The 72089-nt window shown below is 41.4% G+C and overlaps 1 protein-coding gene across 1 annotated transcript; it reads left to right on the forward strand.

The window, feature by feature from the left end:
• The first annotated feature begins 21230 nt into the window (after nt 1-21230).
• Nucleotides 21231-59041, forward strand: LOC126272422 (uncharacterized). Its single transcript, XM_049975266.1, has 9 exons — nt 21231-21772; nt 22991-23088; nt 34127-34375; nt 48623-48750; nt 50624-50713; nt 53148-53237; nt 53695-53838; nt 56298-56444; nt 58450-59041. Exons 2-9 carry the CDS (start codon nt 22995-22997, stop codon nt 58747-58749), a joined length of 1242 nt encoding a protein of 413 aa, XP_049831223.1. The 5' UTR covers nt 21231-21772; nt 22991-22994; the 3' UTR covers nt 58750-59041.
• Nucleotides 59042-72089: the final 13048 nt, after the last annotated feature.

Below are 72089 nucleotides of genomic sequence, written 5' to 3' on the forward strand. Positions count from 1 at the left end.
CGATGAGACCGATGACCACGCTGTCTGGTCTCCTTCCCCAAGCAAGCAACCAACCAACCAACACGCTTGAAGTTCTGTAAGGCTATAGATAAAGTAATAAGGAATAGCTCAGTAGACAGTACAGTTGAAATGTTAAACGAAAATTTTGGAATACACAAATACAAGTCGCTGAGGAATAAAATAAATGGGAAGTGCAGGGAAGCTAAGACGAAATGACTACATGAAAAATGTGAAGTAATGGAAAAAGAAATCATTGTCGAAAGGACTGACTCAGCATACAGGAAAGTAAAAATAACCTTTAGTGACACTAAAATCAAGTGGGGTAACATTAAGAGTGCAATGGAAATTCCACTGTTAAATGCAGAGGAGAGCGGATAGATGGAAAGAGTACATTGAAGGCGTCTATGAGGCGTGAGATTTATCTGAGGTGATAGAAGAAGAAACAGGAGTCGATTTAGAAAAGAGAGGAGATCCAGTATTAGAATCAGAATTTAAGAGAGCTTCGGAGGACTTAAGATCAAATAAGGGAGAAGGGTTAGGCAACATCCCCTCAGAATTTCTAAAATCATTGGGGGAAGTGGCAACAAAATGACTGTCCACGTCGGTGTGTACAGTGTATGGGTCTGGCGACATATCGTCTGACTTTCGAAAAAATATCATCCACACGATTCCGGAGACTGCAAGAGCGGACAAGTGCGAGAATTATCGCACAATCAGTTTAGCAGCTCATGCATCCAACCGACTGACAAGAACACCTGGGACTGTATCCTAAAAGAGGCAATGGAGATCCGGCTTCATGACGAGTTAACAAATAGACAGCGGTTTCCAGCTAAGCAAGGTGTTGGATCCAACCTTGAGTATGAATAAAACACAACGACACTCTACACGGAAATATGACCCTGTGAGGACATGTGAAGAAGACGCACTGGCACCGCGGCGCAGAGTTCCGTACGCGGTCGTGGCCGCGGAAGGACTGCAGTCCATGATCTGTCGCGGGGCGCCGCGCTTGCCCCACCACCCGGGGCATTGCTTCTCCCACCACCGGCGCCGGAAAGCACGCAGCGCCAAGACGGAGGCTGCGGGAGGGGTAGAGATTATATAAACTCCGCATCCACCGGAGGTCAATCAGACTCGAGGAACGCCTGAAGTGGCAAGAAGTCGGATTGCCGAAGTTTCACGCCTGCCGGACTACGCCACCCTGTTGAACACTCGAGAAATTTACAAGACATCCGTACCCCGGGAAAACCTCAGACTACATAATCAGGAATCTTTTGCCAATGGAGAGATCATCATGACACTTTTTCAATTACAAGCCACATGTCCTGTGGATATACTTTATGTGTCTTTAATGCAGTGGTTTCCATTGCCTTCTGCATCCTCTTGCCGTTGATCATTGCTGATTCTTCTACCTTTACGGCCAGTTTCTCACTCCAAAGACAAGTGGAGTGGCCTGGACCCCTGTCCGCTCCTCCACCCTCTTTGAGAAGGCCGTTGGCAGAATGAGGGAGACTGTGTCGGAAGTCTTAGCCCACCAATGCTGATTATGAATCAAAATTTAAGCGGTGGCGGAATTCGTACCCGGGATCGAGAACGTTCTGATTACTAATCGAAGACGCTACCCCTTTTTTTCTTCTCCGTTGTTGATCGTTGAGTTTGGTCGTTGCCGGAACTCTGGCCGAACTCGCTGAGCTACCGTGCCGGCGTCTAGGCCACGGGTATATTATGATTAGCACCTCCGAAAATGGTTCAAATGGCTTTGAGCACTATGGGACTTAACTTCTGAGGTCATCAGTCCCCTAGAATTTAGAATTATTTAGTTCTAACTAACCTAAGGACATCGCACACACATCTATGTCCAAGGCAGGATTCGAATCTGCGACCGTAGCGGTCGCGCGGTTCCAGACTGTAGCGCCTAGAGCCGTTCGGCCACTCAGGCCGGCTTAGTACCTCCGAAAAATTAACAATATGGTTGTGGAACTTGGCCGACGTTTATCATATTGATGGAGGTGCTCGTGAGTGAAGTTCTTTCTCATTCATTTGTCTACTTCTACGTGATTTCTCTGCTACTCACAATAAAGTGCCTGGCAGAGGGTTCAATGGACCACCTTCAAGTTGTCTCTCAATTGTTCTACTCTCGAACGGCGCCCGGGAAAAACGAGCACTCAAATTTTTCTGTGCAATCCTTGATTTCTCTTATTTTATCAGTGATGATAATTTCTCCCTGTGTTTGTGGGGGCCGACATCATGTTTTCGCAATCGGAGGAGAAAACTGGTGATTGAAATTTAATGAGAAGATCCCGACGTAACGAAAAGCACATTTGTTTCAATGATTGCCACTTCAATTCACGTGTCATGTCTGTGGCACTATCTCCTCTATTTTGCGATAATACAAAACGAGCTGCCCTTCTTTGTACTTTTTCGTTGTAATCCGTCAGTCCCACCTGATGTGGATCCCACACCGCACCACAGTACTCCAGAATAGAGCAGACAAGCGTGGTGTAAGCAGTCTCTTTAGTAGACCTGTTGTATCTTCCAAGTGTTGTGCCAATGAATCACAGTCTTTGGTTAGCTACACCCACAACATTATCTATGTGACCGTTCCAATTTAGGTTATTGATAACTGTAATCCCTAAATATTTAGTTGAATTTACTGCCTTCAGATTTGTGTGAATTATCCCGTAATCGAAATTTAGCGGATTTCTTTTAGTACTCATGTGTATAACTTCACATTTTTCTTCATTGAGGGTCAATTGTCACTTTTCGCTTCATACAGATATCTAAATAATTTTGCAATTCGTTTTGGTCGCCTAATGAAATTACAAAACGGTAAATAACAGCATCATCTGCAAACAATCTAAGACTGCTACTCAGATTATCTCCTATGTCGTTAATATAGATCTGGAACAATAGAGAGCCTATAACACTTTCTTGGGGAACGCCGGATATTACTTCTGTTTTACTCGATGATTTTCCTTTTATTACTACTAACTGTGACCTTTCTGACAGGAAATCACGAATCAAGTCGCACAACTGAGTCGATATTCCATGGGCACGCACTTTTTGCTAGAGGACGCTTGTGAGGAATGGTGTCGAACGCCTTCTGGAAATCTAAAAATATGGAATCAATTTAACATCCCCTGTCGATAGCACTTATTACTTTATGAGTATAAAGAGATAGTTGTGTTTCACAAGAACGATATTTTCTGAATCCGTGCTGAATATGTGTCAATAAATAGTTTTCTTCGAGGTACTTCACAATGTTCGAAGACATTATATGTTCCAAACCCCTACTGCAAATCGACGTTAGTGATATGGGCCTGTAATTCAGCAGATTATAGTTTCATATAGTAAACACTTTTGTGTGTGTGTGTCCTCGGAGTTCATCACAGCGGCATGTCTGAATGAAATCAGTTCGAACAAAAATCTCGAGATATCGATGGTTGCCTCCACGATCGTCGTTCCCACGGCGGGTCGCAGCTGCAACAAGCTCACCTTTAGCGCAAGCATCGTTTCGGCTCTCTCTGATTGGTGTCAGAGGCTGCAATCGTGCCCGTGTGAGCGTAAAACCTGTCAGTAGCTTACTCCTGAGACGATGGCTGAGATAGCCATCGAAAACCCGATAATTTCATTCGAATTGACGCAGCTTGAAAATGGAGAAGATTTTATTCGTCTCGCTTTCTCTTTTTTCGCCATATATCTGTGTGTGACAGACTGTGCTCTTCAACATTACAGACTTCGTGTAAGGAACCTACTCGTGACGCGCTATCACAGCCTCACTTCCACCAGTATCTCTCTCTTACCTTCCAAACTTCACAGAAGTTTTCCTACATTATTTGCGAGACTAGCCTTTGTGGAAGAAAGCATATTGCGGAGAAATGGCTTAGCATCAGCTTAATGAGTTGTTCCCTGAATGAAATTTTACTCTGTGGTAAATTTAAAATTGTCAATAAATTTAAACTGTGTGCATTCATAATGTTCTCACTTCTGGTCACACCTCCTAAATTTGATTACACTTGCATTCCAATCATAAACTCCTAGACCGTTCGCACTATTTCGTAACATTTATTTACGCCGAGAGTTAATGTTGCACTATTTGCATATTGAAAAGCACTTGCTAAAGATTATATAGAACTATGAACCCATCACTTTCAATATGCACACCAAAATGTAACAACTCTCCAATAATATTTACAATTAATTCAGATATCTTGTATGTCCCATTCATATCAAGATTTTCTTTAAGTACTATACGAAAAAATCTGTTTATAAGCAAATTCTCCCATTTAGCTCTGCTTAAGAAAGTGTTGTTGTATTGCGTCGGCATGTGGTGCTGGTCTGGACATGTAAATTACTTAATAAGTAAAAAACCGGTACTTAGGGAATTAAATTCAGTTAGGAAATATAACAGTTTATCTTTTCGTATCATTTGAAAACATAAACAGATCTCTCAGTGTGCAGAATTAACTAAATGAGAATTTCACATTGAAACTTTAATAAACTTTCTTTTCGTGACATAAAATTCAGACAAAATTGTTATTTCTGTCTTATGTGGTTGTGGGAGTAAATGAGAGTGAGTGAGAGTGTGTACGCGGGACATAAATTAAATTTCGCGATTAATTTTATGTAATACATTACGTAATCATAGCGTGGGAAAGATATTTGTGCCCATTTTGCTGATGACGTATGCCTAAGTGTACTTGTTTTTGTAAGGAGGCAACCAGAATAGCCGATTGCAGAGCAATAAGTTTCGAAATTTGCTTCAGAATTAGTATTCCTTTCGTTTGGTTATGCTAAAAATTATACTGGAACTGACATGTGATTACATTTTCACGCAATTTGGGCGCATAGAACTACCACCTCTGGCCGTAATAACGGCCTTCATACGCCTGGGCGTTGAGTCAAACAGAGCTTGGATGGCGCGTAAAGAAACAGCTGCCCATGCAGCTTCAACACGATACCACTGTTCATAAAGAGTAGTGACTGGCGCATTGTGACGAGCCACTTGCTCGGCCACCATTGACCAGACGTTTTCAGTTGGTGAGAGATCTGGAGATTGTGCTGGCCAGGGTAGCAGTCGAACATTTTCTGTATCCAGCTAGGCCCGTACAGGACCTGCAACATACGGTCGTGTATTATCCTGTTGAAATGTAGAGTTTCGCAGAGATCGAATGAAGGGTAGAGCCACGGGTCGTAACACATCTGTAATGTAACGTCCACTGTTCAAAGTGCCTTCAATGCGAACAAGAGGCGACCGACACGTGTAACCAATGGCACCCCATACCATCACGCCGGGTGATACGCCAGTATGGCGATGACGAATACACGTTTCCAATGTGCGTTCGCCGCGATGTTGCCAAACACGGATGCCACCATCATGATGCTGTAAACAGAACCTGGATTCATCCGGAAAAAAGACGTTTTGCCATTCGTGCACCCAGGTTCGTCGTTGAGTACACCATCGCAGGCGCTCCTGCCCGTGATGCAGCGTCAAGGGTAACCGCAGACATGGTCTCCGATCTGATAGTCCATGCTGCTGCAAACGTCGTTGCACTGTTCGTGCAGATGGTTGTTGTCTTACAAACGTCCCCATCTGATGACTCAGGAATCGAGACGTGGCTGCACGATCCGTTACAGCCATGAGAATAAGATGTCTGTCATCTCAACTGCTAGTGATACGACGCCGTTGGGATCCGGCACGGCGTTCCGTATTATCCTCCTGAACCCAACGATTCCATATTTTGCTAACAGTCATTGGACGTCGACCAAAGCGAGCAGCAATGTTGCGATATGATAAATCGCAATTGCAATAGGCTACAATCCGACTTTTATTAAAGTGGGAAACGTGAGGGTACGCATTTCTCCTCCTTGCACGAGGCATCACAATAACGTTTCACCAGGCAACGCCGGTCAACTGCTGATTTTGTATGAGAAATTGGTTGGAAACTTTCCTCGTGTCAGCACGTTGTAGGTGTCGCCACCGGCGTCAACCTTTTGTGAATGCCCTGGAAAAGTAATCATTTGCATATCACAGCATCTTATTCCTGTCGGTTAAATTTCGCGTCTGTAGCACGTCATCTTCGGGGTGTTGCAGTTTTAATGGCCAGTAGTGCGATAACTCAAATTAGCGGTGAAATTAAGACTGTGAAAACGTAGTTGAATTCTGGTTGGGTTTGGACAGATTTCTAGCTCCTGTGCGAGTGAAATGCGTGTATGGATGGTGAACTGTATGAAAATAGCCAATAGTTTAAATGTGGACTTAATAGTACCATTTCTTTGGTTATCAAAGACAAAATAAAGATTATTGTGCAGAAAATTCGGACATTACTTTCCAGAAGCAAATACATCTTCTCACTGCCTAATAAAATTGAATAACAAGTTTTCTGCAGAGCTTTATTTCATAAGTAGAGTTGCGCAGCCTCGGAAACTGTAGATATTATGTGGTGTTTTTTATCAACACTGCTTTTACACCATCTTGTAAGTATATACGTTGGCGAGTGAAGGGACATCGACCAGACGCCGATCCGAGGTAGGTGAATTTTAATTTGCAGCCTGCAGAGAGAACAATACCCCACCCCGCCGAAATACTAATCAGCGAATGTTGCTGTGTATGAACCTCTGCTGCACACAGCTGGTTCATGTAACCATGATGACTGCTGTTCATTGGCAACGAAGGATGGAATCTGAAAGTTAATATCGCAGCTGAGTGGCATTGGGTGCCCTTTTCGGCTGACAGATGGTTGTTAGCGTGTACTGTGTGAAACATCTGAAAGCACACAGCTTATAGGCAAATAATTGAAATAGTAGGCAGACAGCTGTAATGTCCTCACAAATACTGTAATTCCATGAGAGATACATAGACTTTTCTTTGGATATTCTCCATAGTTTACATTGCATTAGAACGACACACTCATATATATATATATATATATATATATATATATATATATATATATATATATATATATATATGATTTTTCAACACAAACGGAACCTGATCATTACCTTTGTCGACTTCAAAAATGCGTACGACTCTATCGATCGGAAAACTCTCTTCAAAATTCCAGCAGAATACAAAGTAGACAACAAAACACGGGCTATCATAGAGCAAACTGTAATCAACACGACGTTCAAAGTAAAGTTCTGTGGGGAACCATCAGATCCCTTTGAAATTCGCACAGGTGTCCGACAAGGCGATGGCCTCTCACCTCTCCTTTTCAATCTGGTGTTAGATAAGACCATAAAAGAATGGGAAACATCACAACAGGCGATAATCTTAGGAAACCTACATATTAAATGCCTGGCTTTTGCAGACGATTTGGCGATTGTCACGAAAGGTATAAAGGAAACAAAAGACGCTATTGAAAAACTGCACGAAATTGCTTCCAAAACTGGACTACAGATCTCTTACTAAAAGACTCTGTTTATGAGCACAAAGAAACTCTCATCTCTTAACACAAAGTATGGCACGATTTACAAAACGGGAAACTTCAAATACCTCGGTGAAACACTACAAATTAGTGGACATAACAGAGACTCAAACGAAGAAAGAAAGACTAAACTGGACAAGGCATACAAATTAGTGTGGAATCATTACAACGAGAAGTCTATCTCCAAAAAGCCAAATTACGCCATTACACGTTGGTTCTCCCCGAGGCACTATATGCAGCAGAGACCACACTAATCCTAGGGCATACACGTATCAGACAATTAGAAAAAGTAGAACGGAAAATACTTAGGAAAATATTTGGCGCAACTAACAACAATGGAATATGGATCAAGAAATCTACAGAGGAACTATACAAACATACAGAGACAATCACAGAAAAGATTAGAAAACGCAGACTACAATTCTATGGACACCTATACAGAATGCCATCACACAGGCTGACCAAACAGATCTTTGACTGGGTAACAACTAGAAACAACAAATGGGTGGCAGAGGTAGAAAACGACCTGAACCAACTCAACATAACAGCAAACACAATAAACGACAGAATAAAATACAGAAACATCATTAAGAAAAGTAAACTACATGAGATACAATGTGACAAACGAACAGGCATAAAATGGATTGAAGAACGCAAGCAAGATCACAGCTAGAAGATGAAAGAAATATGGGCAGCCAAAAAGGCAATCAAGATGAAGCCGAAGCCACAAAGCCGACAAGAAGCATGGACAGAGGACCGGAAACACAAACACAGCGAGCGAATGAGGGAAGTTTGGGCAGCAAGGAAGACAGCAAAAGGAACTGGCCATGTAGTTTAGTCCAAATGCGCTCTTTAAGGGTAAAACACCAATAATAATAATAATAATAATAATAATAATAATAATAATATATAGGGTGTTCCAGCTATCTTGTCCACCCAAAATATCTCTGGAACAATAGCAGATATTGGAAAACGACTTTCACCGTAATCGCGATGTGATTGACTTGTGTAACGAATAATACGGTCTGCTGCGATTACGGGCAGCATGGGGTTCACGCCTGAGCCTCAGGACGTGCGCTAGCAGCGCATGTCGGGTGTTTCAAGCGTCAACTTTTCGTCTCAATATCTCGGGCTGTAATGGGAATATTGCAATACAATCAACGCCATTGTGTATGTGCTTTGTCATGCTATGGATTGCTGAAGAAAAAATATAGGGGGTCCATTTAAAAAAACATAAGTTTGTGTTAAAAAACACATAGGCTTTCGTTTTAGAATGTTTCCAAATATGTACATTCATGGGCCCCAGCCCTACATTGATACCGGGGAAAAGTCGTTTTCCAATAGCTGTTATTGTTCCAGAGATAGTTTGGGTGGACATGATAGCTGGGACACCCTGTATATTCAGCTGTTTTTCAGTAAAGTGGTACACTGCACATCAACATTCTATTTTCAAACATATAATAACAGATAGGTATACTCTTACATCGTGGCTATGGTTACACCCTGACCTTAATATTCCTTCAAAGACATTCATCAGCATTAAAGCATCGTGATTTTAGTGTCAAAAGGTAGAACTGACACACACTGCAACCACTTGCCGACATAGGTAGTTTTCCATTAGGCAAACAACATCATTTTATTCCCTGCAGACTGCTGTTGTTAAGACCTGCTGTATCGTTGCTGTATTACCTACAGCGCTCCAGAGGCAACTTGCACACCCCACTGCGCTAGTAGCGATTCGATGCTGTATCAGGCTGTGTTGCATGAGAAAGGTATATGAATCAGCTACCTCACATATCAGTTGTAATTCGCTGGCTACACTGATTTATAAATGTACATGGAAAAAAGCATTATAGAGTGGAAGTAATCGAAATTTGTGGCGGGATATACAAGGCTTTAATGTAGTGAGAAGACAACCCATATGTCTAATATAATAGGGAAGACATGGTGTCATTACGAATGGAGTCAATTCTTGTACATAAAAGAAACAACAAGAGGCGTATTGTAAAAAAATTGATGAGGGAGCAGTGGAAAACGTTTGAAGAAAATAAATATTTAAGCTACAGTTTGTAACTATGGAATGGATTATTCATGTTTGATCCAATGGGGAACTGTCTAAATGTATTTAATACTCTTCGTACAGAAGAGTATAGTGAAGCGGAATAATTGTGTTTTCTCAATTCAGAACATCTTTCTCCTCAACACTGCCAAATGAAGATATATTATCGAATCAGGATTGGCTTCTACAAACGTTTCTTTACATTCCTTAAGAAACAAAATTAATGTGTGAAACACAAATTTTTTTGAGTGATGGGTCTTATGACTGGTCTGATGCGACCCACCACGAATTCCTCTCCTTTGACGACCTCTTCATCTTAGAGTATCACTTGAAATCTACTCCTTCAATTATTTGCTGCATTTATTCCAATCTCTATTTTCGTATGCAGTATTTACACTGTGCAGCCGCCTCTACTACCATTAAATTTATTTCGTGATGAAATAACAGATATCCTATTATCCTGTCCTTTCTTTTTTCAGTGTTTTCCGTATGTTTCTTTCCTCGCCGATTCTTATCTACCTTATCAGTCCACCTAATTTTTGACATTTTTCCGTAGCACCAAATCTCAAATGCTTCACTGTCTTCTTTTCTGATTTCTGACAGTCTATGTTTCACTGCCATACAATGACGGGATCCAGACGTACATTCCCAGAAATTTCTTCCTCATACATGAGTCCCTATTGGAGATGGAGTATCAAACATATATGAACCATTGCCATAATCCTGCAGTTTATCTACTGGGTAATAAACGTATATTCTCATAATTTCTTTTTCCTCACGCACTTAAACCAGTATAAAACAAATATCTTACACTCCTGTCATTCTCCAGGTTCTCTACTGGTACAATAAGAACGCACACAGGAATTGTTTGGTGTAGAAGTACACCTTACAGACAACTGTAATCTACGTTGTGTCTGTCTATAATTTTAATTACTTGCCTATTAACTCTCTGGAGATTTTAATGCAGACTCAAAGAAAGATATAATAGGTATATACATAAGGGTTATGTTCAACGTCAGTGTGTATTAACCACCCACAAATGACAGGTTGCAGCACTAGCTGTGTTTAAGTAAGCTTCGTTTGAACATAAGTACACAACAAAACGTTATTTCAAAAAAGTAAATTTATTTTCAGAAAGTACACAATTCACTCTATTTTTCGAAATACTCGCCAAGTTTGTTCAAACACGTATCATAACTGTCAACCAATTTTAAAATACCCTCCTCCTGCTCCGATGACCAAGAGTTCACTGACATTGTCACGTCGTCGTCATCATTGTAACGGCTGCCACTAAGGTGTTCTTTGAGGTGGAGGAACATATGGTAAAAGCTCGGCGCAAGATCAGGACTGTAGGGTGGGTGGTCTAAAACTTCCCAGCCAAAATTAGCCAATAAATCGCGGGTCTGACCTGCAATGTGGGGTTTTGCATTTTCATGGAGAAGGACAATTCCCTGTGTCAGCAAACCGCGTCTTTTGTTCTGAATCGCTCTGCGTAGCTTTCTCAGGGTTTGGCAGTATGCTTCTGCGTTTATAGTGGTCCCTCGTTGCATGAAGTCGACCAACAAAATACCATGCCTATCTCAAAACGACGACGCCATGATTTTGCGCTGGGACAGAGTCTGTTTGGCCTTTACCTTTACAGGCGAGTGTGTGTGTCTCCATTCCATGCTCTGTGGCTTCCATTCTGGCGTGAGGTGCGAAACCCATGTTTCGTCTCCAGTTCCTATCGGACTCAAGAAGTTGTCACGTCCTTCGTGATAACGAGTCAAGAACTTCATCGCACACTCAAATCTTTGGTTTTTGCGGTTCTCTGTTAGGAGTTTCGGGACCCAACAGGAGCACAGTTTCCTAAAGTTTAGGTGTTCAGAAACAATGTTGTAAAGCACTGATCTCAACACGTCAGGAAAATCGTTTGAGACACTTGCTATTGTGAAGCACCTGTTCTCACGAATCCTTGCTTCAGCTGAAGCCACCGAATCGTCTGTAGCCAAAGAAGGGCGACCGAAGCGGTCGTCATCGTGGACGTTGGCATGACCATCTTCGATTCTCGTACCCACTTACGCACTTTCCTTTCCCTCATAACTGTATCACCGTACACTTCGCAAATCTGTCGATGAATTTCTGCAGCACACCCGTTCCTTGCTGACAAAAACCGTATAATTCAGCTAACCTCACACGTAGAGGGCGAGTTGATAGTCTTAAACATTTTGAAAACACAGAACAGAACCGTACAGGTTAGCTACAGAGCTGCAACTGAGCACTGTTGTTCCCGAGGCATGTCGGTTCACGACGCACGCCCTCGTTGCGGTTTGCGAGCGAACTGCTAGTGTCTACAACAAAACGGACCTTACTTAAAAAACACGCCTCGTAAATCATGTCGTGGGAAAGCGGTAAACAGTGCAGTCGTTGTCATAATGCGAACACTGTGGTACATCATGGGTCATAAACGGCAGAGATGAACGACAGATGTAGAGATGTCTAAGGGCAAACAGACGTGGAGCTCTCGCGCAAGCGACCACCTAGATGAACCAAGCAGCTATCAATAGTGTCTCCTCAACGACCGCTGAGAGACCGTTACATGCTTTCGAGCCTCCACAGCATACACTTGGTTCACGCACGCATGCTGTCTGTTGTTCGTCGGTGTCTAAAGCCTGCATTTACAACCCATTACAGCAACTGAACATCAACTGAGTGGCGCCAGGTGGTCTTCTCAGACGACAGATGGCCGTTACGATGTACAGCTTGAAATGTCTGAAAGCAAAGACCCTGAAACAAACATCGGAAGGCTTCACGCCAGAGGAGGGACCGTTATGTTTTCGTGGCATTCCCTGGGTGTTCTCGTCATTCTGGAATCCACAATGGACCAACGTAAGTATCCATCTATCCTTGGGGACCATGTCAACCCGTACACACATATTGTTTTTCCTCTGTGAGATAGCGTCTACCAGCTGCACAATGCAACTTGTCACACAGCTGGCAATGTACGTGCTCGCAATGTACATGCGTGATTAGAAGAGCATCAGTTTGGTTTAGCATACTTCCCTGGCCACTAAACTGCCCAGATTTTAGCCCAATCGAGAATCTAGGACCACCTGGATTGGGCTGTTGATAACATGGATCGTCACCCAAGAAACCTACTTCTAATGCCACTGGCCCTGGTAGTGGAGTCAGTATGGTTCCTGTGGAACCCCGTAAGTACCTTCCACAACCACACTGACAATTTTCCTGCACGTCTCGCAGTGATTCGAGCTGCAAAACGTGGTTATTAAGGCTTTTGAGGGGTGGTCACATTGATGTGGCTTGACGGTTCATTACAGCATATTTTTCTCAATCCAGGGCATTTTTCTCCACAATAGAGTCAAATTTATGTACTATCGAATCAGGACTGGTTCCTCAAACCAATGTTATTCCACAGTTCCTAAGATAAAGTATCAGTGTGTATCACCTGCTAACAAATGCTTTGGGATGTTGGAATAGTACACCATTTACTTTAAACTGTTTCTCAAATAAGAACATGATATGCAAACATGACTTACAAATTATTTTTAATGGAGTGTATTGAAAAAATTTGGATACAATTGGGAAATACAAGACATTTGCAATTACTTTAGATACCAATGGAGAGTTGACACTTGTTGGTGTACTTGACGAAAATGATGGGTTCATAGTTACATATAGTTTGTTAAGAGAATTCTTTGCGATGTGGGGATAGTACACAATTACTTGCAAATATACATTATTATGATAAAGTAACGCAAATGTGCTAGAAGTTCACGATTGGACACCAAGTGTAATCTAATTTAGAAATTGTGACAGGAAATGAGGACATGATAATGGGACCTATAGAGTATATAAGGAGATCTGATAGCCACACTTATTGGGGCCAAAAATGTCAAAATGGCTTCTTCTAATGTGCTAAACATCTCTGGACGACCTGGACACTTGCTACTGACATTGATGATGTGTCGGCAGTAGGGGCGGTCAACGAAAACAGTGAAACCGCTACAAAAGCATAAAGCATTAACAAGTTTATGTACACGAGGTAAACTTCATAATCGAGTTATACATCTAACGCTGTAGATTTTTCTGTGGTGCGGAGTTATCTATAATTAAAGTAATGTTCTGATAGAACCATACAGTCTCAAATGCTAACATGCGTATACATGTCTTTGAGTATTAGCAACACTTTGCAGCATTATGTTATGATTGTTCATTTAACGATTATCCATATAGTAATTACTCAAAGTCCATCTCTGAAAAACACGGCATCAAGGTAAATCTGCTATTTCTGGTAAGTGTAAGTGACAAATTAACAGAAGTAGGGCTACTGGAAAAAAAATCTGAATGAATCATTGGAAACCATTTAGAAGAAATATAGAAATCCTATAGCTGCTCCACATACTGTAACAACTTTGTATAGATGACTACTAACTTACTGGTCTAGATATAACACAACATTTTGCGCGGATTTTCAACAAAATGGAGATGTGCGACTACTTATGATCAAATATAACTTCTGCAAACACAGGGGATATGAGTGAATCAGCAGTCTGATTGTAAACAACGATAAGACAGTTTTTTAACGTGGATAAGCTCCAATTGTAGAGATAAGTAATAAATTTATAAATAAAATCATGAACCCATCAGTGAACAAAGTTAATGGAAACTGCATTATTAGTTTTGTGAAGTGCCCCGATATGCATCTATTAGAAACTTCTACACTTTCTTTGGTTAAAGAATGTGAAAATACCGAACTTGAACCCATGGTATATAACTACAAAATGGACAAAGTGTGTGGCGCAGCAAAAGACAGACGAAGTGTATTAAACACCAAGAAACAGTATTTACTATGTGCACTGCCTATTCTGTGCCAATTATGTGCATATGGAGTAAATAACCAGATAGTTTACAGAACAGTTGTGTTGTTTTTAACAGTGTGCTGCAGCCTGTCTACTGCACTAATTAGAATTCCCAAAAGTTCACTGCAAGAAAACATTCAAGACAATAATATCTGAGGAAAGATTATTACAGTGTCCTACCTGCCTTAGGTTTTATTTACTTGCATTTAAGCTATTTGTAGATTTTTTAAAGAGATTCTAACAAAGATGATCTATATATTATATGTAAGTCTCATATTGGAGCTTGAGAACCATATTTTATCAATCTTTGACATTGTTCTCTGCAGTACTGTAAAATATGGATATAGGCAAATAGGACTGATTCCCACAAATAATGTTGTGAAACGTTTCTTATCAACAAAATTCCACTTCTAAATATAGTTAATGTGTTAATTTATGGAAAAGAAAAGCTGTGTTTGGGAGAGGTTGAATTAAAAAAGAAAAAGAAAACTGGAGTATATGGTGAAAATACTTGCACGAAGGAGGAATATAAATTGCTATTGGGAAAAGAAGAAGCTACGGCAGATGTGGCGGCAAGGATAACATATTCAAAAACAGTGTCTGGAAAAATCTGGATACGAGTGAGATGTACAGAATACTGGCATTTTCTGTAAATACCTATGGAAACTGGTCATACGCTGGAGTGCTCACGGAAATCAGTGAATGGACATTTATTTTCTTGAAAGATACACAAAAAATTTCTGCTCATACATCTTTTCCACTTCAGTTAGCTTCAGAAGGATTTTTACATCGAATCTAAATCTAATGAAGACTGTGAATCTAACAACAAAAGAGCCTTTTGCACAGTTAAAAAGTGATGAAATTAATTTAAGAACGCTCGTTTGCAAAAGTTATAAACTTCCAGTTTTATACTGAAATTTCACAAGACTGTGGAACAGAAGATCTGCCAACATACACCAAATATGTGTTGAGTGCTTAACAGTAGTGTAATTCAGGAAACAGGCAAAGTCCAAATATGTAATTGCTCTCAGCTAGAAGAATTGTAAGAAGAACAAAGGTAATTATTAAAGTTATAAAATAGATACTTTGCAGGAAAAAAATAGATTCATATTATGATTAAAGAATAAATCTGCTGTTTAGTTGTCATTTTGTAGGTTGGAGAAAGTATTAGTTGATTCAAATGCAGATTCAAATTATAAATAAAGCTGGTTGTTGTTAAAACTACAATAAGTAAACATAAAGAAATAGTTGTTTTCTACATATAAATGTAGATGTAAACATTAATAAAGGTCTTATACCAACATATTTTCATCCTTATTCACTACACAGAAAAAGAAGAAAGGTTATAAAGGAGGAATATGTGTAAAGAGGGGAGAGGGTTGTTAAAGAGGATCGAACTGGAAGCTGACCTTCATAGATTAGAGCTTCGCTATGTTGGAGTACTGACTGTTCCTTGTGTTTCTAAGCCCCAGTTAATAAATACATGATTAATTTAATATTGACCTAGACCAATTTGGGATCGCTGTCTCGAACGTCCAAGGAAAATGTCACTTTTAAATTTATTATTTATTTTTGCTTTCTTTCTTTGTGGGTAAATGTAATAGGAAGATGCACCAGAAAGCAAAGAAGCCTTTCTCCTAACAGGCGTTGTCCATTCCGAAATTATCCACTGGAACTGCAGTCCATAAAATAAGATGTTTTGGCTCAATCTCAGCATTTATGATTGCTTCAATAATGTAGGGTACTTTTATTATTGGAACGAGGCTACTGCTAGGAAAGGAGGCGATGAAATTGTGAGTTGCATATTGAAATACTTCACCATGAATGACATACAGTGCAGGAAACTTACATTAATATCATATAACTGCTCTGTCAAAATAAAAACTGGCCAATAGGTCCACTCTAGCTGCAATTATTGGCAAGTAGCCGTGTAAAACGAGTTGAACATATTTTTCCAGTAGTTGGGCGTACTTTGTTGCCATTAGAGATTTCTGCCAAGAAGAGCAGTATGTGAGGGATCGCATTTAGTATCTGTAGTGCCCAGAGGAGTGGGGACCGATCTTGAAAAACGCACAAGGGTCCACCTCCCTTTAATGTGGAAGTCAGAAGTGGAAAAGATTTTTAATAACAATCATTTTTAAGTGTTGTAGAGAAAATAGGATCAAATATTCATTAGCAAATGCAAGGCTGTATATGGGAGAGGCAATACCTACCCAATTTGATAAAACTGAAATTCAACCCACCTTTCTTTCTGAAATTACGAAAAAAATAAATTCACTCCAATGGAACAACTCACATGGAATTGATAGCATTTCCAACTTGGGGAGGGGGGGGGGTGACAGATAAGTAGGATTCTCGGCCACATATGTAGTAGCTTACTGAAGCATGCAGTTTTTCCAGACAGATTGTAGTATGCTGTTGTTAAAATATTGCATAAAAAAGGTGATGGATCTGATGTTAACAACTATCTCCCAATCTCACTACTGACAGCTTTGTCCAAAATTCTTGAAAAAGTAATGTATTCAAGAGTAGCTTCACATATTTGCACTAACAAAATGTCAATTTGGTTTTCACAAAGGCTTTTCAACAGAAAATAGTATATATGCTTTCAGTGATCAAATATTAAATGCTCTGAATAGCTGAACATCGTCCATCGGAATTTTTTGTGATCTCTGAAAGACTTTTGACTGTGTGATCATGAAATTCTTCTAGATAAGCTTAAGTATTCTGGTATGAGCGGGATATGCACAAATGGTTTAACTCATATTTATCTAGAAGAACGCAGAAAGTGGACATTAGCAATACAGATAGTCTACAACAATCAGCAGAGTACTCTGTCTGGACAGATAACAATAATGGCATCCCACAGGGTTCAGTTTTGGGTCCATTATTGTTCTTAATACCATATATTAATGACTTGACACTCTATATTATGTTGCTGATGATACAAGTAGTGTAATCACACCCAACAAACAAGAATTAGCTGAGGAATTTTTTAATAATGTCTTTCAGAATATTACTAAGTGTTTCTCTACAAACTGACTGTCATTAAATATCGAGAAAACACAGTATATACAGTGGTATGTAAATGGCATCACACCATTGATAAATATAGACTTTGAATATAAGTCTGTTGCTCAGGCACAATATTAAAAATTTCTGGCTGTGTGCATTGATGAGAAACTGAATTGCAACAAATAAGGTGATAATCTGCTGCCACAGTTAGGCTGAGCTACTTATCCTGTTAGGCTTATAGCAAATTTTAGCGATAAACATATTGGTAAATTAGCCTAATACGACTGTTTTCATTCACTTCTTTCATATGGCATCGTATTTTGGGGTAATCATCATTGAGAGAAAAAGTATTCAATTGCATAAGAGCGTGTAATCAGAATAATAACTGGAGCCCACCCAAGATAACCTTGTAAACATTTATTAAGAAACTCTGGATATTCACAATACCTTAACAATAGACCTATTCACCTATGAAGTTGGTTATTAATAACCCATCACAATTCAAAAATAATAGCAAAGTGAACAGCTATAACACTAGAAGAAAAGATGTTCTTCACTATTCTGGGATAAATCTGACTCTGGCACAGAAAGAGGTGAATTACGCTGCCACAAAAATCTTCAGTCATTTGCCAAGGAGCATTAAAAGTCTGAGAGATAGCCAGCCAGCATTTAAAAACAAATTAAAATAGCTTTGAAAGACAACTCCTTCCACTCACTACACGAATTTTTAGATGAGAAGTAGTAATTTTGAAAATAGATGAATTTTTAGATCTGAAATAGGAAAAAAATTCTGTTGCATAAAGAAAACTTACGTTAATCTGTCACTTTCTACATCATTACGAAATGTATTCATGATCTATGAAACAAATATTAATGTAATATAATGTACAGAATGCTGCATGGAGTTTTCTTTAAAGTCTCTTCACTGAGAGCATTTTTTAGTGCACCCAAGAATGTGCTGCGTCTGTCAAACTTCAGTTGTTCTTCAGAAAAAGAGGTTCTCTGTTTGTAGCACATATTTAGGTTTAGGTGAATAGATATCATCGAAGCTGAAAGTTTGTTCTCTTACAAAATATTTTCTGGGGAAATTTAACGCAGTTCTTCCACTGCTCTATAATATACCGATACCAGTCAAGGAGGAATAATTTTGTAATGTCCTTGTTGTGTTAAAGTATATTCCAAAGTCATATCACGGTTGTTACAAGAGCTTGGTTACTAACCATTAAATTTAAAATTTTTGTACCTAAAACTACTAATAAAACAACTGCCAATGCAACTTTCGGCACTTTATCTTATTTCCAATGTAGTTATTATGTTAGGCAATTGCACTGTTAACATTGTGGTACGTTTCCTTCGATGTGATACTTGCCAAGCCCATGAAGCAACATTTCACATTAATTGCTTTAAAACATTTTATCTGGCACTTAGCAATGTAAAAGGGTGTCTCACATCGATGAGAAACATGGTGTCTGCCGGTATCCCTCCTCAGTTTTCAGTTCTTATATATATAAACCCCACATTTTTATGCTTCAGAAGTATTGTGTGTGTACTCAAAAATTACATTCGTCTTACCTGCTCCTCATATATATATAAAATATTTAATATAAGGAGCAGGTAAGACGAATGTCATTTTTCAGTACACACACAATACTTCTGAAATATAAAAAAGGGGTTTTTGTTAAAGCAAACTATTTCATATTGTCCTCAAAATTTAACAGTCGATTTCCCAGAAGTTTTTATTTTGTTAGTCACCCTGTTTTACAACAAAAAGTGTCAATTATTAGGTGTCCATATTCATGAGAATATAAATTGGGAAAAGAACATTATGGGACTCATAAAACAACTTATTCCAGTCACAATTGCATTTTGAATCATTGCAAATGTTTGTAGAGACAAATCAGCAAGTTGGCATATTTTCCCTATTTTCATTCAGTAACGTCATATGGAGTAATGTTCTGGAGTAACTCATCTTTAAGTTTTCATTGCACGAAAACATACTGCAACAATAACATGTGGTGCTCACACATGATCACTTTCTAGACATTTGTTTAAGAAATTAGGCATTCTGATTAATTCTTCACCATATATTTATTCTCTCATGAAGTTAGTTGTAAATAACACACTACAGTTCAAAAGGAACAATGATGTACCGGGTGATCAAAAAGTCAGTACAAAATTGAAAACTTAATAAACCATGGAATAATGTAGATAGAGAGGTAAAAATTGACACACATGCTTGGAATGACATGTGGTTTTATTAGAACCACTCCATATTGCTAGACCCGTGAAAGATCTCTTGCGCGCGTCGTTTGGTGACGATCGTGTGCTCATCCGCCACTTTCGTCATGCTTGGCCTCCCAGGTCCCCAGACCTCAGTCCGTGCGATTATTGGCTTTGGGGTTACCTAAAGCCGCAAGTGTATCGTGATCGACCGACACCTCTAGGGATGCTGAAAGACAACGTCCGAGGCCAATGCCTCACCACAACTCCGGACATGCTTTGGATGCTGTTCACAACGTTATTCCTCGACTACAGCTTTTGTTGAGGAATGATGGTGGACACATTGAGCATTTACTGTAAAGAACATCATCTTGGCTTTGTCTTACTTTGTTATGCTAATTATTGCTATTCTGAGCAGATGAAGCGCCATCTGTGGGACATTTCTTGAACGTTTGTATTTTTTTTTGTTTCTAATAAAACCCCATGGCATTCCAAGCATGTGTGTCAACTTGTACCTCTCTATCTACATTATTATACTGACTTTTTGATCACCCAGTATACAATTTCAATACCAGAAGGAAAAATTATATTCATTAGTCCAGATTAAGGACGTCTCTAGCACAAAAATGGATGCACCATGCTGCAACAAAACATTTTTATCACTTACTCAGCGTCGTAGAATGTCAGATGGGCAGCAAAGTAAAATATGAAAACCAACTGACAGAGTTTCTCATTGACAACTGCTTCTATTCTGTACAATTTCTGTCACTGTAATGTATAAGAGGTGGTGGGTAAGACTCACAACATTCGTATATCTATTTTCTTTTTGGAAATTTTTCTTTAGAAAAAAAGGAAAAACTTAGAAATGTTTAGAATGTAACTCTATGTACAAATTAATTTGCGATGTGAAAGTAAAATTAGTCGTTCCACATCATCACGATGTACCGTGCAGAATGATCCATGGAACATGGAACTAACCAACTAACTTGTTTCACTGTTTAACGAAACCATAACAATTTCGAGTGGCACTCTTGTTCCATTTCTCTTTCTTATTGAACCAATAATGGTTTCGTGTGGCATATAGAGAGAATTAAAAGGCCGTCGATCTCCTGTATGTCTATTTTTAAGTTTTATTTCCGATACTTAATCTGGAATAAAATCGTAAATCAAAACACCGATATTCATAAAATATACTTCCCTCATAACTAAGTGTCAAGAGAAAGTCCAACCTATATCAAAGCCCTCTGCTATCTTTTTTTACGGTTGTAAAAATTGCTAAATGCTTGATTTACTACGTATATGTTATTATATTTATTAGATGAGATGCGCCACCACCATGTGTAGTCTTTGTTCTTCGAATCTCGATTGAGTTTCTTAAGCTTACAAGTCACCTTTTATGCTACATACCTAAATAAATTAATAACGTTTTCATGAACGTCTAGTGTTTTACATATTTTGCTTGGCCATGTTGGATGTACTTCCTCAGTCAACTTTTAAATCACATTGCAGATTTCACGAGTCATTTTGGTTAATAATTGCGCGGAGACAACAGCACTGTATCTGAGATCCTCTTAACTTTTGCCACTGGCTAGAAATCGTAATGTAGCTGACAGCCTCTCCGCGCCTCTCTCATGTCTACTCTTTTTCGTGAAGAATTGTTTGAGGTTGTTGAGCAGCACCGAAATGCGTGATTTACGCATTTGTATGTAATTACGAAAATCGTCGGCTCCTAGCTGCTTAAGTAAATAGAACGTGGCTGAATTTCTGTCCTTGCATTTTTCACTTGTTTGCCCACAGTTTGCTCCCCGCTTCTTTTTCTTTCCTTGTTACCTTTATAACAACCAAGGCGAACTTCGTTTTTGTTTTTGTGTAAAACTAAGCGGGATCTCTTTGAACATAAACGCAATGAATGAAAGATAAACAAATCACAACTACAGGCGGCCCTGCAATCGCTGGGTGCAATCGGACGTGACGTGTGTAGACGCTCACGGAATTGGCCGGTCGGTCGGTGGTCCGAAAAATTGGTGTGTGTGTCGGGGCCTTCAGCCTGAACCGATAGCTGTGCTACAGGTTAGCGTTGTCGTCCCTCAGAGGGCGTGCGTGGCTGATGCTGGCTTATATTATAGTGGGCCGTGACAGAAAGTCACTTCTGCTCCGAAGTTTGTCAACAGTAACGGGATAATCCATAACAGGTATACAGCTTGTGTCTTTTCAGCTTGATTTTGTAATAGAACTTATCGTGTAAGACTGCTGTATCCTCAGCTTTGTAAAAAATCACTCAGTTCGTAGTTATTAATATGTCGTACTTCGTTATTTTGCTGTTTTGCGTTATGTGGTTTCATACATACGATACAGAATTTCCTCTCTCGTATTTGATTTCCAGTGTTGCTTCACTTATGTGTTGTCCTGTTAACTTCATTTCTGGTGTTGAATGTCCTGATGCAATTCAGTTAACTTTTAGCTCACGATCAGGTTTCAGAATCGTATTTACGTACTTTCGCTTATTAACAAAGTTTAATCGCGCCAACACCGGTTTTTTGTTGACGTAATCATTGAAAAAACTTCGCGCAATACGTGATTGCTGTTTACCCTTTTTGTTCGAGCAGTAGATTCTACCTAGCTACGGCACTATCGTTAATCTAGATTCCAGATTTGCGATGGGTCTAAAATGACTTCAGTTTTGGAACTGATTGCAGAATTGTTCTCTAGCGTTTCATATGTTGTTCCTTTTGATAATCTTAATTACATAATCGGAATTTTTGATTAGTAAAATCGTTCGCTTTATAGGTTTCAGACTTTTTAAGTTCCGTCCATTTGAATATGAAGTTCTGAAGGGGATGACGCAAACGTAGATGTCTTCTGCGTGGTGTAAAATTAAGCAATCGTAACATAATCAAAAACCAGAATAAACTTAGTCCGTAACATATAAAAGGCTTTTAAATAAGATTGGATCGTAAACTCCTTATTTAGTGTTGGTATTAATCGAATGATACTAATATTTGAAACTCATTTAAAACGGGATGGAAAGGAGCATACGTTTAATAAAAGCGATAGATCAGTGAAAAATACAGTACATCTAAGAATCACTGTTCTTTCTCGTCAAGTTCCTAGTCTAAGAATTTAATGTTTAATTGAACTGTTACAATGACTAGTTTTTTGCTTTACTTGGCCGTGAAGCTGTCATCGGCCAACTTACGTTGAACTGGTGCTTTAACTCTCAAAAATGTTACTGGTCGGAACTGCCCGGACTAAAATTGTCTGGTAGTAACTAAAATAACGATGCCTTACAAATAAAATGGAAGAAAACTGCTTCCTATAGTTTAATTTTTCGTTGTTCATTCAACGCCAACCGATGTAAAATATTTCTTTTGTCGCAAGTATGCGGAAATAATAGTTCTATACCTGTGTAGGTCCATGGCGGCTTCATCGGGATACCGAAATCAACCAGAACAGGATGTCAATAGTGATGACGAGTTCCCTGAGCAGCAATTCCCGCCGTACGCTAGAGGTACGTATCAGGCTGTCAGTGCTTTACATCTGGACGGTGCCAGCCATAACTGTGTTCCCTTGCACTAACACCTTACGTAGTATGTGAAGTTTAACGATGAAAGCCGGGAATTCAATATTTGAGGAAAGAGAGGAACTATGAAGTCAGGACATCTAAAAGTTCAAAAGTTTGCAAGCCGCGACAAATACGGTCAGACATCTGTGCATTTCTGGTGATCGAAAACTCACAGCAACGGTAAGTGCGTAGTGTCTCAAACTTCGCTTGCAGTACAATGACTATGCAATTTTGCTTCGTCTGGGTACAGATCCTACAGTGCTAAATGACAGGGCTAGTCGAATAATTCTGATGTTGGCAATTCCATGGCGTAGGTTGCAGCCAATAGTAACAGTATACGGCACAAATAAGTATATTTCAAAATTTTGTTTTTGTGGAGAGTGCAGCCTCAACGTGTTTTGAGAATGAAACTGTGGTCCAAGTAAGCTGTATTCTTCCAGCGTACGGTATGTCTGAAATTACCCACGGCTTAAACTAGGCCATTGAAGGAATAATAGGAAGAATACAGCCTATTGGGACCATGTTTTCGTTCTAAACGAGGTCAGTCTGATTTCTTCTGGCAGGGGTTACGAAGTAATTATGTTTTTGTATATGGCGAGCGACAGAATAACGATTAATCTGGCATTTTAATTCATTCTCACATTTATTTAATGGAAAGATATTGCTACTGATTAGTAGTGAAGCCCCTCTAGGTTAGTTAGCAACGTGAAATTTTGGTTGCGACTTGTCGAAACCAAAGAATCTGAACAAAAGAGCCGCAATAGATTGATGCCATAACATACTTCTGTTTTCCCCATTTTACCAAAAATCGCGCCAAATCTAATAGAAAAGAATACTAACAATTTTCATTTACTATGGACAGAAAATAGAACGAGCCGTGCTCATTGACTGATAATACTTCAGACTAATGGCGTGCATTTCCTCCATAGAGTAAATATCTCTGGAGTGAGCATCACATGCGCAAATTAGATTATTTTTGTTAACATAAATAGCCGGCTAGATCACGTGTTCTCGGGACGTCGTGTATTTTGTCCGTATAGCGCCCTGTATATTTAGAATGTCACTACATCCCTAGTCCAGACGGATTATTTTCGTATGTGTCGCGGATTAATTATATATGTTGCGCAGACATTTTAACAGTATCTATTTGATACCGCAGCTACGTAAATTTTAAGGGCAAGTGATTTTGCATTTGCTTCTTTGCGATGTGTCACAGTTCAGATGGACTCGATTTTTGGTAGTTTTCTGTATGATACGGCACTTTATAGTATTACAGAGCCTGACGTACATTTTTGCAGTGATAGTCTTGCAGAACGACTTGAAGTACGCTAGTACTTTTGCAAGTGTCGGAAAATACCGAATTTGCCACTCATTAGCGATTATATCCCTGTTAATTCGTCCTCTTTCTGCTATTTCTGCGTATTTATTTTCTCGTTTTTGCGACCTAAAGCACAATTTTTTTTACTGGTGACACTTTGAAGTATTTATTTAACGCATTTTACGTACTTGATCTGTTTATTAAATAAGTATAGTGAGTAATCTATATACTTAATCAAGTCACTGATAAATGCATGGAGGATAGTATTTACTGTAACAAGAAACCATTCCCTTTCCTGTTCCACTACCAAATTTACGAGAGGAAGCGCTTGTTGGTAAGCTTTTGTGTGGGCCGTAATATCTATTACAAAGTCACAAAATAGTATAATAATAGGTCTACAGAATCAAGCCTTAATTATAATGCGTCTCGAAATTTGTATCATATACAGTGTCTCTATTATGACTATAGAGTTACATGGTATGTCCCCTTCAAAAGTTGCTATCCCTCCTTTCACATTTTTCTTTGCATCCGTAGTAACAGCAATTCACCATCGCAATTACATTACCAACAAACGGTGAAACACAACAAAAACTCTTCATTTTATAAACTTCAAACGCTGCGGAAACCACACATGCACAGCGAAGTCCCGAAATCACGTGACATTCCTGGTTTAATGTTAACATGAGCAGAACGCAATGCTCGCTCCAGAGATATTTACTCTGATTTCCTCACGCGAATATTAATATCGGCGCGCAATGTAACATCCGCTGACACTAAAATGCACATGCACTTAATTTTGTTACAGGTTATAACCTCATTTGAACTGACAACTGGATTCCTGTCGTAGACGTCAATTAACGTTTAGTTGTAAGAACAACGCTATTAGGTTTTCTGTGCCGTATGTGCAAAGGTCGTGCTAATACAGCTGGCGGTGCCAAAGCTTTTCCCTCCTTCGTTCAGAAACCACATTCAAATAAAGTACTTTGGTCTGGGTAGGATAAGGAAGCCATTGGAATAGTGTAAGAAACACCTTTACGAAGACAGCGACGGCTAAAAGCAAGATTATCGCATCTCCAGATAATCAGCCGAAACTGAAATTTTATTAAATTGCATTCGATGTATCAAATGTGAGGTCGTGTGGGAACTGTCTGCTGAACGGTGAATTCGAAACGAATTTGTGGCCCAAAAACAAAAGCTGCTCTAATGGGTGTTTATACACTCATTCAGCTTCTGTCAAGTGGCTATGTTAGTCACAGATACCGTAGCACCAGGCTGAAAGTAGGTTCCTCGGAGTCGGGTACACAATTTAGCATCTCACATCTACGCAACCATTCTTACTACCAGAGAAGTGTTGAAGATAATAGCTCATGTATTATGGACAACTACGTACTTCAAGCTACAGAGCCATACTTTAATCTGATGTGATGGTATCCGTGACTTAGTCGGCTGACCAAAACAGGACCTACGTCAATAAACAAAAGTTTCGTTGGTTCTGTGGTGCCATTCTTAAAATTCTGATCTTATGTAGGATAACACAACGCATGCCACAAATTCTTGCAAAAACTTCAGTAGTACTAAGATGCTTCGAAGTCACCTATAGTACGTGCTGGTAATATTTGATTTTAAATACTAGGTTTCATCAGAATTACCTGGGCTGTAACCCAGTAGCTACCTTACTCCAATAATAACCGTAAACGTTAAATCTAACTGGACATGGTCAACAATAGCAGAGCTGGTAGTTCATCCGTGGAAATGTTGCAAGGATATTGGACATTTCTTAGCATTAAAATTTAGCTAAGTAAAAATTTATATTTACGTTCTTCCCCGTCTATCATAACTATAGGACGGGTAGTCAGCCGTGGCATTATGGTTAGAACCATCCCTGTCTTGATCACTACAGCTGTACATGAGAGCCTACATCCTCTATTCCTTCAAAGACGTACCTGATTCATTTTACAGCTAGTGTAAAATACTGTTCAACGAATGAGTTATTTAATAATGATAAAACGTCACTAATATTAAATTTCTCACTGAACGCACCATTAGCACTCCAGTGATAGCGTGCGCCCCCCCCCCCCCTCCCTCATATTCCTTTACCTAGTTGCGGGAAAAGCGACAGTCGTGCGGTAACACTGTCCGCTTCAGTTTGATGGGTGTGAGGCCATTTTCTATTGCACAGATACCACGCAACGTTGGTCCTATATCTCGCAGAGACAACACGACCTCCAGTGTTTCTCCTACTGACGCGACCATTGCATGTTAATGTGTGGACTATAACTGTATAGACCAAGCAGCTCTTAAATTCGTCATTGCTTGTTCGGTGTACAGGTTGAACAATAGCAACGGCCTTTTTCAGTTCCAGCGCCTCGTGTCATTTCTCTTTCTTTGGTGCCGCACAGTGTGCTTTATCCACCTTTCATTGTAGGTTAAGCCAATTTCTGAAATCTTCGACTAACGTGCATCATTTTGCCTTGTCGTACGCTTCCTAAGTTCATAAATTGCCCTGATCCTTCTACTTGGGTCAGATGTCAAGCGTAACGTCACAAATTACTCGTGCCTTTACATATCCTAACTCTAGACTATTAGTCTAAAAGAGCCTCAATTTTTCTTCCCCATTCTTCTATGTATTATCAGAAACTAAAATGCATGAACTATTGTGATACGCCTGTTCAATATTGGTACCCGGATCAGCTCAGCGCAACGTGGCTGCTTCCTGATACTGCTTTCTTTGCAATCGTTCGCATTAGCGGACTACGTAATTTTCGTAATGGTCATGCCACACGCGTGTGGTGCAAGGTAGACGGATCGCAAATGAATTACACGAAGCTTTTAGGAATATTGCAGAGGAAACTCTACGTACTATTTGCTCGGACTACCCGTGTACATAACGTATGTTAAACGAATACATGGTAGTTTCTTGAATGTTGTTACTAATAGACTTTCGGATTTAACTTCAGGTGGGAACGACACCAGGTGTAAATACTGTAGTCGATTACTGTGGTATTGAACATTTACTGCGGAAACTTCATACTAAGTATAGAAAATGATTTACAATATTAACAGCATTTTCGTACTTCCAATGGCTGTAATGACGGAATCAATTTACAAGGAATAGCACATGCTCGTAGGAGGAAATTAAAAGTTTCATAAAAAGGAATTTAATCCTGCATTAAATCTCTTAAACCTACGCGCAACGCTACAGGGCACAAAAGATACCGTTGACCTCCAATGAAGTTACTTGCTAGAGGGGAGAAATTGTAAGGTAAGACAGCATTCCCACAAAACTAAATTAAAAATATTTTAAACCATCTCGAAATGTGGCTCGTTCTGCATTATAACTGATTTTGAGTGGAAATGTTCCTCGTCAGAATCTAAAGACTTCATCCACACGCCGGAGAAGAGCCATAAAACTTCATACCCCAAAGTGTACGAAATCACTTCCAAAGAGGGCGAGCCGATTGTGTGATTAAGTTATGGCTGAAAAGTGAACTCGCAAAGAGTTGAAGACTAAAGTTTCACACATGGTTCCTGACAAGACTAAACTTGCTGTTAATAAAACACGAAGTTATTCATATCGAAGTGTTAATTTAGTAAATTTAATGGGCATCTAATCAAACAAAACTTTGAACGAAGTTAACGAAAACAGCGACCATTGCCGGGAGCAGTCACTTCTGGCATGAACAAAATCGAAATGCCTGTACAGACATTTCTTACGGTTAACAACTCCAGAGATTCAGTAAAACTAAATACTTCCTAATGATTTCAAACACCTAAATGCACTATCCGAAATAAAACCAGCTTAAGTTCCAAAGGAATGTCTCGTCTCTCCCAGTATAATCTCGAACCAGAAAGAGGTTTCAATTTGGAGAGAAGTGGAACGGTTCGGAAAACCTTTCTAAGGGGATTGGGAGGCTGGTCATCGTGAAACGCTCGTTGCTATAAAGCAGGAACGGCTCGTATGCTTGGAAGCAGCAAGCTGGCTATAGATTGTCTCCCTTGCAGAGAAAATAGTATCAAACATTGGCATCTCATTCACACACGCTCACAGATTCTAATCAAACCATTACCTGTGGGCCAGGGAAGGAAGCTACTTTCAACCCAAAATAAGTCCCTTGATTATCCTAATCACAAGATACGACACGCAAAAGCTACGTCACTTACACGAGATTTAAAATTAGCGTTAATGAACAAGCATTCAAAAATGAAAGTAGCCTAGTGCAGTTAAGCAGACTCATACGTGCAAGATCGTCTACTGATGTCGGGACTGCATATTTTATTTTAAATCAGTTAAAGTGAGATTGTTCACTGGTTGTGGGCAGTAACTTTTGAAGTTACGGTAATACTGACTGTCGAAATTATAGCATACAGATAGTTTGAATTTAGTCATTGGTAAGGACTGTCATTTACCTAGCAGTTACTCTTTGTTTGTAGATAGTTTCCTACTAAGAATGGAGAACAAAGCTATAAAATAGAAACTGTGCTTTGACGGTGAAATTTGGTGTCAGTTACATAAAACTTAATTCCAATTTTTATTATGAAAGTTAGTCTCATTTTAATAAATGAATTAATATTGAATTTTGCATCATTCTATTTGACACTCACTACAATGATTTTGTTATTAGGTAATTGTCCGAAAGTTGGAATATTGTTTGATCAAATTGTTTACTTAATTTTCGGTTCGTTTTCTGATTATCTCGGTTCGTACAAAGGGATAGGGTGGATACTACTTGGATGACGACTTCGGAAAATTATTTACGTGACAATATCTACGAAAACAATGTTATTAAGCAATGAAATTCCATTACGCTGGTCAGCGTATTAGACTTCTAGTTATAAAAAGTCTAGAGCTTACTTCACTTTGATGGCGTTGGTTCGTTGAGCGGCTTCATTCAGCTGTAAAATACAGCACAGGTTAATCTTGTTGCCATACCATATAGCCGATAACAAGGGCCCACAGTACTCTCGATGTTCATTACTCTTCTTGCATTTGTACTGTGTCCAATACATGCCATACACATAGCTTGCCCATATTAAATTTCCGCCAAAACCATGTTTTCACTGCTCCGCACTTTGGAAACACTTTATTTCCACGATTTAGTGCCACACTGGCGAATACATACAACAGTCTCCCCGCGACTCCAAACTGCTACTTTTCTTTCGGCGCTCTCGCACGCTCAGCGATAATACATTTACAATTATACTTTTTGGACAACAGCTTTATCCTGACTAGGTCAGCGTCTCGTACAAAATGTTGACATTCCATGCGTATTCTTTCTCAAATAACAAATAACATTTGTAACTTCATATATTTAAAAATAATAAAACTTCCTAAAATACATAAATGTATGATTATCAAGAGTTGTGGTGGTACAACCTCTGTACCTCAACGATACGGCGCTTCTTTCGCCTCATAATACAAAACCTACGTGGGGCGGATAGCCTATCACATAATTTATTCCGTAAATTAAAACTTACCCCAAAAATGAGTGTTCTAGTGAGTGTTATTGTTAAATAGGTAAATGCTGTCCTGAGAATTTACAATTTTTCTTTAAATGAAACTATATTTATCACGAATTTGTACAAGGAATGTCGTGTACATAAACATGAACCAAATATGTTAAGTCACCACTGCATAGAACCTAGTGTGCTTTCCTACTAAGAATGGAGAAGAAAGCGAACAAGTGAAATGCAGGTCGATCATATCGATTAACTAGTAGGTGATCGCATACAGTACCACATAAACCATAGGCGAAGTGGTTCTATGGATGCCACGGTTGAGAAACACCAACTCGAAGTTTGGGTGGCTAAAAAGCAACTAAACCCTACAGGCCGAAGCTGCGACAGTATGGTGCAAGGCTGCTTCCTGACTACGGCTGCTACTTCGGGTAGGCTCTGCTGCATGGATATGGGCTCCACCTTGGAGACCGATCGAAGCTCGAGCGGAAAAAACTGTTCATCCGAGTTGTCGGAAAAGTGAAAATGGGAATGAAATAACTGGAGCAATGGCGGGAAATTATGCGAGACCCCTGCGGCGACCAAAAACCAACTAGCTCAAATTTTCTTCCACTCGGGCCCCGGAGAGCCACTGCTCGGCTGTGATAGAACTCGGCCAGTCGTCGCCGCTAAAGAAAGCTTTCGCTAATTATGACATTACAGCAAATTCATATAGAATCAACTACCGTACCCCGTCAACCTAGGCGCCATAGCCCTTCCTTCCTTCCTTGCAGACGTGGACTGCAAACATGTGCCAAGGTCGAACAGCGTATCACAGCCTTAGCCAGGACTTAGTGTGGGAGGCTTTCTGGCAATAGGCGCCACCGGAATGTGACGATTGGGATGCCGTGTGTGGCGCCGTTCAGTGAGCTGTCCCGTGGATCTCGGCGACACATTTCCGAAGTGTCCTGGGCAATAGTAGTCGTGCCGCCGAGCTCATGCGTTCTTGTCCAAAACAAGAGGCTTCAGCGAGGGTGGAAACTGACCCCTCCCTCTAGTCATTGTAAAATAGCGAGCGTCCGTAGTTCAATTCTGAGACCCAACACAGAGAGCGGCTGGCCACCAGCCGGTCGGGTCCCCTTCCGCAAATTGCCATTACCGGATGCTACACCCCACCTTCTGACGATTTGCTGCCATTGAGTGGTTGGCCTCCTCACAGCCAAAAGTCTCTAACGTTAAATGCACAATTTATAATGTGCATGCAGCCTATTTTCGAGCATACATATACATGTAAACAGCATGATTACCTACCTTGCATAAGTTTAATGTGGCAGGAAAGTACTAATTTGCATGCACGCAAATTCCTACTTTAAAAACGCAAGAGGGTTGTTTGATGGCCCTTAATAACTGTATGAAGAGGCCAGAGCCTTCTGTCTCAAACTATTGATATAGTCCAGTCCAGTCCTTTCCTGAGTATTCCTTTCTTCTTCGTTAGTCAACAAGTTAGTTAGCCACAGTTTCTTCGTAATAAGATTCCTTGGACCTATATCTATCAAACTACGGTGACAAGCATGTGTAGAAAAGTCAATTCCTCTTAAACTACACTGCCCACTGTGGTTCACTGCTGCACTATTCAGCCTTACACGATCCCACACACCTTTTTGCAGTACTCCAGTACTCCATTAACCACTTTCATTCTTTTGGGCGTTTCAACTTAGTTTTCATCGTTTCTCGATGGCGTTCTAAGTATATACAAAATGATACCGGTATACTACAAACGTCCAGTGGTGATAAAAGAAATTTATAAATGTCGCGTAAGGGGGCACTGGTCAAGAAATGAGATTAAAATGAAGTGAAAACGGTTGTGAAACCTGAAGTGGAATACAGGTACTGGTATTGCTGACATCGTATCCAGGTTTCTGGAACATACCCCATTTAACAACGAATGTGGTTCAAATGCGGTGGATCCCTCCCTATCTTAAATTGGTATGGGCGCTCGTGGACACCTGGTTCTGACCTTACCAGAAGAGGGATCTCTTTCTTCATTTGATCTCACCTCTTCGGATTCCTTTCATGTCTCACAAGATTCCAGTGATAAAACCAAAGTATTCTGATGGTGCCACTTCGCCTTAACCGTAATAACATGACGTGAGGCCTGTTTTGATCAAAAGTTTCGTGATGGGCCGAAACAGTATGACAAACATTGACTGGCGTCGTTTAAGTAAAACTGCTCTCCTACCAGTAATTTGCATCTCTTTACAGGGAGGGAAAGTCAACGTTATGAAGGTGACAAAAAGCCTTACTTTTTTAAAACGGAGCATTTGTAGGCACAATGCACGGTAGCTTGTACCAGGGCAGGGTGGCAGCAGTGACGGTTCAGACCACGAATGTTCCTTAGATTGGCGCTGCTTGCGTACTTCATGAGCCTTCGTTTCGATTGAGACGACAGGTTCGTGAAAGCTGCTAAGAGGTGCTAAGGTGCTCACGCACTGTAGAGCCGATGAATCATCACGTGCGACAGTCACCTTAACGAGCTTAGGAAGCACAGACAGGATAAGACAGATGAAGATGCGACGTTAATAAGCATACACGCCTAGGTCCACCCGTAGCTCCGTGCTCTTGCGTGTGCCCCGCGTGGCAGTTCGGTGGAAGGGTTTGGCATTTGCGAATGTCTGGAGAGAGTGCACTCCCATGTCTACTGCCAACAATGAAGTACGGAACGGGAGTATTGGCTTGGTGACGGTGTGATCCTCTTACTGCGCTTGAGAACAGTAACTAGGGAAGATACAAACACACAGGACTGTAGTCCGTGCAGTAGAGGATCAGATCGGAGACATTCATTTGTACAAACACGACGATGTACCCAGTCACAAAGTAGCGTATGGCTTGAAAAAGTTTCAGGGCAATAAGGTCTGGAATGACTGCCCTGCACAGAGCTTCGGCTGAACCCAATGACTCACGTCTGAAGTTAGTCAGAACTACTTCATGCCAGACTAGATCGTCCATCACTATCTCCTCTCATTTAGGGTCTTCAGAAAGATTGCCATTCCTGCAGACATACCAACACCTCACTCAAAGCCTTCCCTGCAGTCAAAGCCGTCACAATGGGGGGAAATGGTGGACGCACCCCCTATTAGTCCACTAACATTTTTCAGGACTCGTGGGACTTGGTTAATTTCATATCACTCGCTGCGGAAGAAAATAAAGGCTTTTGAGTGGTGTGATATTTGACTCGGTGCAGCATGGCAAATTCTTGGTGAGTATTGTCTTAGCTTTAAACACGCTGTAGGTGGAAATAGGAAATCGTAGCTTTGAGTCCACTTTTAAACAAACTGAACAAAATTTTGAATATTGCAGTTAAGTGTCTTTGCAGAGCTATGGAATTACTACACAAGACAGTCCTTTTTTCACACTAGACTCTTCTAAACGTGAGCTCTACTATTTATCTCGGCTGTTCGTTTCGAGCTATATGTAGACGATACACATTTTGTGCTTGACTATCGTTTACTTAACGTAATGTAAAAGTTCCCCGTTCTAGTTGTTACGCGACATACTCATCGTATCCGATCAGATAAAAGTGGAAGTGGAAGTTGAAGCAGTCTGATAGTACTTAAGACGGTTATTCAAGAACTAATAAAGAATTCATCACTTCTCTTCAGCAAATCTTGGCTCTCTGGGACGTATTCAACAAAAATCATGCGCAGTAATGGTGGCAAACACTGTGAATAGTATCCTAATCTTAATACCTTACTAATTAGGAAAGGATGCTAGTTCTGCACAATGTTATTTTTTACTTTGCAATAACGAATGTACTTTGACACACAAATTGTTATTGATCTTGGGAAATAAACATCGTGCAAAGTGTTAGTGCATTCTTTCAAACAAAAATTAGCTGTCTTGTTTTTGTAACGTTTTCCTGAAATCGTACACACTACTCTTCATTCTTAGATTCAATCCCCCTTACGAAATAGAAATTTTTTAACGTGCAGTTGTCTTCAGAAGTACACGTTTCTGATAAACGAAATTTTCTTAATTCTACATCGAATGTTAGTCTATACACTGCAGCTGCACACGTCAGTGTCGTGTGGAAATGCTTTGTATTCTCTGAAAACTATAATTTGTTTCCAGTGATGCTATTTAAAGGTCGCTAAGGTTTCAAATACTAGGCAAGTAGAATATGCAGCATTAGCGAACTCAGATGCAGAAACTTTAACACTGGTATTGTGGTTGCAGTCGTACCCCCGGAGGAGAGGACGCCGGAGAGCTCTGTGAGGAGACGTCGCCGCCCCCGCCGGTCGCCGCCCACGGTGACAAAGCTGTGCCTGCGATCGCTGCGAGTCAGCCGCCACATGCTGTCCACGCTGCTGCGCTGGTTCGCCGCGCGGCCGCTGGGCCAGCGAGCCCTCGAGGCCGTGGGATACACGCTGACCACCGTGGAGCGCGCCACCATCTGGGCCGGGTCCGCCACGGGTGAAGCTGCTGGTGAGGCTCCACTCCGTACTGTTTACTTCATCAGTCTTTTGACTGGTTTCTTGCGGCCCGCCGAGAATTAGTCTTATGTGCCAATATTTTCATCTCGGTAGCAATTGCAACGTACATAAGTATTTGCCGTATATATCGCACCCCTCTCCCTCGACAGATTTTAGTCTGCAGCTCCCTCTAGTACCATCAAAGGTATTCAGTGATGTCTTTGCAGACGTCCAACCATTCCGTCCCTTTTTGTCGGTGTTCTCTGTTCCTTTCCTCGCAGATTCTACGGAGAATCTCCTCATTCCTTACCCTATCAGTCCACGCAGACTTACCCACAGCCCTTCTCACCACCACACAATGCTGTGCTGTAAATGAACATTCTTAAAAATTCCCCCACAAATTAAAATCTAAATTTGAATTGGACTTCTGTTCTCTAGAAATGTCCTAGTTGCTAGTGCTACTATGGTTTGTGTGTCAGCCTTGCTCCGTCCTTCACGGGTTATTTAGCTGTCTACGTAGAAAAACGTCCTTACCTTGATCTACTTCGTGATCACCAATTCTAATAAGTTTCACTTCTGCTCCCCATTGATAGTCTGTTTTAGATTACTTATGTTCATGTCCTGTAGCCATTACTGCTCATTCTATTAAACAGATCCTACAATTCTTCAGCGAATCTAATCATTGATCTCCTTTCACAATGAATTTCAATTCTTGACCTTCTTTTATTTCGACATTGTTTCGTCGATGTACAGATTGAACAATAGATGCGAAAGACTACATTCCCGCCTCATACCCTTTTTAATCAGAGCTCTTAGTTCTCGGTCTCTTACTGTCACGGTTCTTGGGCGTGTTGTAAAATACCCGTCTCCCCCTATAGCTTACCCCTATTTCGAATATCTTCTATTTTATATTGTCCAATACTCCCAGGTCGAAAAATCCCATGGAAGTACGTAGATGTTTCTCTTTAGTTCCGCTTCCATTATCAACCACGACAGAACTGCCTCTGGTATCTACCTTCCCTAAAACCAAACTGATCATAACGCAACCTCTATTTTCTTCATTCTTCTGTGTTAGTCTCGTCAGCCACGTAGATTCATGGGCTGGTAAGCTCATTGTGCCACAATTCTCGCATTTGTCGGCTCTTGAAGTCTTCGGAACTTTGTGGATAGCATTGCATTTCGCATAATGGGACATTTATGAACGGAAACGTCTCCGCTAGTCAAATGCCAGATCCTCTTCAGTGAATTAGAGCATATGTGCTCGGTTCAGAATGTCGTGGAATACAGAAAGATAAGAGATGCAGCCGAAAATTGGAGAAACATGCGGATAATTCGAAAACTTAGCATACATCTCAATTTACAGACAATGGAGATTCCGCACTGTCCTTGCCTCTCCTCGGCCAACAAAGGAGGCGGCCACGCGGACTTGTGATGTCACTTTTAGTGACAAAGACGTCAGATAGGCGAGCGCAAAGATCGCCCGTTCAACCTCCCCACTTGCGCCTGCTCGATCTATGGCTCACCCTTCATCGGGTTCTGCGAAATCTCGATCCCAAAAGTCAGACACCCGGTCTTCCAAAAGAGCATACTCATGAAGATTTTTTACGTACCCCAACTTCACAACCATCGGTTCCTCCTTCATCTAAACATGTTTCCAAGAAGGCTAATAAGAAACCCAGTTCCTCTTTCTCCGCCACGGCGTGTCTCATCTACAGCACCACCTGGCGGTAACAGGCCTCGGCCGTCTTCTGTCGCCGAGGCGCACTGCTGGCGGCCGATCAACCGGCCGATCGCTGGTGGCAGGAGCTGCGCCTCAACAACCTATGGAGCAGGGTCTTCCGCCTCCGGCTCACTGCCGTTCCATGCCGCCAGTCACAAGCTCTGAGCAGTCGTTGACAGCAACCTTGGTCACATTCTTCCATTTTCTGTCCACCCTATGTCCATTATCCATTGGAATATCCGCGGCATTCGAGCCAATCGGAAGGAATTGGCGGTCCTCTTACGATCCTACTCGCCGGTCATCTTCTGTCTTCAGGAAAGAAAGCTGCGTCCCCACGACCGCTTTGTCTTCCCCCATTTTCAGTCAGTCCGATTTGATCTCCCCTCTGTTGAAGGCACTCCAGCGCATTGAGGACTCGTGATTTTTCTCCATAAAACTCGATATTATCACCCGATCCCCTTAAACACTTCCTTCCAAACAGTCGCAGTCCGTCTTTCCCTTTCTGGATACACCTTCTCTCTTTGTACTGTATACATTGCATCGTCCACATCAATGGCACGAGCTGATCTCTATCTTCTTGGTCAGCCCACCACCCGCTTTGGGGATCTCCACATCCATGTCCGCGTGGCTCACTATTGCTAGGCGTCTTCCATCAAGCCAATCTTGTTTGCCTCAACACAGGAGAGCCTACATTTTTGTCTGCCTCCACGACGAATTTCTCTCATTTGAACCTTTCGGTCGGTACTGTTCCGCTAACTCGGCGCTTCGATTGGTTCGCTCTTGCTGATACACACTTGAGTGACGACTTTCCATGTGTCATTCGATTGCAGCCACAACTGCCACATATGCGCCAGAGACGCTGGAAATTTGCCCAAGCCGATTGGACACGTTTTTCGTCTCTAGCGACACTCGATGACCGTTACTTTTGTAGCGTCGACGATGAGGTCACTCAAATTACAGACGTTATTCTCACAGCTGCGGAACGTTAAACACCACGCACCTCCGAATTGCCCCGGCGCTCCCGCCCCCCAGTTCCTTGGTGGAACGTGGCATGCCGTGACGCAGTACGTGAGCGGCAACGTGCTCTTCGCGTTTTCCGCCACCATCCTACTTTGGCCAACTGTATTCGCTATAAGCAGTCCCGTGCGCGATGCCGTCATCTGCGGTAGCGAGAAGGCAAGCTGGAAATTTACTAGCTCATTTAACACCTTCACTCCCTCCTCGGAAGTTTGGAGTCGGATTCGACAGTTATCTGGCGCGCCTAGTTTCTCCCCAGTCTCTGGGCTCACTGTCGCGCCTGATACGTTAGTCGACCCCGTCGCAATTTCTAACTCATTGGGTCAACAATTTGCTGAGTTTTCGAGCTCTTCAAATTACCCGCCAGCGTTTCGCCCAAAGAAACGTGCAGCGGAAGTGTAACCTCTTGCTTTCTCCTCTCAAAATCGCGAAAGCTATAATGCTGTTTTCCCCATGTGGGAACTACAACATGAACTCCCTTCTCGCTCCTCCGCCCCAGGACCGGATGGTATAAACATCCAAATGTTGCTGCATTTATCAACCCATAGGCCACGTTACCTCTTTCGCCTTTATAATCGAATTTGGACCGACAGTACTGTTCCCAGACGATGGCGGCAAGCTATCGTCGTTCCTGTTCCGAAACCTGGAAAAGACAAACATCTCCCCTCTAGCTATCGCCCCATTTCTCTCATGAGTAGTGTACGCAAGGTTTTGGAGCGTATGGTGAATTGCCGTTTAGCCTGGTGGCTGCAGTCCCGCAGTCCTTTCACACCTGCCCAATGCGGTTTCCGAAAGCATCGTTCGGCAGTTGACCATCTTGTTGCTCCTCCACTTATATCATGAACAATTTTCTCCGGAAACGCCAAACAGTAGCAATGTTTTTTGATCCGGAGAGAGCATACGATACCCGTTGGAGGACAGGCATCCCCCGCACACTGTTCTCTTGGAGCTTTCGAGGTCGGCTGTCCCTTTTTCTTCGCGAATTTATGGCAGAGTGCACATTTAGAGTGCGGGCGAACACTACTCTCTCCCGTACTTTCTCCCAAGAAAACGGGGTACCACAGGGCTCCATGCTAAGTGTTATGTTTGCCATTGCCATAAATCCAATTATGGACTGTCTCCTTCCCGATGTCTCAGGCTCCCTCTTTGTGGACGATTATGCGATCTCCAAAGCTCTCAACGGACCAGCCTTCTTGAACGATGTCTTCAAGACTGTCTCGATCGCCTCCACTCTCGGAGCATCGAAACAGGCTTCCGCTTTTCTCCCAGTAAGACCGTTTGTGTTAATTTTTGGCGTCGTACGGAGTTTCTTCCACCCTCATTACATCTAGGACCTGTCAACCTTCCGTTTTCGGACGTCGCTGAATTCTTGGGTCTTACGTTTGACAGAAAACTGTGCTGGTCCTCCCACGTTTCCTATCTTTCGGCTCGCTGTCTGCGATCCCTCAACATCCTCCGTGTCCTGAATGGTACCTCCTGGGGAGCGGACCGAGTGGTCCTTCTCCGCCTCTATCGCGCCTTAGTGCTCTCGAAATTAGACTATGGAAGCATAGTTTACTCCTCTGCTCGGCCGTCCATTCATCGGCGTCTCGACTCTATACACCACCGTGGATTACGTTTAGTGTTTGGAGCTTTTTGCACCAGCCCTGTGGAAAGCCTTTATGCTGAGACCGCTGAACCTCCGATGTCCAATAGGCGAGCTGTCGTGAGTCGTTAAGCTAGCCATCTGTTTTTTTGACGCCTCCTTGGATGTAGGGTATGCAGGCCGCCATTCCTCCCTACCACCACTGGGAGTCGGCTTCCGTCAACTGCTCAATTCTCATTCCTTCCGCTTTCCTAAAACTTCCTTGACAACTTGGGGTACAGCATCGCCTTGGCTCCGTCCCCGGACCTGCCTGCTCCATGACCTTTGTCGATTTCCCAAGGATGGTACCCCTTCACTTGTTTATCGTCGGGCATATACTGCTCTATGTGCACAAATGAAGGAAGCCACATTTATTTGCACTGATTGCTCGAAAACATCGTTAGGTGTAGCGAGTGCCTATATTGTTGGCGACATCCCAAATAGATTTCGGCTTCCCGACCAGTGTTCGGTTTATTCTGCGGAGCTTTACGCTGTTCTCCAGGCTGTCCAATACATCCGCCGCCATCAGCGGATACAGTATGTTATCTGTTCAGATTCTCTCAGCTCTCTCCTCAGTCTCCAAGCTCTCTACCCTGTCCACCCTCTGGTCCACCGGATTCAGGACTGCCTGCGCTTGCTCCACTTGGGGGCGTCTCGGTGGCGTTCCTCTGGCTCCCAGGACACGTTGGTATCTGTGGAAATGAGGCGGCCGATAGCGGCCAAGTATGCACTCTCTCTTCGGCCAGCTATTCGCACGATTCTCTTCACCGATCTACGGAGTGTTTTACGTCGTCGTGTTGTTCTCTTATGGCACGCACATTGGTAAACACTTCCCCATAATAATTTGCGGGACGTGAAAGCTCTTGCCTGTGCTTGGACCTCTTCGTATCGAACGCGTCGTCGGGAGGAGGTAATTTTAACTAGACTCCGGATAGGACACTGTCTTTTTAGCCATATACATCTTTTAAGCGGCGATCCTCCCCGGTCTGTCCCCACTGCTCGCAGGTGTGAACGTTAAGACACCTTTTAATTGAGTGCCCCCATGTTACTCCGTTACGCGCCCGTCTACGGCTGTCGCCTGATACATCGTCCAATTTAGCAGATGACACGCGCTCGGCCGATCGCGTTCCCAATTTTATTGGTGCCAGTGAGATGACGTCAGTCATTTGAAGCTCTTTTTGGGGACAACCAACCCCTTCCTGTAGTGGATTTTTTAGCTTTCCTTCTGCTTTTAGTTTGTCAAATTTGTTTCGTTCCCGTTGCTGCTGGTTTCCATTTTCGTTTTTTACCGTTTCCTAAGTCACAAACCGGAAGCTAATGACCATAGAAGTTTTGCGCCCCAAAACAAAAGTATTTATGGTTGAATGATTTCGAAACATTCGCATAACATGATAGAGCTTTAACAAAAACTTAGCTACCCGTACTTCACAACATGTAGTATACAACGTATTCCAAAGCAAACTTGAGACTTTAGAGTTCCATAAAATGGTTCAAATGGCTCTGTGCACTATGGGACTTAACATCTGAGGTCATGAGTCCCCTAGATCTTAGAACTAGTTAAACCTAACTAACCTAAGGTCATCACACACATCCATGCCCGAGGCAGGACTCGAACCTGCGACCATAACGGACGCTCGGTTCGACTGTAGCACCTATAACCGCTCTGCCACTCCGGCCGGCAGAGTTACATAAATCAGAAATCCACATCTGCATCCGCAAGCCACTGTGCGGTGCGTGGCGTTGGCTACCCTGCGCCAGCACTTGTCGCTTTGTTCCCTGTTCCACTTGGAAATTGGGAAAAGCGTTGTCTGTCTGGCTCACTGTGAGGTACAACTTCTCGTATCCTCGTGGTCCTTGCTCACAATGTATGTCGGCGGTAGCAGAATCTTACAGCATTCAGCTTCAAATGCCGGCTCTCTAAATTTTTTCAATAGCGTTTGTCGAAAAAGAACGTTGCTTTATCTCCATGAATTCCCATTTGAGGTTACGAAGCATCTCCGTAACGCGTTGGTCGAAACTACAGGTAACAATCCTAGCAGCCCGTCAGTGTACTGCATTAATTAACATAGCCAATACTTAATATTTCAGCAGACTAAGGCGATCAAGGACACGTCTCAAAGGCAGCCAATAAACACCAAAGCGGTGCTTAGGCAACAAGTCCACGTGGCCACCAGGTGCTGAAAAGCCGGCAGCGGGGATCGGAAGACTACATAGGGCTGTTCAAAAACATTACTAAGGTGAAACATGGGTCAAACTAGGCAAATATTAATGGTCACCATCTCGGGAAACGTTCATCGTAGTGCTCTTAATCCGCCACAAAATTTCAAAATTTTGTTCTTAGACAAGGGCTCCTACAGCATTAAACAGAACAAAATTTGACACAAGAAAACCTAATAAATGCCCAGAATAAGTTCTGACATGATTTAGTCAGTCCACACGTCACGCATGTTTAGGTGAAGTAGTCATACAACGAAAATGACAAGCTTCCTGTGGCGACGCAGTACTTTCAGACCTTACAAGCAATGCCTCTTGCCGTGATATTTAGACTTGCAAATTTAAAACGGATGTAATAAATTAAATACAAGAAAATTTGTTAAAGTAAACAAATATAAAATAAGATTACATGGAAAATTCTTAACATATATGTCCAAATTAGCAAATTCGACTGTTCAGAAATATGAGAGCCTTAGCTTAATTACTCAACTGTTTAAGCAAGCCAGAAATTGCAGGTATATAGGTAAGGGTGTCGTAAGAAATACTGACCATAAAAGCACGATATGGCAGATAATGGATAATTCTGGAAATATCCAGTGCGGCTCCCAGCACCCAATCTCGCTCAACGTAAAATAGACAGGATAGGTCCGCGGAGACGACGCCGTACTCACCTCGGTGTCGTAACTGCTTAACAAGTGAGTGTCTGAAAATAAACGGAACGGCCGACTGACACTGCGTACGAAACTCGGCTAGTAGTTGATCTCCAGTCCGCTGTGACTCGCTGCCTGGCTACCTTCCCTATGCTGCTCTGAGACATAATCCACAGGATACAAACGATTCGCTCTGCCAATACTGGTGTCAGTCAATAATGCTCGAAATCCAGACACGCGAAATAGATTGAAAGCCCACCAAGGCTTACTACTGCAATTTCTTCCAGTGCATTTACAACAGTCTTCACTAGGAATCTTTCTCAACCCACACTGTTTTGTACTTTCCATTATTTATTCGTTACCTTTCCTTCTAGAACTTCTCTTCTAAATCCTTCCACTCTCCTTAGAAATTGTACTGCTCCACTCTAGATACCACTAATGCAAACTTCGTACTAAGTTTCAGTGGTAGCAGATATATTGTACGAACAAGCTCTAATAGCACTGCAATACATGTGTCAAAAGCAACGGGTCGGCCGATGTAGCTCACTCTCGTCGTTCTAAAATTGTCCTGACATGTTATTGCTTACACTCAACGACGTAATCTGTTTGACTTCAAGTAATCGTCTGTACTAATACGTCACCTAAGATTCTATATTTAGGTTCTGACACTATAACTTAATCTTGTTCGCTACATCACTATGTACGAAAGAATGGATGCACTTCTCGTGGTACAGTGAGGTCAGTGATACCTGTCAAGATACTAAAACACATCTATCAGGATTCATTAGGTTCGGAAGTCAAACCAGCGCCATAGCTAGTATCAATCACCAGAAAATATTGAGTCTACGGGGAGTAGGAATGATGTAGTTATTTCACCAATAACAGCAACGTATACTGAAGACGTTCAATAGGCAAAGATACTGTTCCGCTCTTTGTCAATCATGATAACCTCTAAAAGTAGCGTCTTGCTACAACAATATGCTAGACTGTTGAAATTTTATCGTAATGGACTATATCGTTAATCTCAATCTTGCAGATTAAGTGGACTAAATTTTACTTTCTAATTATTCACAAACTTGCTCTTCCTGTGTAAAGATTATTTCTTATCGTTAAGACGTTCACTGAAAAATATTCTTTCTCTTTAATTTCTTTGAATTACGCCTTTCGCCGCTATTCCAGTCTCTTACTTCATTGCGAAAAGATAGATTCAAGATACTACTTTCAAATAAGCCTGTACTCTTTCTTGAAATATCTTGGGGATAAGACTGGTACTGCCTTTTTCAGCTAAAAACTATTTGATTTCCTGCTATTAAACCACAGGTAGTCAGTGACTTGTTAGTGCTGGTTCACAATTCAAAACCCCACTATGAAAGGCTATCACATCCTTAAACTTAAAACTGTTTCTCAATCAATAACTATTGCGTAGGACGTTCTTTTTAATATACGCATTTACTGCATCCGACATTTTCGAAATTTACTATATTGCAACAGTCACGCCGAAGTCGGACATTAAATCTTAACCCAAATATTGCTAAGTCACTACTCCTTAGTGCTTACGTACACCTACACAACCACAATAACACAATGCAACGCTACTGGCCCTTAGTGCGTGCTTTAATCCTGAACCACAAAATAACGAATTTGCGTGAACATCTCACATACACAATCCAACGGAAAATCTCACAAAAATACTGAAATACGGTTCGCCTATCATCGCGCGGCTGTTAAACACCACAACGCATCATTAATCACAACTAGGCGAAACTAATCTCACATTTCAATGAATCGGCTCTTTTCCTATACCCGGTGAGCCCAGACTCTACCAGAAATCGGCGAAATAATTTCCTACATAAGCCGATAATCTTTTCGAAATACCTTCCTAAACAACTTAGAACTCATTTCAGTTCTATTCCCATGGCAGACTAATTCATGTATCGTATGTGAGACAGACAGACAGACAGACAGACAGACAGACACAGAGAGAGAGAGAGAGAGAGAGAGAGAGAGAGAGAGAGAGAGAGAGAGAGAGAGAGAGCGAGCGAGCAGAGGGGGGGGGGGGGGGGAGGAGGGGAGGGGAGAGTAGAGACGACATCCCATCCCAGACTTCAGCACTCTGTTCAGACTCCTCTTAAAATCATTGTTTCCTCCAGTTTCGATGGTCTCACTAGTTAAGCGTGTTAAGCCACAGACCAAAAACTTCGGAAAATCCCAGTAATCAAAACACACATTTAACTTCGGAGATTAACATGACGCGGCATAATACCATATTTTGTATGTCACAGCTTGAAAACATGCAGACGTCGATATAGTGACCTTAGATTTCTACAGGTCCAGTGAACTATAACGTAATACTGCCTGAAAAAACTGCATTTATTTACAAACTTTAATAGGTTTTAAGGCGGGCTTAGATTTTCAGCTGGCTTTAAATGTTCAGAAATGTTAAACTGGCACAACGCAAAATAGGAGTATCCGATGAGTGTCTCAAATTGAAGCAGCCAGCCAGTACACACTGGTGAAAAAGTTGATGAGGATGTGAAATAGATCAGTGACGAAAGTGAAAGATCCAGAAATACTATGAAAAGGAACCACTTCACGGAGACTGCTCACAAATTACTTATCACCCCAATATTGTGTACCTGTAGTAAACAGAAATACTGAAAATTTAGAAACGGCTGAACGGATAGGATGGATGGACCTGTGTGTTAGTGTTCAAATACCTAAACTGGTATACGCTTGGACACCATCTGAGCTGCGAAAGTCTCAAATGAGACTCAGTACTGAGTAATCTAAGAATATGGCGAAGATCCTACGTATCATTCTCCTAAACACAGACACAATAACAGATAATTGCAGTGTGATTATAGGCTTCAAGTGGTCCATACGCACATGCAACAGTGAACATGCCAGAAACGCTTGCGATCTTCCCTAGAAGCATACACAAAACATCACCGCCATATCACTAACCAAACAGCGTGGAACGAGCTACATTTGGAGCCCAGACGAATTTTCAGCCAATTCGGGTGAAATAACATCCCATGCCAACTTCTAGACAGTTTACGGAATTACAATAACAGCTTTTGGAGAAAATTCTGGGCTTTTCCTATAGTTTAGAACGTGAGAAATTATCGGCTGTAAAGGTGGTAAAATGCATATGCCTCTCCCCAGCGGGACCCTAAAGCTGCGGTAAGGAGCGTATAAGACAATGGGATTAGAGGACGAGATGGTGGTCATCGTTCGTCGCAGAGTTACTGCAAGATGTCCGGCTTAGCCTAGTTCAGGATGTTCTTTACAGTGTGTCGTGGTTAGCATCTGCGCTGCATTTCTTCTGAGCAACTCAGTTTCAGTATTCAGGTCAGGGAGTGAACTAAAGTTTTTCTTGTATTAAGATTGAGTAGCAATCTTCCAAAGAGCATTCAGGTTCATTCAGCATTTATTAATGAAGTCAATATACACAAGATTCTCAAGGTCTGGTAATTCCCTTCCGCAGTTCCGTGCACAGTAATTTGTCCATGACGTAACAATTGTCACTAGTTTCTCTTGATAGGTGGATCATAATTTTGAATCTATAAATCAGATTAATAATTGTAATAGTTTTGTCCTACAATCACTTCATGAGGCAACCGTGGTCTCTAAATGACATAGGGCTCTATAGGCCTCAATTGTGCACTCGCTTTGTTGGCGTCCCGATGTAAACGGGCACAATGATCTGGAACATTAACCATCAATTTTTAGGGTTCGTTCATTGGAAATTAAACTGACTTTACTTGTTCTGAGCAGCCTTGATTGCCTCTCAATTGACACCGTAGTTTCGTGGTGTTGCAAACTTAACCGATGTGAGTAGCTTATAGAATTAATAATGTCCGTCCTGCAAGTGTAGCAGACAGCTTGCCCTCGATACTGGCGAACCTCAGATGTCTCACAAAACAGTTCAGGCACTATGCACACAAAGAATGTAACAATAATTGGAACTCAAATGCATGTGGAACTAAGATATCGTATTCAGTATACTTCATGCAGCCAATAAGTTGTTAAAATGTTTGGTACATACTGTCACAAAGGCTTTGGAAGAACAGCTAAACGGAATACCGTCTTGAAAAGACCAAAACCAAAACAGTTTTAACTTAAATCTGGCGATGATGAAACTGATAAGGAAATGGCGCTGAAAGTAATTTTACTATTGTGGCAGCAAAATGACGGATGATAGAAGTAGACGACATAAAATGTCGACTAGCTTTGGCGAAAAACGGAGTTCTCAGATAGAGGAAATAAACAACAAAATGAAATGATTGTAACCACTTCTGAATGTTTTTGCATGAAGTGTAGCTGTGATTGGAAGAGACGTGGAAGATAAATTTCGGACAAGAGAAATCTTGTGCTACAGAGACTTAGCTCGGTAAATAAAGATATTGAGGTGGTGACTTTAACAGCAGAATATAAAACTAACGGTACATGAAGTAATAAATTTAATGGCACATTAAAAATCTTAGGGGCAGGCCAAGGCTTCACTAGCGAGCTGGCTGCAGACGGTGCAGAATGCCAAAGTTCATCGCAAACGACAGCGACGACCTGACCCAAAAAATGAAACAAGTTCAGAATATAGGTATAAGCCCTTAGCGGATGCAATACGGCTTCTTTAAATACTAAATATACGTGAACAGAAGGTTCGCAAAATAGAGGATGACAGTCACGGGGAAAAACAAACCTCATACCCAGAGAAATTAGCTACCCCTCTACCTGCCTCACTTCACGATAATGCTAAGGGCGATTTCTCTTCCAGAATACATCGGCTTGATGTTTAGTCTCCTATTCAGAGAAAACTAACGTACCATGATAGAAAATACGTTAACCGAAAAAACCGCAACACCAAAAAATGAAGTGTAATGAAACTTCAAGAATATCTAGGTAACATGACACATTGCAAGAACACAGATTAACGTAAGCCTAAGATAAATTCAAATGTGATATACTGGTACATTAATAACTGGTGTAAACACGATAATGTTACATGAAACAAAAGCAGACGTGCTTGCAATGTGTTGTACAGGTGCCGGATATGTTTGTGGGATGGAGTTTCATACTTACTGCACTTCGTCCTTTAGTGGTTAATGCTGCTCGTGGATGACTATAGAGTTATCGTCCGATGATACCGCATATGTGCTCGATTGGACAGTTCTTGTGGTCGATCAGGCCACGCTGTGCAGCACGTTTGGTTAAAATAGTGATACGTGAGCGAGCGTTATCGTGTTGAAACTCCCCCAAGGTTGCGTGCAATAACTGCTCCTGTTGGTACACGAAATCACACACCAGACGACTTTAACCCCAGGTTTAGGTAAAGTGTGAGTAGTCTGCAGACAGATTGGTTGCAGGCCTCAAGTGGCTTCTTCCTAACCAACACACGGCAGTCGTTGGCACGGAGGTAGACCAGTTTTCTCCGGAAAAAGACCTTCATCCTGCCCTCTAATGAGCTCTCGCTCGAAACCAAATCGCAAATGGAGGTTGGTTTGGGATCGGTTGAACACGCGCTACAGGGCATCTCTCTCTCTCTCTCTCTCTCTCTCTCTCTCTCTCTCTCTCTCTCTCTCTCTCTCACTCACTGAAGTAAGATTTGTAAGGGTTCGTTGTTACTGTGGCGCAAATGCTGCTGCAGATAGAGTAGGATGGCATTCCCGCTCAGTGCCACATTACTGTCTGAAGCTTGTTCTTGCCACCGTACAATCTCGTGACCATAGCTGCCAGTAGTAGTGTCCAGTGGCTACATTCCTGCCAAGTCTTTCAGTGTCGCCGAAGGAACATTAGCTTCTCGGTTAGCATCAGTGAGGTATTACTGTTGTCTTTGTCGCCTTAAATTCATCCTTGACTATCAGGCTGTTCACTGCGTCTGGAGGCGCCAGCTCACTCGCTGTGTGATCTGCTGACTCCCTCAGTGCCCTTCAGTCTCTGATCCAGATCCAGTCCACTCCATCGTTCGGCGGATCCAGGACTGCCTCCATTTGTTCCCGGATGGGGAGCCCAAGTGATGTTCATGTGGGTTCCTGGCATGTTGGTGTGCCTGGGAATGACGCTGCTGATGCTGCAGCTAAGGCCGCAGTCCATCTCGGTCGGCCCGCCTCTTACTCTGTTCCCTCGCAAGATATTCGTACTACGCTCTATCAGCATATCACGTCACTTTGGCATGGCCATTGGTGCTCCCTTCATGGGAACAAACTCGGAAGTCAAACCTCTCCAAACAGCCTGGTCGACTTCTCCCGCCCGTCTCGCCGCGAGGAAGTAATGTTAGCTCGGTTGCGAATATGGCACTGCCTCTTTAGTCATCGCCACTTGAGTGGCGACCCTGCACCCAGCTGTCCTTTCTGTAGCCAGCCTTTAACAGTCACATTCCATGGCCCTCTGCTCCTATTTTAACCGCTTACGTCTGAGGGTTGGTTTGCTGCTCGCTTTGCCGGACATTTTAGCGGATGACTTCGAGCTGGGGCTCTCCTTTTAAATTTCCTAAAAGGCAGTCATGACAAGATTCGATTTCCACCTGGTGACTCGAGTCATGTCGAAGTCTTTTACTCTTCCGTAGTGTCTTGACGTTTCAGATTTTTTCTTCCTTTCTGTATTGGAACTTGCACCGGTTTTTACTCTCGCGGTCCCAGCATTCTATAGTTCTATACTGGGCGCTTATGACCTTAGAGGTTTGACGCCCTAAGCCCTCCAAAAAAAATTCATAACTATCATTAGCTCACCATGTCCAATCTCAAAGGTAATTAACGCTCACGACCGTTACAGCGTGTACTTAAAGCAAAGCAGATTCGCATCCTCGTACTGCCACTAGTAGCGACAGTCTTAAGAGACTGATGTGGAATTTGAATAGACCAATTTCGGATATAGAAAATTGTCTACGAACTTTCGTTTCATTTATGTTCTTCTTGGTGTTGCGATTTTTTTGTTAGTGTAGTTCACTTAAATTTTACTTCTACCTACATGCTAAAATGAGCTGCTTACCGTGTGCGTAATCCGTAATAATAATGTCTGTCACTGCAACTCTTTCAGATCGTCTGCCGCTGCCTTTCGCGTGGTACGCCATGATGCCTGTAGTTATGGCGCTCATGGTCATCAGGATGGGAGCTGCTCTAGCTGAGAGGTACCTCGACGTCCAACTACCGGACAACAGGGAGCTGGTAAGGCTCTAGGCACACAGTAACAATAGCTACAGACCTATCAAAAGTGAAGATTTCTTCATGGATCTCGTTGCTAGTTATTTTCGGCCTTAACGCGCTGGAATAAAGTATTTGTACAATAGTAATTGTGGACGGAACGAGTTACTAAAGGTGGTGCTGGATTCGTGGTAACAGAAAATTTGCCTAAACTAAGTTAAATCTTTAAAAGGAGATGAAATGCATGCATGCATAAGACATGGTTAAGTGGCATAGGACGACTGGCTTTCTATTCATTGCATTCGTGCTCAGACCATGAAGAGTTTCATTGACTAATACCTTCTGCCTCCGACTTGTTGCTCTTACATTATGCGTTGTTTAGCAATACTGTTGCTAACCTTATTTTCGGGAAGTTTCTTCTGACTTGATCGCTTACAATGTCTTAAACAGCTCATGCAGTTAGACACCAGAACACGTTAGTAGCCAGCTCATCATAGTTCTTCTCACTGACACAGGATGGTGCGAAGTAATAAAAAGCGGTGGGGGCCCTTGGAGACCCTTATCAGGAAGTACAGGTTAGTGATACCTACAAGGTTTGACTAACAATTAACCATAGGAAGTCAAGGTCTATTAACGACTTGAAGGGGGGGGGGGGAATTTGCTCAAAGTTAATAACGTAAATTGCATAGGGATTTTGGTGGATCAGTTACGAAACATTACTAAAAGTACGCCACCTGGATGATCTCCAGAGAAACTGGTTTTCTTCGCGAGTAGTCAGTTTGAGATACACTGTATCTGGACTTCACCCGAGATATTACAAGTATTTAAAGTTTCATAGGTTAGTTTTATTAGAAGATATTGCAGTTATAGAGCATTGATTATATGAAACTTCCACGTCACTTCTACGTACGTGAGACGAACTCAGTTTCTCAAATGCCACCCACATAATTCGAAATTTTGCAGCTTTGCTCAAGCTAAATTGAATCATACCAGTCTTACAGACGAGATACGTAGTAAAATGAAGTAAGATTGTAGTAATTACCTGACATCGTCACGAGGGCGGTATCTGCAGTAATATAAAAAGCTGCCAAAATAGTTTTATTGCCCACATCACAGTTGATATGTATCCTGTTTACGCTTTTGGTACTTAAATTACCATCTTCAGATAATTGTATATGTGAATTCTAAACGTTCCTTACTAGAATATGCAGTAAACTTTACATTCATATAGAGGTCGTTCTTCTGCCTGTCCTAAGTAATTAAAACACATTGCAGATTAGGTGATGGATAATAAACGGTTTCATGAATGACAAGGTTGCTAAAATTATTCTACATATTTTAATGAGAAGTCCTTATTTTACGATCCATTGATCTGAAGGATAACTTGGCTCAAACCAGTAAGCAGAATAGCTATAAACTCCGATCTGGGCAATACGACTTAAAGCAATTCTGTCATATAACATGGTTGGAGACCGTTATTCGAAGATAAATGTTGGTGTTGGGACATTTCACGTAAGTCACATCCAATGAAAAATCTGTAACGCAACCATCTGTGTGGTGTGCTTATACATTTTCGGACAATCTGTAAAACACGCACCCCATGTTATAAGGAAAGCATGTGAACCGTTCGAAGATAAATCATAACGATTCGAAACCGGTAACGGTACCCTTTCAATAAAGTAACTAAAAGTAAATTTGCCGCTGGTTGCTGTCCCAACACCATCAAAACGACTTAATTTTGGAAGCTCTCTTAAATTGAAAGAGGATTAACTTCACAGCTCTGAGACTGGAAGGAGCAGCAGAGGGTAAAAAAAGCATGTGCTGATAAGTAGAATAATTTTCATGCAGCAGCAAATTACCCATGAGCCAAGAATTGTCATTTTCTTTCTTTCCACAGGTGAGCTGGCTCGAAAGGCAGCGCATCGAACTGGAAGAACTTCAGGCTGCTACGGCGTGGAACATACGCACCGAATGTATCGACGAAAGTGTAAGTCACTACGCTAGCACTGTCCACAGAAAAACTTAGTGAATCAGTGAGATTGTTCCGAAAAACAGGAAGTTTGAGCAGAACAGTGTTACACGAATAAAACTTAAAGAACGAGCTGAGAAATGCTGCTCTCGCAATGTTAACGTCAGCTGTGTGCGCCATTCCACAAAGTGGAAGAAATAGACATCGAACTGTCAAAACGAAGAGTTTATCCTAGTGAAAGATATGGCCGAAGTTGTTTCCAAAGGTGACATTACTCACATCATGAATGCAACGCTAAAGAGATACGCACGAATACAGGGAAGGTTCCCTGCGCTGTAAAGATTCTGAATATAGAGATGACCGGGGCTGGAGGGCCCAGTTATTTTTTCCTTGACATTTCCTGCTTGTATTTTAAAGTTTCCTACTATTACTATATGGAAAAATGACACATGGCTAGAGACTAACGACTTAAGTCTATTCAGAAACATTTAGTACAGTAATACCAGCTCGACCAACCGAACCCACGTACGGAGTAAGTTTCCCATGTGATTTTAATTCAGTTAAAACGTTGGTTATTTAACTGAAAATAGTTCATTTTGTACTTCGTTTAATACAAATTTCTAGAGTTCCGACAAAGTAGTCATTGTTACCATTGACATAAGTTTGGCGAAGTATATCCAAAATTTATCAGTCTTAGTCTGAATTCCAAATAGGATCTCTTTCATTATTTTAAATGGTGGTTCACATTGTTCAACAGATGACGTATGTTCCCACGGCTTGAAATTCGCCCATAGCCTTTCCATCGCCTTAATTGCTGTCAAGATGGTTTCACACCTATGACAGTGCTGCCTCATCCTTACCTTGAAGAACCCTTTCAGGAATGCGTACTTTCTTATTGCGTTTAGAGTTTCATCATGTGATTTTGCTTTAGCGTGGACGCTTCTGTAAAAGGTTTTTGCGTAGCACGTATTTCCCTTTAAAGTGTTTCCTTTTCTGTTGGAGGCCTTTCGTAGCGTTCTAACGCTTTTCACTGATGTCAGTATTGCTGAAGGTTTTTATCTTTAGTTTTTGTTTCCTTCGTTGCCATTTCGCAGATGGTCTGACTTCAAACGTTGGTCAGCACAGCTGCTGAGATGAAGTGATAGTTACTAGCCGTCTGTTCAGCAGCAAAAGCCTACCGTCGTGTTCTTGAACAATAAGACTACCTTCAGCAATCAATCCACAGCCAACAGCACTAGGATCATGCTTCACAATTAATACAAATAAAAATTGCATGCACGTTACCAGTTTGAAATAAATCACACTATTGGTTTCCGTAAAAATAGCATTGGATATGAATTAAGTGTGCCTTTTTACTAAGAATACTTTCATAAAGATGACGGGCATGGTAGCAATGTTTAACAAAGTGCTTCTATTTCAGTGGTCCATTGTGCCCCCTCGCCACATTAGAATTATTATAGTCAACAGAAACATTCTAAACATTTACCGTTGTATAGTGTCAAAACCATCCATACACTACGGACTTTAATCGTTGAACATCCATCTTTAGTAAAGGCGTTGTCTTATAGTACACAACAGGATAACTTGCGTAACGAAACAACTCGACTGCATTGTGTTGGTGGGAAAACGTTATTGTAGCTACGCACCTCCTTGCTCGGTGGCGTATTCTGACGGCAGTTAACGAAACACCAGCTGCGCGTCTTGCCCCTATGGCCAATGTCTCCCAATCTCTCGCAATACTAATTGCAGTCATTGTTTAATTGCTAATTAATGTGTATTGTGAACATCAGAAGATTCAGTCCATAAACTGTTTTTGTTTCTAACTGCATGTTTATCTAGGAATATAGGATTGTGATGCATCACGTCATTTCAAATTTTCATGCATGGAACGAAATGAGCGTTCATAGTCGTGGTTCATAGTTAAACAATTATAACGTGCTATCGAGAAGCAATGCATTGCACAAAACGTGTAACTAGAGGAAAAGTAGTTGCACACTACCATTATCCATTGTCTGCTGCCTACTTAAGTGTTAAATCATTGTGGATTCTTCTCATTTTAGGGGCAGTTACCACACCAAGTGAGCACCCTAAGTCCTTCCGCTCTGACGAGGTTACTTTATACTAAAACTCTTCCAAGGCATTACCAACGGTTTTTGTTCAGAATGTAAGTAGGGATTCTATTTGGAATCGTGGACACGTTACGTATTTCACTGAAATACGCAATCCTGAAGCATGATGACCTCCATGTACTGAGCTCGTCACCTGCCTCACAGGTGTGGTCAGTATGCGTCTGGATGACATGTCATTGCCCAGATGGGGTAAGAGAAACAGCTTCTCGGTAGCTTTTGTGCTTCCTTCTGATTATGTTCACCAGTCAGCAATTCAATTTATGGTATGTAGATTAAGAAAAGATGCCACATTTTCGTGCGGTACAAACGTAAACCTGTTACAGGACACCACGCATAGCTTCCTGAACAAGTGGCCGTTCAACATCCCATACAAGGCAGCGCAACAACTTGGAATCATCCCGGCGAAGGTTAAGGTAGGTAACGTAACTTCACTACAAAACACCCTCGTTCGCAAAAGAACGGTACTGCCAATATCATGGGAGTGGATTTAGATACATCTAGTGTTCCAAAAAGGTTTTTAAATGCCTTAGATGTCTTGAGTATGGGTTTAGATTCAGGGAAAGTAATCTGACAGCTCCTAAATTTTCTCCCCTTTTGCATATTCGCTGTTAGCAACTTGGCTGCTTGATCTGTTCCATGATCTTACCTGCCTTCGTATTGTTTTCGGGCTATGTGGATATTAATCTTAAGAGGCTGATGTTAACTGGACTCGGATTCCACAAATTTAAATGGCTGTTTAACTACTGTCGAGTAGTTACAAAAATTACGGCTAAAATACCTATAGTTTAAGGCAACCGTTGCATAAATTACTTAAGGGGAAGCTACGAATTAAATGTTGCAAACATTAATTCCATTGCATGTATGTTCTAGCAACCATCAGGTACTGAATTAGCCTCGATGCCGCTTCTGGAACCCATGACGAATCCCTCGTCTGATTCCTCGTCTGACTCTTCGTCAGATTCGTCGTCGACCCTGACTGAAGATGACAAACCCGCAGCACCCAGCTCCAGGGAGGTTAGTACGGATTGTTTACAGCATGGCTGTTTCTAAAGGGAAATAGTCACTGGCAGTAAATCACTAGTATGATAAAACGCGCAAGGAAACAAGAAGTTGCCATTGTTCTACTTGTACCTAAACGCTGTTACATTAGTGAACACTCAAACAAGAATTGCAAACGAATGAGGATGAGGGCCTCAATAAGAGTTAGACAGAAACTCCCCGTGACCAACCTAAACAGGACCAATGGATTCGTTGTGGCCAATGAGGCCTGGTCTCACGTTCAGAGGTTGGGGCTTCTGGAGTGCCAGCAATTCTCCGGAACGGCGGGACAGACTAGTCCATACGTCGCGAAGAAACTGTAAAGACATTCAAAGTAACAGCTTGGCCGGAATTTGCGGCTAGTTATGTCGGGAATTATAAATAACTAAACCAAGATTCGCAGAATTCATCGGTCCCCACAAGACAATTCGTCTGAATAGGCAAGCCAATGGCGGTCTCCAAACGCTGGGAGAATTAAATTTGTCGTCAAAGTACAGCCTATGATGCGGCCCGTCACGAATTCGTCTCCTGTGAGACACTGAGTATAAATTGCAACCAACGTCCGCCATTATTTGGTCCTTCAGTTTATCCTCTACAGCTCCCCCTAGAACCGCGGAAGTTATTCCCTGATGTCTTAATGTCCTATCATAACGTTCCTTCTTGTCACTGTTTCCTATTTGCTCCAGTTCTGCTGATAGCTTCATTCCTGACCTTATCATTCCACACGATTTTAAACATCGATCTGGAGCAGATTATCTCAAATGCTTAGATTCCCTTCTGTCCAGGTTTTCTCAGTCACTCACTAAAATATAACGCTGTGTCCAAAACGCATTAATTCCTTCCTCGAAGAAAAATTCATATTTTAATACTAGTAGGCATCTCTTGGCCAGGAATGACCTTTCTGCCAGTGCTAGTCTGCGTTTGTCTTCCTTCCTCAGTCAATCATGGGTCATTTTGGTGCCTAGGAAGAATAATTCATTGACTTCGTCTAATTCGTCATTGCCAATTCTGATAAATTTCTCGCCATTCTCATTTCTGATACTTTAACTACTTCAATCTGTCTTGGATTGGCCATCAATCTATATTTTGTACCCACTAGGCTGATCATTCCATTCAATAGACCCTATTGTTCTTCACTTTCACTTAGGCTGACGCAGTCAATCGTCATTGATCTCCGTTCACCCTGAATTTTAATTCCACTCTTGGTCTTCTCTTTATTTCCCTCACTGCTTCCTCTATGTATCGATTGAACACAAGGGGTGAAAAGAAAGCATTCAGACTTCGGGCATTTATTCGGAGCGACCCAATGTACACATACCAAAAGATTCGTAAACTTGCGTACAACCTGAATCTATCACGATGCATATTTTATTAGCACACTCTGCGTTAAAGGCTGGACAGATCGGCAGTCATTCCTACAGCACACCTTTCAGTGTAAGGGGTCGCTGCACTAAAACCAGGGTCTTCCAGAATCATTTGCACAACTTCCGTCTCTTTCAGAAATAGGGGAACATATAAAAGGAAGATTTACAGCAGACGTAAATTTTTTTAAAAAATTGACGTTAAACGTGCGCACCATCTGTAGCACTGGTACATAGAAGCCAGATTTTACCTTGTCCCATGTCTGGCTTAGTGTCTTCATCGTGTGAAGCAGGTGTTCGGATGAAAGCTTTCAGTTGACGCAGATTCTGCAATGGAGTATGGGAAATAGCATTCAAAAAACTCAAAATACAATTAATTGGGTTATTTCTGGAGAACGTAGAGGCCGTGAAACTTGTATTCAGCTGCCAGTTGATTCTTTGGACTGCCGGGCACAACATACGTGCCTATGTGGAGTTCAATCCCAGAAATTCTGTTCAATATCCCGGATACACGACAGCAGACTTCGTCCATGTAGCATAGATCACGGGTGTGAGTTGGAATTTACACTGCAAATGCTTTGAGATCTAACATATCAGAATAGAACCCATGCAGTAGGTGCAAGTTGGTAGCATTAAGCTTGTCTTAGTGAGAACAATAAATCTAATTGTTCAGTCTAGTACGTAGTATTGCAGTCTTTCAACACCTAATTTCCGCGGCTGAGGGTTGCAGATGTATTCAGATACTGCTTGCATTCGGGCGGTTAACCTACTGAAGCGAAGAAGCTGTGATTCTCTCATCGAAGCAAATTTAAGGCATTCAGTGTAATTTGTTGCAGATGGTCTCAAGAAATGCCGTAAAGATGAACACGATGTGTTGATCACAAACGATCAGAATAAAATACAAAAGCTAGATACCAGTATAAACAGTAATCCAAACAAGATATGTTAAAAATAGTACTGTTTCAGAGTAGCACCTGCAGTATTCATAGAATTGCACATAGCAGCAATTTTCAGCTCTCACGTAACTGAATCACTGTCAAACTGAGTGATACAGTATTACCACTATCTGTACAGGTTACACCTCCGCCAGAAACTGCTGGGGACAGAAGCATGTACTTCAGTCCTGCCGGCGACAAGCAAAGCAAAGAAAAAATTGAGGCAGAGGAGCAGCAAGAAGAGAAACAGGAAGAAGTGGAAGGCGAGAAAATCCAAGAAGAGAAGGTAAATATCTCTTCAAACATTGTTCAAAATATGATCTTCCAGAGGTGTTATTGAATATGTTAAACAGATATCGTCACATAATGAAATATCTCGCTGAACATGTTGATCGGTTGGACTCTCTTTGCATAGCAAACTGACCTTGAACTCAACAGGGGCTCACGTTCTCAATTATTTGCTGAATGTATTAGTCTCTTCCTCTACAGTTTTTGCCCCCTACAGCTCCCTCTGCCATGGAAGTTCTTTCCTGACGACTTGACGTGTTATCGTCCTGTCCCTTCTGTTACTTTTTCCATTTATTCTTTTGATTCTGCGCACACCCTCCCCATTCCTTGTCAGTTCCGGTTTTCCCACAGTCCACGTTTCACTACCATTCAATGCTCTCCGCCACACGTACATCAGAAATTCGTTCCTCCAGTTAAAGCTTATGTTCGATACTAAAACATTTCTTAGCTAGAAATTGCCTTTCTGCCAATGCTAGTCTGCTTCAGACCTTTCTTGCTTCGTCCGTCATCGCTTATTTTGCTGCCTGGGAAGTGGAGTTACTTATCTTCATCTACTTTGGCCATGAATCATAAGATCATCGCTGTTCTCATTTCTGCTACTTCTCATTACTTCAGTCTTTCTTCGATTTACTGTCATATTCTGTACTATCTAATTCTTCACTTTCAAGACAGTAGTGTATCAACGTATCTTATTACGGATATCCTTTAACCTTGAATTTTAATACCTACCTTCTAATTCCCGTCATAGCTTTCTCCAGGTACACATTAAACAATAGAAGCGAAGGATTACATCCATGTCCTACACCCTTCTTAATCCGAGCACTTCGTCCTTGGTTTTCGTCTTACTACTCCCTCTTGGCTCTTGCACGTGTTGCATTTTATCCCCTCTCCCTATAGCATACCATTGCTGTCGTCAGAATTTCTAAGACCCTGCACAAGTTTACACTGCTTTTTCCAGGTTGACACATTTTTTCTGTAGTCTCGCTTACATTCAGCCGAAAAGTGAGAATTGCCCCTAAAGTCAGATTGACCTAACAGATTCCCAGTTATTTCCCACTCTTCTGTATTCTGTTGTCAGAAACCTGAATGTATGAGCTGTCACGATAATTGTGGGATGATTTTAGCGATTTTCAGCCCTTGCAGATAACGGATTTTTATTTATTTATTTTTTTTTTTCGGGAATCAGAGGACGCATCGCCAGACTCAAACGTTTTGCACACCATCGTGAAAAGTTTCGTCGCCACTTGCCTCAGTTACTTTAGGTATTCCGCTTTACTTGATCTTAAGTCCTCCAAACCTTCTTAAATTCTTATAATACTGAATCACGTCTCTCTTCCTTACCAGGTCAGATATCTAACAACGCATCAGCCACGTCCACACCCCCTCAGAGGCTTTCAACGTTCTTTCAGTATGTTTGCTCTCCTCTGCACTGAAAAGTGAAATTCACGTTGCACTTTGAAAGTTTACGCTCTTGCTCTCTTAACCGAAGATTGTTTTAACTTTTTCCTATGCCGAACCAGTCCGCAAATCATTCCTTTTCAGATTTATTCATTCTCCACTAGCCATTTCGTCCTAGTTCCCCTGCACTTCCTATCTATTTCACTTCTTACTCCCTTGTATTTCTGTATTCCTATATTTCCCTTAACATTGTTGCACTAATATCGTCGGTCAACACAAGCATTTCTTCAGTTACCCACGCTTTCTTGGCCGTTACATTTTATGTACCTATGTTTTTCTTACCAACTTCCATGATGGCCGTTTTAAGATGTGTCCATTCCTCGACTGACCTTTCTACTGAGCCGAGCGAAAATGGGAAATACTTCCAAAAGTAACAAGTGTCACGCTAATATGAACGACAAATTTCACTTCATAAAATTCACTTGAGAACCGGAGTAACGCTCTTAAATAGCGTCATATCCAGATTATGGTTGTTTCTGAAACCAGAAAATCTGCTTGGACTATTAATCTCAGAAGTAAAAGCATGTGCGATGTAAAACTTTCAGGCAGAACAGCAGCCGACGATAACTGCAGCGGATGCACAGCGGGCAGCGAGGGCTGTACTGCAGCCACAGCCATCGGCCCCTCCCGAGTGCATTCTGTCTGCTGAGGAAGCGGAGAGGGCAGCCATGGACGTAGTACCTCCACCCCCTCCAATACCACCGTTCTTACCTGCATCCTCGGAGAACCTGCTGGCTGCTGAAGGTGCCTCTCGGTCCGAACCTTCCACTAGCAGGACAGAGCAGAAAGCAAGCTCCAAAGCCCCTAAGAAGACGGTGTTCCTCAATCTGTTCGGAGCAAAGTAAAGTTAAAATCTCCCTGTACATACATCAGCCGCTGTTTTTGAGAATGTAAATAAGAAATGTTGCCTTAGATAAGAGAATGGTATGCAACAAATTTTAAGAGAATGAATTTTAATGTGCTAATATAGACTGAATGATTTATATTCATGGAAATTGTAGTTTGATACGAATGCTCGTTTTCGTATGTGGGTAAGCCAAAAAACAAGTTTTAAAATGCTATATAGTCTTAAGCATGCATGTGATGACTGTAACGTTTCCTGTTCAATCTGCGATCCATTAAATTGTCAGCAGCAAATATGACGACTTAAATCACTCATTAGTCTCCTCCCAATTCTGTTCATACTTCCTTTGAATCGACGTTGTTACAGTAATACCAGACTCCACTCCAATACATGGTGGCTACATACCCTTGTGTGAACATTGATAAAACGACTCTACAGCTCCAAGCGGTGAGAAAGCGTAACATGCATCGTGAAGGTAACGTATGTCCGGTTTTTCTACTTCGCTATAGAACGTATATTTTCAGTTACATGAATCACTAAGTTATCAAGAAATATGAATTATCGTGAAATGTAAAAACGGCCTAATCAGAGTCGATTACGTAAACTAAGAGCTAATAAATTCATTCTTTCAAGTACGTGTATAACTACACCATACTCTGCTGACAGCAAGATAATATGAATACATAGTTTTGCATGACAAGCGTATATTTCTGTTCATTATCAATTTGACATCTAAAGAGCTTCAATGATTCGCCCATTCTTACCCTTGAATTGCTGGGATATAAATGTTTCTGTAATAACTTTTATTTCTTAAAAGCGAATGTCTAGAACATTATTACCGTATGTGTCGTGCATGAAAACTGTAGAGCTCAATGCATATTTCTGCCGTAGGGCAGCTATGACAGGCTGCCAAGGCATATTGCAGTAACTCTGGCCAGTGACACTAAACGTCTTTGGTCCTAAAGCGCCTTCCTGTCCAAAAACGAACGGACCAATGTGAACGTAGCCGTGAAGTCACACTATACGGTGACACGTTCACCATACAGAGCACCTTCATACAGTGACTGGAGGTGAATATATTCAGTCGGCAATACTGTGTTAAGCTCAACCGTCAGAAAAATTAGCTTCGTCTGTTTATAGGATGCTTCAGGGCCGGTCCTCGTAAACCTCAATCCTTAAGAGAAAGTAGATAGCGAAGTTGTTTGGCGTCCTGTGCTGCAAACTGCTGTAAGATACGGGTCTTTTGCGGATGACACTACAGGATGGTTTGAAGCACAATCCGTACAGTGGACCACGGATCTTAGTGTAGTGACACAGCACGCGCACCGACTGAAGCTCGGGAAGTGCGCGCAGTGTTGTTTACTACAGCAACAGCGATTTCATTAACCACCTGTAGTGCAACCGGTCGTCGGCGTCTTCCCGAGCGACGCCCAGTTTTCCAGTTGATTCGAACTTAATCACGCTCCACACAACAGCTGAAGAAGAGGACCCTTCGCTAACCTCTTATGCCGGCGATATTCTCGAAGAGAAGCTGCAACATCACTTTTTGATAACATAGCTTCAGAGTTCGACAGAGCACTGAAAGACCTGAGTCGAAACAAGGCCCCGGGAGTAGACAACATTCCATTAGAACTACTGACGGCCTTGGGAGAGCCAGTCCTGACAAAACTCTACCATTTGGTGAGCAAGATGTATGAGACAGGCGAAATACCCTCACACTTCAAGAAAAATATAATAATTCCAATCCCAAAGAAAGCAGGTGTTGACAGATGTGAAAATTACCGAACTATCAGTTCAAGTCACGGCTGCAAAATACTAACGCGAAAAGGTGTAAGACAAGGCTGTAGCCTTTCGCCCCTACTCTTCAATCTGTACATCGAGGAAGCAATGATGGAAATAAAAGAAAGGTTCAGGAGTGGAATTAAAATACAAGGTGAAAGGATATCAATGATACGATTCGCTGATGACATTGCTATCCTGAGTGAAAGTGAAGAAGAATTAAATGATCTGCTGAACGGAATGAACAGTCTAATGAGTACACAGTATGGTTTGAGAGTAAATCGGAGAAAGACGAAGGTAATGAGAAGTAGTACAAATGAGAACAGCGAGAAACTTAACATCAGGATTGATGGTCACGAAGTCAATGAAGTTAAGGAATTCTGCTACCTAGGCAGTAAAATAACCAATGACGGACGGAGCAAGGAAGACATCAAAAGCAGACTCGCTATGGCAAAAAGGCGTTTCTGGCCAAGAGAAGTCTACTAATATCAAATACCGGCCTTAATTTGAGGAAGAAATTTCTGAGGATGTACGTCTGGAGGACCGCATTGTATGGTAGTGAAACATGGACTGTGGTAAAACCGGAACAGAAGAGAATCGAAGCATTTGAGAAGTGGTGCTATAGACGAATGTTGAAAATTAGGTAGACTGATAAGGTAAGGAATGAGGAGGTTCTACGCAGAATCGGAGAGGAAAGGAATATGTGGAAAACACTGATAAGAAGGGACAGGATGATAGGACATCTGCTCAGACATGAGGGAATGACTTCCATGGTACTAGAGGCAGCTGTAGAGGGCAAAAACTGTAGAGGAAGACAGAGATTGGAATACGTCAAGCAAATAATTGAGGACGTAGGCTGCAAGTGCTACTCTGAGATGATGTTAGCACAGGAAAGGAATTCGTGGGAGACCGCATCAAACCAGTCAGTAGACTGATGAAAAAAAAAGATGCAGTAGGCACTGGGAAATGAAGCTTGCACAGGATAGAGTAGCATGGAGGGCTGCATCAAACCAGTCTCAGGACTGAAGGCAACAACAGAGATGCACCAATGTCAGTGTATTGAGTGGTGATATGACTGCCAATCACGATGACTGATCACGGCGCCTGATGGCCATACTTGGGGTACATGCTATTACTAGAAATTTATTGCAGTCCTTAATTACTTCCTTCTCTCTCTCATTCCTACTGCCAAGTCCATACCCTCCAGTAACCCCCTCTTTTACTGTTTCCCTAAAACCGCATGCCAGCCCTCCATGACCATTAGATTTCCATCTCCTTTTACGTACTAAATCCTCATAAACTTTCTCCATATGTTCATCTGCTTGCGACGACATGTACATCTGAAGTATAATCGACGGTGTTGGTCTGCTGCCGATTCTGATGAAAATAAGCCTATCACTGAACTGTTCACAGTAACTCACTCTCCGCTACTCGCTTCCTATTCATAAAGAATCCTGTTTTCTATTGTGTAGAATTTTTTTTAAAGTATTGCTTGTGACAATTTGCTTCATGTTAGGAAATACGTATGATGACAATGTCGTTGTCATTGTTAGGTTTGCGTGTGACTAATATTTTTGTTCTTGCGCTGCTACGTTGGAAAGAGTTAGTGTATTACACACGTCAAAACAGTTTTGTATCACGCAAGTTCCCAGAACTCTGGAAGATAGACGTTGATTGTGGACATTGTTTCACAGACACAGTCCCTAGGACTGTTCAGAGATGTCACTAAACCCGGCCACAGGTCTACACAACCATGTATGAGCAGCGTCTTTCAGACGGAGGAGGACCGACAGCAGATCAGTTCCAGTCACTCCACCAGGAAGGAGGGACACGGCTTATATTGACTGTAGTTGAATCATACGTAGACGCTCAATAACACGATTCGATCACTTCTGCATTGTTACTGTGTGCCAAGAAGTGCTCTCAACAAGGGTAGTGTCCAGGCTTCTCGGAGTGAACCAAAGCGATGTTCGGACATTTGAGGAGATAGGACCTGTCGATGACATGCCTCGCTCAGGCCGCCCAAGGGCTGCTACTGCAGTGGATGACCGCTACCTAAGGATTATGGCACGGAGGAAACCTGACAGCTACACCACCATGTTGAATAATGCTTTTCGTGCAGCCACAGGACGTCGTGTTACGACTCAAACATTTCGCAAAAGGCTGCATGATGCGCAACTTCACTCCCGAAGTCCATGGCGACGTTCATCTTTGCAACTACGGTCCAGATGATCCCAACAACATGCCGAATGAACCGCTCAGGATTGGCATCACGTTCTCTTCACCGATGAGCGTCGCATATGCTTTCAACCAGACAATTGTCGTAGACGTGTTTGGAGGCCACACAATCAGGCTTAACGCCTTTGACACATTGTCCAGAGTGTGCGGCAAGGTGGTTCCCTCCTGTTTTGGGGTGGTATTAAGTGGGCCGACGTACGCCGCTGGTGGTCATGAAAGGCGCCGTGACGGCTGTACGATGTGTGAATACCATCCTCCGACCGATAGTGCAACCATACCGGCAGCATATTGGTGAGGCATTAGTCTTCATGGATGACAATTCGGGCCCCCATCGTGCATATCTTGTGAATGATTTTCTTCTGGATAACATCGCTCGACTAGTGGCCAGCATGTTCTGCAGACATGAACTGTATCGAACATGCCTGGGATAGATTGAAAAGGGCTGTTTATGGAAGACGTGACCCACCAACCACCGAGGAATCTACTCCGAATCGCCATTGACGAGTGGGACAATCTGAACCAACAGTGCTTTGATGAACTTGTGGACAGTATGCCACCTCGAATACGGGCATGCATCAATGCAAGAGGATGTTCTATTGGGTATTAGACGTACCGATGGTTACAGCAATCTGCAGAGGTGATGTAAAACTGTTTTGATGTGTATTAATGGGATCGTTTGCACAAGAAATATTCTCAGCCTTAGCATTAATTCACGTCAGGTTACCTTCCATTTGGAAAGCGGTTGTACTCAGCGACTGTTATATTGACTTGTAAATTATAGATTGCAGCAATCGGTCGTCCTTGCTTAAATTTTATTATACAGATCTAGATTTCAGCTAGAGGCTAGCCATTCTCAATGCACTATTTTCGCTCAAAGCATGTAAGTCCGTGTTGATCGAGCTTCACCCACAGTTCACAATGAACTGTGTGAAATAATAGTACAGTGAGAAAGGCTAGGTTCTAGCTGAAATCTAGATCTGCATAATAAAATTTAAGCAAGGACGAATGATTGTTGCACTCTATAATTTACAAATTCATTCGTGTGTTTCATTTGAGAGATGCATATACGCAATAATTTAAGAAGCTCCACAAAGAGGAAGGAAATAAGTGGGGAGTTTGTAGGTAGCACGGCAAGAGAGGTTTCAGACGTAGTCTACGTTATAAATGGGAATTTCGTCCTTCAGTGACAAAGACGTCGACAGCGAGACAGTTTGTGCTCTCGATGCAAACGCGAACGAAACAGCGAATGACTGAGCCTGCTCCTAGTGGCGCTGCAGAGGTGTCAAATTTCGAGTACGCACAGCGTACTCCGCTCACGGTTGATGAGAGTTGGTAGTTGGCTGATTTAGCCGAGATGTCGACAGGAATAAAAGACTTAATTACGGAAAGTACTAGATTAAAAAGGATTTTAATGTGGAGCAGAGTGATAAGTTAAAGAAGATACAACTGAGGAAAATGCTAAATCAAAGGAGTTAATATCGGAAAATACTAAGTCGGAAGAGAGATCACAAGTATGTAGATATAGTCGAAGCATTGGGGCCGGCCGCTGTGGCCGAGCGGTTCTAGGCGCTTTAGTCTGGCACCGCGCGACCGCTACGGTCGCAGGTTCGAAATTTGCCTCGGGCATGGATGTGTTTGATGTCCTTAGGTTAGTTACGTTTAAATAGTTCTAAGTCTCTGATGATCTCAGATGTTAAGTCCCATAGTGCTCAGAGCCATTTGAAGCATTGGGGTCGACTATTGAGGAATCGAAGGGAGACTTAACTTGGTGGTTACAAGTAAAAAGGTTACTTCGGAGATGAGACTAAGTTTGAGCACATAGGAACTCGTTCAAATGTGTTTAGAAGAGGGACAGGCAAGAGTTAACGAAGAAGTTAAATCGCGAGTTGAAAAATTGGAGACGGAATTCCGTGTATTAAGTGAGAAATGTGACCGCGAAGTGAACAAACTTTGATTAAAATAAGAAGCACCAACGTTAGTAAATGATGAGCTTGAATAAAACAATGTCGCCATCTTCAAGCTAGAGGAGAAGTACGAGACTTTGATAATAACCAATACACAGTTCAAGGAACAGCTGGAGAGGCTTCCATAGAGCGTGGAAGGTTCAACTGCTTCGGGAAATAGCGGTAGGGCGCTACCTGTGACTGCTGGGGAATGTGAATTAAATTGAAGGCATCGAAGTACGACAAATCAACTGAGAGGATGTCTCAAGAAGGCAACCTCCTCTCGCATGACATTGGGGACAGGGGCATGCGCGGAAAAATTTAATCGTTAATTGACGAGAAGGATTTAGATCATGAGGGAGACTGCCAATGCTTGAGTGGTTATACCAATGTCTGAAGTAGTCTAAATGCGGAAATTATAAATAACGAATACGTGTATGGAGGACGCTGAAGCAAGAAAGTACTGGTCAAAACAAAAGTTTAGCATTGTAGGACGCTGTGCTAAGAAATGCGAAGGTTAGAAGCGAGAAAAGCGTGATGCTGAGTCTCTATATAAAACAAGCATCTAATTGGGAAACTGACATGAATATATTAGCGTTCTGTTATGTTGAAGTAATGGCTATTTTTCTTATTTCTCATTCCTCTGTTAATACATAGTAATCAAACGGATATTGAAATAGACTTATTTGGGATCGCTGTATCAAGTAACAACATGAAATTTAATGTTAAAATCATTTTTTCGTAACATGATGCCCATAAAATTTTATTACCTCATTTGTTTTTTCTTGTTGTTTATTCGTTGAACTATTGCAGGAACCAATAAGGGGACGGAACTCTCACCAATGACATGTGGTACACTAGCAGGAGCATTTTCATCAGACAGCTCATTAGGTATAGTGATCATAGTTTACCGTTGAATACGTAAATAAAATGGTTCAAATGGCTCTGAGCACTATGGGACATATCTTCTGAGGTCATCAGTTCCCTAGAACTTAGAACTACTTAATCCTAACTAACCTAAGGACATCACACACATCCATGCCCGAGGCAGGATTCGGACCTGCAATCGTAGCGGTCGCGCGGATTAAATAAAATGAAAATTATTCCCTCTCAGTTATTCGTAGTCAACCTATCATCGTAAAACAACTCATTGTATAACTGTCATTAGTTTCAAAAATTACCATAGGCTACTGTAGACTACGGTAGTTCTGCTTGTAGCTTTCATCAGCTAAGGCCATACTCCTGTTACCTGTGCGTTAGGTGTGTTGTATACCTGTTGGGCGTTCTCCAAAAAATGATCTTTCTTTATGTATGTGATCAGTGTCTTACTAGATAGCCCTTAAAACAAAAAGTAGTGAACCGTCAAGAAACTGAGTGAGGGCATATAAAGGGCTGGATAACCTAAGGAACATTTTTGTTTTTGTGGTGTGTATGGTTTGATTGCGTATTGTACAATTTCAGCAAGATTACAATAAAAATAGTTAATTATTATTAATGTAACATGAGGTTTTATTTAATCACTGCTTTTTTCCGGCTAATGATATTTTGTTGAAGAAATCTACAACTGGGAACATGTAGCAATGTTGTCTGTCAAGCAGTGTAAATGGCATTGAGTTAATGCACAAAACTAATCATACATAACCAACAAACATATTAAATGTATTATAAGTAATCTGAACTAAACAGGAGCAATTATTTTTAGTAAATTTCAGTGCTGTTGTATAATAGTCTCTTTGCTAGATGCAGATCGTTTATCGAATTTAACGCTACTGTTATTCGAGATGCCTAAACCTTTCTTTAAGCAAAATGAAGTTTTGTCGCACAATAACACACGCACACAACACTAATGCTTTTTTTCTTTCAAAATATTTCATAAAAGTTCTTAGGAAGAAACCAGGCTTCATACATCAGCAAATAATAATTTGTATCACGTAAGATGCTGTTTGCATTCATAGAAATTCACTGTCTAATTGGAATTTATTACCTCAGAGTGGGTTCTGGGCCACCAATATACACTTACTATCACAATTATGACCAACAACATTTATGTATTTATAGAAACTCAATTTAAAACTGCCGCTGCAATATTTCATAAGACGGAGGCTAACGTAATAAATCACTTACCGATTCTGCAACAGGCCCTGTTTTACTACTAACAAAATAATATATATATAAAATCCTTTGTACCTTCACTATATGCATTAACATTTGAAAATATCTCAAGTAACCGCTTATTACTCAGCATTTACGAATAAACCGCGCTGTAGATCAATAGCCCTAACGGCTGCGCTCTTTTGTAGCTGAGCAGAAAACTTTCATTTTATGTAGGACATGGATTACAATGAAATAAAACTCGAAACAAAGATTTATTTCAATGACACACAAACTCAGTTTTTCAAATATTAAATTAGGAACAACAGTTTTTTTATAGACCACTGTGTTACGAGACATCAGTCACATCTTACCAGTACACTGTTCGAACAAGAATTTTTCTAGAAGAATCACAAATAACAAAAGATGGAGATTTTTATTATATTTTTCCATGGGTATTGTCAGACATTGATTTTTTACCAAATATCAAATTGTCAAAGACAATAATTATTTATTTTATTAAAGATGAAGTCCTTTTTATTAATATCACGAGAATGCGATTAACGTTCATTCACATTCCTCACGCAATTCTGTCGTGAATATTATTCTGAATAAAATATAGGCGTGGGTATCGCATTTTACACACATCGTCCTTTCTGTTACTTAAAACTAAACAGTATTCACAGCAAAACTGAAACTGTCAGTGCTAGAGGTATGTTAACAGTAAAAATAAAGAAAACAATACAGTTAATTCATACAGCGCATGAAGAAGCAGTTTCTTCAGTAAAAATGAGAAATAAAAAACAAACCGCATCTAAAAAATATACCAAACAACGCTTCAATACTTCATCAAACTTATATAAAACTTATTTCTGTTATTCATAAATAGCTTTCCCATTTATCAATAATAACAGGAAACTCTAGCTTTTGATCATGATGAAGAACGTTCCCCTGATTAAAAAATAGCAATTATATATATTTTTGTTTTTCAATGAAAACTACACTTGCTTAAAAGTAATTGCCTTCGTTACATAAAAGCGCAGAAGTTAGGCTATCAACTGATCTTTATTACTCAGTATCGAATCCAGCACTGATTAGAAGTTGCTAAATATGTACGGAAACTGTAGATACGTCATTATCTCCTTTTCCAACCCTCTTTACCTCTCTTCTTTCTCTCCATTTACCCATCTCCGAATCCTCACCTCTATCTCTGTCACCTCACCTTCCCGCCGCTCCCTATACATCCCGCACCCTGCAATCTGCCTATCCATCTCCTCCTCACTCATCTCTCTGTTCATATCCTCTTTCCCCATTCGCTGTCCACCTCCTCCTCCACCCTCTCTCTGATATTATTTGTTGTTGTTGCAAACGGAACACTGAGTGATAAGAGAAGTCAAAAGAAATGGGTATATCGGTTGGAATGGTATGATTAGTACGCAGGGTATGATGGAGACTTTTCCAGTTGTTGGATCTGTGAGCTTTAGCTGTATAGCTTTAATGACAGTATTTCGCATGTTTGTAATCTACGGACAGATGGGATTATGAAGTTAGCCATAAAAATAACTTTCACTTTTTGTGTTACGAATGACTGCGAAAAGGAAAACAAAGCCACACATTTTCACATTGTAGTTTAGCATGTTCTTCCTCGAAGCTGATTTAACAGAAAGTGTTATTGCATAATTTTCTTATCCGATTTGCCTTCAAATGCTGTGTATGCTCTTCATCAGTCGCATTGACTCGATGATCATGTACTGACTTGTCTTGTGTTGCGTGTACGCCGACCGTTACTTCGATGCCTCATAAGCAGCATTTTTTTTCCAAAGAAATAAATCACTAAGTGAAATCGACGGAATGTTTACAATACACCAAAGTACCACAAACTGGCATCAATTCAATCTTTGTAATATACCAAAGATGTGATCACCACTGACAATACACGTTTGGCCGTGTCTTTTGTCGACGTTAGAAGTTATTGTGCAAACCCCAATCGAGGGAGGCAAACAAAACTGTATCCATCTTCCTGGAGTCATGATAGATCGCACTACATAAATTCTTATTTGATTTGTCTCCAAATGCTTTCTATTCTCTTCGTCAGTCTCGTACGATCGACGATCATGTGTTTGACCTAAGAATCCGCGTATGCCGACCGGTATTACAACGCCCCACTGGTGGCAATTTTTCGAAAGAACCACGAACTGAAATCGACTGATTGTTGGCAACACAACAATCCAGTCTTTGCAATACATGAAACATACTATCACCACTGACAACACAGTGAAATATCGCCACTGTCTAACATAACAGTCGCAACACTCGATCAATTTTTTGTTGCTCATTGTGACAGTTTCACACTAATTGGGCAGCAAACGATACTTCTGAAAGCAGTATCGCATGAGTATGAATGCTATCGATTATATTCATATGCATCATAGTTTATACAGTAGGGAGCAACGGCCTTGCTGCAGTGGTTACCCCGGTTACCGTCAGATCACTGTAGTTAAGGGCTGTCGGGCGTAGCCGGCACTTGGATGGGTAACCATCTGTGTCGCCGTGTGTCATTTTTCGTGGTGCAACCCAGCCTCGTGGTGCCAATTGAGGAGCTACTCGACAGAATAGTAGCGGCTCCGGTCAAAGAAAACCATCATAACTACCGGGAGCGCGGTGTGCTGACCGTACGCCCATCCTATCCGCATCCTCAGCTGAGGATGACACGGCGGTCGGATGGTCCCAATGGGCCACTTGTGGCCTGACGACGGAGTGCTTTATATAGTGGGGAACATATGAAGGGCAATACAAATCGACAATAACTAAATAATTACAGCGCTTTTGTCATTCTCTAGTTTTCTAAGGACCCTAGGAGGTATAAAGCGGCACCTTACCGAGACAGTATATTTCTGATTCTCTTGTAACATACAGATATCTATTGAAAAATGTCCTCTTTTAATAACAAAAAACTGCCAGTGAACATCAGAAGACCTGACCTTCTGCAAAAAGAGTTTTTATATATATATATATATATATACACCCAACAACTTTGAATTTCCGTCGCTACACTTTCATCGAAATCAATGAATGTGGGATGTAGGAAACCTATACGGAATGTGAAACCAACATTATTTAACGTACAGAATGAGCTACCACGCCTGTACCTGTTGGGAAAGCCACACAAACTTGATAATAAAACGTCAAAGGAAACAAGACTCTTTCCCAACAGAGAAAGGAACCAGTTCCGCAACAGTTACTACATCTGAATCACGAACTGCAAGAATCTTCAGCATATTCGCTTTCGAAGCAATGGTAATTACATTTACAAACATATTCATGCATTAGAAAGACGAGTGAGATGCAGGAAGTTGGCGAGTCATTAGACTCCATAAAAAATTCTTATATGTTAAGGAAATTCCTTGTCATAATAAGAACAAACAGACAACAGATTATATATATATATAGGGTGGTCCATTGATAGTGACCAGGCCAAATATCTCACGAAATAAACATCAAATGAAAAAACTACAAAGAACAAAACTTGTCTAGCTTGAAGGGGGAAACCAGATGGCGCTATGGTTGGCCCGCTAAATGGCGCTGCCCGGTCAAACGGATACCAACTGCGTTTTTTTTTTTTTAATAGGAACCCACCATTTTTATTACATATTCGTGTAGTACGTAAAGAAATATGAATGTTTTAGTTGGACCGATATGTTGTGGTCTTCAGCCCAGAGACTGGTTTGATGGAGCTCTCCATGCTACTGTATCCTGTGCAAGCTTCTTCATCTCCCAGTCCCAAACTACATCCTTCTGAATCTGTTTAGTGTATTCAGCTCTTGGTCTCCCTCTATGATTTTTAACCTCCACGCTGCCCTCCAATACTAAACTGGTGTTCCCTTGATGATACAGAATACGCCTTACCAACCGATCCCTTCTTCTAGTCAAGTTGTGCCACACATTTCTCTTCTCTACACTTCTGTTCAATACCTACTCATTAGTTATGTTCTCTACTCATCTAATATTCAGCATACTTCTGTAGCACCACATTTCGAAAGCTTCTATTCTCTTCTTGTCTAAACTTCCATAACAGGCTACAATATATATCCTTTACTGGATTTTTGAATATCCCTCCCTCCCCCAAGCAGTATATTATGCCGCTATGCAGCCTACAGCAGAAAAGTTAACAGAATTAGGGGATATCATAACAATAAAAACAGGCGCTAAATCTGTGACTGTTAATGAGTGAAACATGGTGAAAAAGAAATATATGCTTCTCAAGCATGAAATATGCATCTCTATTCTCTTTTTTTTTCAATAAGTAGATTGTAGTCATTGAATCAGTGAGATTTGGCTCTTTTTACAATTCCTTCACGATAATTTTTAATGTACAAATGCATCCAACGAAAAACGTATCAATTATTTCGCTGGGTCAGTAAAAAAATGATCAAAAATAAACATAAGCCTTATGACGTAGGTAACTTTCTGCTTTCTCACCGCTTGGAGCGCTAGTGTCGCTACAGCTGTCAAATGGTATCAACTTAGGCACCAATGAGTGTGGCTACTGTATGTATTAGACTGTGTTATCACTTCGAGTTGTGTTTTTTTCGCAAAGTTCACAATTCAATGCGGATTCTGTTGCTCTTATAAGAACATGCCACAGCAGGTCTACCATACTGAACGTCACATTTTTTTAAAATGAAAACATGTAACAGCAGAACTGTCAAATCGACTGTCAAGTTTCTTCATTGGATTTTCATACAAAAATACTGTCAAGATTTCCAACTTTTCCGGTGGATATTCCAATTTTTTTTAGGGAAGCCTTACAAACATCTTGGCTTGGGAGACTTGGAGTATAGCAGAGAGTACAGGACTGCTTGCTAAGGTTCCTTGTGGGACTTTGGTGCCAGATAAGCCATTTACTCTGTCTACAAGAAGAAAGAACAAGCCCAATGCAGACGAGTATCTGTTCATAAGGGCTAAAGCAGGGAAAGGTAACTGTAAAATAAAAATTAGTGGTGACTGAATGTTCCATTACAGACAAGAAATATCCTTATTTCCTTTGCTTATATGCAGTGATTTTTTTAAAACAAAAACATTCTCACGTGGTGACCTTACCATACATGCAGCAACTGAATTTTATTTACATAGATAAAATGCAATTTATGTTCTGTAAGGTTATAAAATACACAATGGGCTGACACTGAATGATGCGCGATTCTACAATCAAATCAACAAAAAACAAAGAGAAGCCGTCGGTTCCCATTTTGTTTCCCTCACTACCAGTTCTACCAATTCTGCCGTAATC

Source organism: Schistocerca gregaria, chromosome 5 (genome assembly GCF_023897955.1).
Source record: "Schistocerca gregaria isolate iqSchGreg1 chromosome 5, iqSchGreg1.2, whole genome shotgun sequence".
Lineage (NCBI taxonomy): Eukaryota > Metazoa > Arthropoda > Insecta > Orthoptera > Acrididae > Schistocerca > Schistocerca gregaria.

What these genes read in the sequence shown, in the direction of transcription:
- LOC126272422 (XM_049975266.1), top strand. Translation starts at nt 22,995, where the DNA reads ATGGCGGCTTCATCGGGATACCGAAATCAACCAGAACAGGATGTCAAT. An exon ending in TACCGGACAACAGGGAGCTG is followed by an intron (nt 48,751 to 50,623) that starts GTAAGGCTCTAG and finishes TTCTTTCCACAG; the next exon opens with GTGAGCTGGCTCGAAAGGCA. An exon ending in CCGAATGTATCGACGAAAGT is followed by an intron (nt 50,714 to 53,147) that starts GTAAGTCACTAC and finishes AACCTGTTACAG; the next exon opens with GACACCACGCATAGCTTCCT.